This window comes from Carcharodon carcharias, chromosome 5 (assembly GCF_017639515.1).
Source record: "Carcharodon carcharias isolate sCarCar2 chromosome 5, sCarCar2.pri, whole genome shotgun sequence".
Classification (NCBI taxonomy): domain Eukaryota; kingdom Metazoa; phylum Chordata; class Chondrichthyes; order Lamniformes; family Lamnidae; genus Carcharodon; species Carcharodon carcharias.
The window spans coordinates 199,608,971-199,681,059 of record NC_054471.1 but is presented as its reverse complement, the minus strand read 5'-3'; the positions used below and the strand labels follow the sequence as shown (position 1 = coordinate 199,681,059).

At 45.0% G+C, this 72,089-nt stretch overlaps 2 protein-coding genes and 1 non-coding gene across 3 annotated transcripts; 1 reads left to right on the top strand and 2 right to left on the bottom strand.

The window, feature by feature from the left end:
- Nucleotides 1-1,861: 1,861 nt before the first annotated feature.
- On the bottom strand, nucleotides 1,862-1,944 carry trnal-cag. The gene has a single exon. It is a non-coding gene; the product is annotated as a tRNA-Leu (tRNA).
- Nucleotides 1,945-14,509: 12,565 nt separating this feature from the next.
- LOC121277801 (uncharacterized protein C8orf74-like) lies at nucleotides 14,510-43,234 on the top strand. Its single transcript, XM_041187438.1, has 4 exons — nucleotides 14,510-14,533; nucleotides 15,199-15,391; nucleotides 31,281-31,684; nucleotides 43,034-43,234. The coding sequence occupies exons 1-4, from the start codon at nucleotides 14,510-14,512 to the stop codon at nucleotides 43,232-43,234; spliced, it is 822 nt and encodes a 273-aa protein (XP_041043372.1).
- A 3,331-nt stretch (nucleotides 43,235-46,565) lies between these two features.
- Nucleotides 46,566-56,509, bottom strand: LOC121278447 (transcription factor Sox-7-like). The gene is made up of 2 exons (XM_041188890.1): nucleotides 56,136-56,509; nucleotides 46,566-47,768 (listed from the first exon to the last, which is right to left on the bottom strand). Exons 1-2 carry the CDS (start codon nucleotides 56,362-56,364, stop codon nucleotides 46,903-46,905), a joined length of 1,095 nt encoding a protein of 364 aa, XP_041044824.1. The 5' UTR covers nucleotides 56,365-56,509; the 3' UTR covers nucleotides 46,566-46,902.
- Between the last annotated feature and the right edge of the window lie 15,580 nt (nucleotides 56,510-72,089).

The window sequence follows — 72,089 nt, the reverse complement described above, 5'->3', positions numbered from 1 at the left end:
ACCAGCCCCAGTTACCTGACACCCTGTCTCCCACTTTCCCCCATCAAACCTCGACTCTTTCACTGACTGATTTTCAGCACATCAACTAGTCCCAGTTGTCTGCCTGACTGCCGGCCAAACAAGCTTTTTAACCTCCTCTCCATTTTTTTTAAACTAATGAACAAGAGCATGTAATGAGAATGAAAAAGGCATGATTCAAATTGTGCACAGTAGAATCTAGATTAACGTTTTATTCCTGATGACGCCAGGACAATGTGAAAGGTTGAAATCCTAGCTGGATGGCAACATTGGATGTGAACAGTCAGGTTTGTCTGCAATGTCCTCCTTGGTGGAGCAAGATTGCTAATGTTTAAGTTATGGGCTTTCAAGTGATGAATGAATGAGGTTAGGTACCAATGGACAACCAGCACCCTTTACTACATTGTGCCTCAACACTTTTGAAGATAGCAGGAGAGAAACTGGGGGGGAGGGTGGGGGGCACGGAAAGAATATCTAAGTAAGTTTTTAAACTGTTTCAGTTTTGCTGGTACTCAGTTTCAATCCTAATAGTTTCCAAATGTTGATATATTTCACCCTTCTTTCTCCATGAAGATAGTGACTCACCATTTGACCCAGCAGCTCCTTTCCTCCTTGCAGCTATTTCCTTGCCCCTTCTTCATTTGATTGACTGCGTGTCTCCGTGAATAACAAAACAGGACAAAAAATATTCACATCTGCAATGGAATTGACATTGGTGCAGGCATGGAGCCACCAATAGCTGATTTTAAAAGAAACATAGAAAGATTTATGGCACAGAAGGAGACCACTAGACATGGGATACTTGAACTGAATGGGTTATAGTTGTTACAAAAGCAAAGTACTGCAGATGCTGGAAATCTAGAGCAAAAACAAAAATACCTGGAATAGACAGGCAGAAATCCTGTCGGAGAGAAGAGCAATACTCCTTCAAGGTAGACATTCCTTGAAGAGAAGTGGCAGTCAGTTGAACACTAAGCTAAAAGCAAAATACTGCAGATGCTGGAAATCTAGAACACCCCTTTGTCCTTTTGTCCATGACATCTTTGGCAGTCTCTTCTTGGCCTCCACCTATCACTGGGCCCCCGTAGCAAGCTCTACCTGCCCCAGCCACCCCACCTCTACCAGCTTATATTTCATCTCATTTCTACATGTCTTAGTTCTGATGAAGGGTCACGAGGACTCGAAACGTCAAGTGCGTCCCTCTCGGCGGCAGATGCTGCCAGACCGGCTGAGTTTTTCCAGCTATTTTTGTTTTGGTCCTGGCTTACAATTGTTTCTGATGACAAATGGCAAACAGGAGGACTCAGGGGCTGAGGGGTGAAATCGGAAAAGCAATTGCACCAGTAATTGGGGAGGGTTGTGAGTCTTCGGCACTCTCTTCATTAAGAGGCGGTGGAAGAAGAATCTTTGAATATTTGTAAGGCAGAGCTGGGTAGACTCTTGATTAACCAGAGGTTGGGGGGTGGGGGTGGTGGAGAGGTTATTGGGGACTAGGCAGGAATGAGGTTTCATTCAGATCAGCCATGGTCTCACTGAATGACAGAACAGGCTGGAGGGGCCGAGTGGCCTCACCCTGCTGCTGACTGGTTTAGGTCAGTCTCGCATGGACCGGTATCCAGGAGCAGGTGGGTGTGAAATTACAGCTTCAAAACCCGTCAAATCTCCCCCGTTAACTATCAGAGTAAAACTCCCGCTCCTTGCGCAGGTTTTCAAACGGACAAAAAGGGGGGGAGAAAAGGGATGAGCGAGCGGGCGGCGCCGCTCCTGTCAGGACCCGGGGTTGTTGTTGTGCTGCCTTGATTGGGTCCCGGACCTGCTCCGTGAAAAAGAGGAGGTTCGGTTCTGTCAGGAGTGGGATTCGAACCCACGCCTCCAGGGGAGACTGCGACCTGAACGCAGCGCCTTAGACCGCTCGGCCATCCTGACTCACAGGCTCAGGCCCAGGGAATGGCTTTAAGACCTCTCGCGGGATCTGTTCCCCTTCCCCCCTCCCCCCCCCCCATCATCATCATCATCATCATCTCCAGTCTCCCGGATGTGACGTTGACGGGGTGTCTTGGTAACCATGAGCGCGCTGAAGGAGGAGGATGTGCGGCAGGTGGTGCGGCTCCAGGTAACAGCGCCCGGTGGGGGTGGGGGGGCTGGGAAACTCACTAACCACCCCCCACCCTGACCTAACTACCCCCCTCACCCCCCCCACCCTGACCTAACTACCCCCCTCACCCCCTCACCCTGACCTAACTACCCCCCTCACCCTCCCCACCCTCCCCACCCTCCCTAACCACCCCACCCCCCCACCCTGACCTAACTACCCCCCTCACCCTCCCCACCCCCCACCCTGACCTAACTACCCCCCTCACCCCCCCCACCCTGACCTAACTACCCCCCTCACCCTCCCCACCCTCCCCACCCTCCCTAACCACCCCACCCCCCACCCTGACCTAACTACCCCCCTCACCCTCCCCACCCCCCACCCTGACCTAACTACCCCCCTCACCCCCCCCACCCTGACCTAACTACCCCCCTCACCCTCCCCACCCTCCCCACCCTCCCCACCCTGACCTAACTACCCCCCTCACCCCCCCCACCCTGACCTAACTACCCCCCTCACCCTCCCCACCCTCCCCACCCTCCCCACCCTGACCTAACTACCCCCCTCACCCCCTCACCCTCCCCACCCTCCCTAACCACCCCACCCCCCACCCTGACCTAACTACCCCCCTCACCCCCCCCACCCTGACCTAACTACCCCCCTCACCCCCCCCACCCTGACCTAACTACCCCCCTCACCCTCCCCACCCTGACCTAACTACCCCCCTCACCCTCCCCACCCCCCACCCTGACCTAACTACCCCCCTCACCCTCCCCACCCTGACCTAACTACCCCCCTCACCCTCCCCACCCCCCACCCTGACCTAACTACCCCCCCTCACCCCCCCCACCCTGACCTAACTACCCCCCTCACCCTCCCCACCCTCCCCACCCCCCCCCACCCTGACCTAACTACCCCCCTCACCCCCTCACCCTCCCCACCCTCCCTAACCACCCCACCCCCCACCCTGACCTAACTACCCCCCTCACCCTCCCCACCCCCCACCCTGACCTAACTACCCCCCTCACCCCCCCCACCCTGACCTAACTACCCCCCTCACCCTCCCCACCCTCCCCACCCTCCCCACCCTGACCTAACTACCCCCCTCACCCCTGACCACCCAACCCCCCCCGTAACCAACCCCCACCCCCCCCACCCTGACCTAACTACCCCCCTCACCCCCCCCACCCTGACCTAACTACCCCCCTCACCCTCCCCACCCTGACCTAACTACCCCCCTCACCCCTGACCACCCAACCCCCCCCGTAACCAACCCCCACCCCCCCACCCTGACCTAACTACCCCCCTCACCCCCTCACCCTCCCCACCCTCCCTAACCACCCCACCCCCCACCCTGACCTAACTACCCCCCCTCACCCCTGACCACCCAACCCCCCCCACCCCCTCACCCTGACCTAACTACCCCCCTCACCCCTGACCACCCAACCCCCCCCACCCCCTCACCCTGACCTAACTACCCCCCTCACCCCCTCACCATCCCTAACCAACCCCCACCCCCCTCACCCTGACCTAACTACCCCCCTCACCCTCCCCACCCTCCCCACCCTGACCTAACTACCCCCCTCACCCCCCCCACCCTGACCTAACTACCCCCCTCACCCCCCTCACCCTGACCTAACTACCCCCCTCACCCCCCTCACCCTGACCTAACTACCCCCCTCACCCCCTCACCATCCCTAACCAACCCCCACCCCCCTCACCCTGACCTAACTACCCCCCTCACCCTCCCCACCCTCCCCACCCTGACCTAACTACCCCCCTCACCCTCCCCACCCTCCCCACCCTCCCCACCCTGACCTAACTACCCCCCTCACCCTCCCCACCCTGACCTAACTACCCCCCTCACCCCCCCCACCCTGACCTAACTACCCCCCTCACCCTCCCCACCCTCCCCACCCTCCCCACCCTGACCTAACTACCCCCCTCACCCCTGACCACCCAACCCCCCCCGTAACCAACCCCCACCCCCCCACCCTGACCTAACTACCCCCCTCACCCCCCCCCACCCTGACCTAACTACCCCCCTCACCCCCCCACCCTGACCTAACTACCCCCCTCACCCTCCCCACCCTGACCTAACTACCCCCCTCACCCCTGACCACCCAACCCCCCCCGTAACCAACCCCCACCCCCCCCACCCTGACCTAACTACCCCCCTCACCCCCCCCACCCTGACCTAACTACCCCCCTCACCCTCCCCACCCTCCCTAACCAACCCCCACCCCCCACCCTGACCTAACTACCCCCCTCACCCCCCCCCACCCTGACCTAACTACCCCCCTCACCCTCCCCACCCCCCCACCCTGACCTAACTACCCCCCTCACCTCTGACCACCCCACCCCCCCACCCCCTCACCCTGACCTAACTACCCCCCTCACCCCTGACCACCCAACCCCACCACCCCCGTAACCAACCCCCACCCCCTCACCCTGACCTAACTACCCCCCTCACCCCCTCACCCTCCCCACCCTCCCTAACCACCCCACCCTCCCACCCTGACCTAACTACCCCCCTCACCCCCTCACCCTCCCCACCCTCCCTAACCAACCCCCATCCCCCCACCCCCTCACCCCTGACCACCCAACCCCACCCCCCCCGTAACCAACCCCCACCCCCAACCTGACATACCCCCCCCAGCCCCCCACCCCCCTCACCCCCTCACCCCTGACCACCCAACCCCACCCCCCCGTAACCAACCCCCACCCCCAACCTGACATACCCCCTCACCCCCTCACCCCTGACCACCCAACCCCACCCCCCCTGACCACCCCACACCCAACCTGACATACCCCCCCCACCCCCTCACCCCCTCACCCCTGACCACCCAACCCCACCCCCACTGACCACCCCACCCCCCCCGTAACCAACCCCCACCCCCAACCTGACATACCCCCCCACCCCCTCACCCCCTCACCCCTGACCACCCAACCCCACCCCCCCGTAACCAACCCCCACCCCCAACCTGACATACCCCCCCCCACCCCCCCACCCCCTCACCCCTGACCACCCAACCCCACCCCCCCTGACCACCCCACCCCCCCCGTAACCAACCCCCACCCCCAACCTGACCTACCCCCCCCACCCCCTCACCCCTGACCACCCAACCCCGCCCCCCCGACCAACCCCCACCCCCAACCTGACATACCCCCCCCCAGCCCCCCACCCCCCCACCCCCTCACCCCTGACCACCCAACCCCATCCCCCCTGACCAACCCCACCCCCCCTGAACTCACTACCCCCCCCACCCCACCCTGACTATCCCTACCCACCTGCTGCCTCACCCACCTATCACCCTATACACCTGCCACACTACCCACCTATCACCCTATACACCTGCCACCCTACCCACCTATCACCCTATACACCTGCCACCCTACCCATCTATCACCCTACCCACATACCACCCTACTCACTTGCCACCCTACCCATCTCCTACCCTGCCCACTTACTTCAGCCACCTACCTACCCTACTACCCTGTCCATTCACTCATTCATCCACTCATCCATTAACCCAATCACTAACATCCATCAATTAATATTTGCATTGCACATTTAAGCTTACCTTCTGGTGGCTAGTATCGTAAAAAAGAGTGAAACTTGTCTTCCTCACCACCCCACAAACAACCCCCTGACACTACAGAGCTGTGACAGAGTTCTTCTTGGGACTGTTGGCTCCATATTACCTTGGAAGACCCAGCCAGAAACGCGGAGTACCATCAGGGCGTTGCAAAGCTCATGCAGAATGGCAATCCAATGATGATTGCTGCTTCCTGGATCATCTCGGCCAATGTTATCAATCACCCTTGCATGGAAATTTCAAGAACAAACATCCTGCCTGTCTCCACAGCCTGACCATATCCAATTCTTCAGTTTAATACAACAACCTCCCCTTTTAAATTAAAGTTACTTTTGCCTTCATGGTTATATATGTAAGCTTACAAAAAAGATGTTAATGCCAAATAAGTAACACCGTGGTGAGTAATTTTGTAATAATTTATAGGGCATTAATACATTAAAGTGAATACTCTGTTGTCAATAGATACTTTTATTTAATTCTGCCTATTATTGATCCTTAATTAAGTGTAGGTAACCTCCTTCTAGAGTTTGAATGTGGCTGAAGAGAGACATGTTGCCAAAGCTTTTTGTCTCGCACTCATCAGGACACACAAGAATGCCAAAATTCAATCAATCACAACAATTGATACTATGTGAGAAATGCGTTGTTGATGAAATCAGCCCTAACCTCCTACCCCTTGCATATTTCCGATACAGAGATGTTACATTTTGATCTTTGATTCTGCAGCTATGTGTAAGGATTTCCTTACCTTAATATACTCCATCCCATGCTTGAAATCTCTTTTGAGATGGAACAGTCTAAATCACCCTCTTTCCTCAACGTGCTTGTTGAGAAATCTGCTAATGGGTTCTCCACCACTGTCCACCATAAGCCTACCTTCATCAGTCAATATGTACATTGGAATTTGTATAGCGCCACGCACTATAAGAGTGGCCTTATGAGCAATGTTGTGAATAGGGCCCTAGCCATTTTCTCACCTTGCAAGCTGAAATAGGGTGTTTCAAAGCTATCCTGTGGACAATGGCTATTCTGATCAGATCTTTGTCTGCTGTGTGTATCTCACAAATGAGCCAAAGGCTGCCACTTTTGGACCTGAAAAGTCCCTGGTCTACCTCAACTTACCCTGGAAGGGCAAAATATCTCAAAAAATTAGACAACAGGTTAAACAAACCATTTCATGCTGCTACTATGCAATGGTTACATGAGTGTTTTTTTCCACTAACAGGATGTAGCCTTCAGTCCAAAAGGATAACAAAAACAGAATTACCTGGAAAAACTCAGCAGGTCTGGCAGCATCGGCGGAGAATAAAAGAGTTGACGTTTCGAGTCCTCATGACCCTTCGACAGAACTAGGCGAATCCCAGGAAGGAGTGAAATATAAGCTGGTTTAAGGTGGTGGGGGGGTGGGGTTGGGTGGGGGGAGAGAAGTGGAGGGGGGTGGTGTGGTTGTAGGCAAAAGCAGTGATAGAAGCAGATCATCAAAAGATGTCACAGACAGCAGAACAAAAGAACACATAGGTGTCGAAGTTGCTGATATTATCTAAATGAATGTGCTAATTAAGAATGGATGGTAGGGCACTCAAGGTATAGCTCTAGTGGGGGTGGGGGGAGCATAAAAGATTTTAAAATATTTAAAAATAATGGAAATAAGTGGGAAAAAGAAAAATCTATATAATTTATTGGAAAAAAACAAAAGGAAGGGGGAAGAAACAGAAAGGGGGTGGGGATGGAGGGGGGAGGTCAAGACCTAAAGTTGTTGAATTCAATATTCAGTCCGGAAGGCTGTAAAGTGCCTAGTCGGAAGATGAGGTGTTGTTCCTCCAGTTTGTGTTGGGCTTCACTGGAACAATGCAGCAAGCCAAGGACAGACATGTGGGCAAGAGAGCAGGGTGGAGTGTTGAAATGGCAAGCGACAGGGAGTTTTGGATCATTCTTGCGGACAGACCGCAGGTGTTCTGCAAAATGGTCGCCCAGTTTACGTTTGGTCTCTCCAATGTAGAGGAGACCACATTGGGAGCAACGAATGCAGTAGACTAAGTTGGGGGAAATGCAAGTGAAATGTTGCTTCACTTGAAAGGAGTGTTTGGGCCCTTAGACGGTGAGGAGAGTGGAAGTGAAGGGGCAGGTGTTACATCTTTTGCGTGGGCATGGGGTGGTGCCATAGGTGGGGGTTTGGGAGTAGGGGGTGATGGAGGAGTGGACCAGGGTATCCCGGAGGGAACGATCCCTACGGAATGCCAACAGTGGGGGTGAAGGGAAGATGTGTTTGGTAGTGGCATCATGCTGGAGTTGGCGGAAATGGTGGAGGATGATCCTTTGAATGCGGAGGCTGGTGGGGTGATAAGTGAGGACAAGGGGGACCCTATCATGTTTCTGGGAGGGAGGAGAAGGCGTGAGGGCGGATGCGCGGGAGATGGGCCGGACACGGTTGAGGGCCCTGTCAACGACGGTGGGTGGAAAACCTCGGTTAAGGAAGAAGGAGGACATGTCAGAGGAACTATTTTTGAAGGTAGCATCATCGGAACAGATGCGACGGAGGCGAAGGAACTGAGAGAATGGGATGGAGTCCTTACAGGAAGTGGGGTGTGAGGAGCTGTAGTCAAGGTAGCTGTGGGAGTCGGTAGGTTTGTAATGGATATTGGTGGACAGTCTATCACCAGAAATTGAAACAGCGAGGTCAAGGAAGGGAAGGGAAGTGTCAGAGATGGACCACGTGAAAATGATGGAGGGGTGGAGATTGGAAGAAAAATGAATAAATTTTTCCAAGTCCTGACGAGAGCACGAAGCAGCACCGAAGTAATCATCGATGTACCGGAGAAAGAGTTGTGGAAGGGGGCTGGAGTAGGACTGGAACAAGGAATGTTCCACATACCCCATAAAGAGGCATAGCTGGGACCCATGCGGGTACCCATAGCCACACCTTTTATTTGGAGGAAGTGAGAGGAGTTGAAGGAGAAATTGTTCAGTGTGAGAACAAGTTCAGCCAGACGGAGGAGAGTAGTGGTGGATGGGGATTGTTCGGGTCTCTGTTCGGGGAGGAAGCTAAGGGCCCTCAGACCATCCTGGTGGGGGATGGAGGTGTAGAGGGATTGGACGTCCATGGTGAAGAGGAAGCGGTTGGGGCCAGGGAACTGGAAATTGTTGATGTGACGTAAGGTGTCAGAGGAATCATGGATGTAGGTGGGGAGGGACTGGACAAGGGGAGAGAGAAGGGAGTCAAGATAACGAGAAATGAGTTCTGTGGGGCAGGAGCAAGCTGACACGATCGGTCTACCGGGACAGTTCTGTTTGTGGATTTCCACACTCCAGTCCAAAAGGATGTTGTGCCTGTAACACACAATTGAACAACGTTGTGTATGAATTTCAGTGCCAGTGCAATGCCAGGTACATAGGCTGCATGTCCCCGTGATTGGTTGATCAAATCAAACAGCATGTTCCTTCGGTGGTACCATATTCAACCAGTCCACACTTTCAAAATCCAAAACAAAACATCTATTGTTAGATGTTATTCTGCTATTGGGCAGCAGTTGCTGTTCAATTCTGTTGTTCAATCCTGTTACTACACTAAGGATCGATTTAAGATAATCAGCGGAGCTTGTAATTTGGCCCATTTATGCTTGCTAGAAATGACATACGCAGGGACCCATTCTCCGCAAACAAAAGGTATAAGTTCAAGTCTTGTGTCAATTTTGAATTACCTGGGAGCTTATAATTCCCCATTGCTTTCTCCATAGCAATGCCTCAGCCAATCAGAGTTGACCTACCAATCAATCAGCACCCTTTTCTCCTGTGGTATAAATTGTTGTGATTGTTCAAATTTGGTATTCTTGAATTTGCAAAATAAAAATGCTTGGAATGTGTCTCTTTTTAGCAAAATTCAAGTTCTGTACTAACAAGCAACTTTTTCTAGAAGGAACTCTTTTAAGAGAATTTTGTAGATGCGGAGAAATTCACACTTCCTCGCAAGGTCTTTTTTCTAGTTTTCAGCTCACAAACCAATATTGTGGTATTAAAAGGAATGACAAGAGTATATTACCTTAGCCATCCTATACGATTAAAATAAACAAAATAAAAGAACTTAAATATAATTTTAAAAACCAAAAGCTTTATTGCAGTTCATTCATTGCCTTTCCTTCTTCTTTTGACTTCTCCCATTTTACTTGGCTTTGTCTCAATGCTGACTGATCACCCTTCTCCATCTGCTCCTGTCAGTCACCCATTCCCCTTCTAATCCCACTGTGTTTAAATCTATCGCCGCCACATCTTTCCACCTGACCTTAGGCCTTCCTGGCAGCCCCATCGCCATCACCCACCTCTTCACATTTCCTCTCTTTCTCCACAACTGATGACTATACCATTTCAATCTCTTCTCGGTTACTTTCCTCGATGCACCCACAATCTTCACTCACCCTCTGAATTTGTCCTTTCTTTTCTCTCCACCATCCAGCTCAGCATCCGCATATCATTAGTATTTGGTCGTTATTCCTCTCTTCTTGATGTTGTCAAAGTTGCACTATATAACAAGGCCAGACTCACAACTGTCTTTTCAGTTTCTCCCTTTCAGTTTCCATAATACTTTTCTGTCACATAACACTGCACTGCACTTGTTCCAAATACTCCAAACAGTCCACTGCTGAATTTCCACTTCTATACTTTCCATATCCACTACCTTTCCTATCAATCTTTTTTTCTCACTCTCTCCTCTGTTCCTATTATCTAAACTTCTACTTAACTCCTAACAAAATGTTTATAATTCCATAATTTGATAGGATTCTTTTCATGTTCCAAAGAAAGTTTAAATACTTTTACTTACCTGATTCTTCTGCTTCATATTAGTTTTGGAGGTAACATTCAAGTTATTCAGAAGCTATTGCAAGATATTGAGAGGTGTAAATAGGCAACCAGTGATTAACATTGTTAGATATAATAAACAAAATAATCAGACATTTTTGGGGTACTATGACAGTAAAAGAATAATCCAAGAAGTTTAAAGGCAATAAATAGGGTTAAAATTAAGAATGAGCCTTATAAGTTTATAAATGTTTTTAAAAATCACCTTTGATTGGCTGAAGCCCAATCCCCAGCAGCTGTTTTTTTTCTTCAGACATTCATAACAGAAACAGGTCAACCGAGATGCATTTAAAGCAGGATTAGATATTTCATTTGCTGAAGCAGCAGCTGGACTGCACCTGGACAGGATGATTTGTTTGCAGGATCCTGTTGGTTAATATGTTGAAGACAAGTTTATTTCATTTTACGTTTCTTTCTCTGTTGTAAACCTTTACTTGTCCAATGTTTCAAGCTAGTTCTGAAGATATCTGATCTCCAAGCGGGTGTCTCTGTTATCACCGTGTTGACCATTCAGTCATAGAATCACAATGTTACAGAAGCAATTTAACCATTAAGCCTGCATACGAGCCACTCAATCTAATTCCCCTCTCCTGCTCATACGTAGACCTTTTAATATTTCTCTTCCTCAGGCAATAATCTCATTTTTAAATTGTTACAATAATGAGCTTTATAATGTTATATTTTGGGACTGCAGTGTTAAATTTAGGGTAAATGAAGGGGGCCATGTGATCTGTTTAGCAGTCTGCCTGGCGGTAAACCTGGGTGGTTTGATTGTTCGAGGTCAAAGGAAGCCTTTGATTGTTTTACTAATTTGAAGATGCAAGGTATTTACGCTTGGAGACAATGGCAGCTGTCTCTGAGTTTACAATGAGTAGAATTGCCAATGAATTTTCATCCTTGAGGTTGGTACGGAGAATTTGGAAAATTGCTGGTTCAACTGCAAAGGTGGGATCTTCATTGCTGGGGTCCAGATGTGAGCTGGGGTCAGGCCAGCTGACCCAGGAAGATGTGCAGAGGCAGCCACAGGAGCTGCTGGGTGCTGAGGCAGGCTACTTAAAAGGCCTGCTTCCAGGCTGTGGGACTTTGTCCCAGTAAAAAAAAACAAAGGCCCTCCAGCACTCACCCCTCACACCCCTTCATCCTCCAAACAGTCTCCATTCTCCATCTATGCCACTTTATTCCCCCCACACATCCCTTCAGATCCCTCGTGCCCCCCCCCCATGCTAATCTCTGCCCTTCCACCCACCCTGTATGTCCCCTCATGCCTTCATGCCAAGCTCTGGAACTTCTATGTCCTTTGGCCCACTGCACACTTTTTGGAGCCAATGAACATCACAGTGTAAAGTGGTATGTATAAAAAAAACTTTGAAAAATGTAATCATTTGCATGGACAATAGAAGTATTAATCATTTGGCAATTGAAACTGACTTAGGATAACAGCTCTTAATACTCTAAGAACCAGCCTGGAGAGACGTCATTCTGGAGACCGATGGGACACGAGAGTGACTATCCTCCAACAAGAAGAAAGGAACCCTGCCAAATACAGCCAGTCAACCCAGGCAGTGAGAGAGGGGCGAATTTGTCCTCACCTGCAAGGATTCATCTCAACAGAAACTCAGCCATAACCTTCTCTTGAAACCCAGAGACATCCAAATTTCATTAATCTCCAGAGAACCACAAGAGAGAATTCATCCAGGTTACATCTTAAAAAAGGATTGATTCAAACATGTGAATTTTTTTTTTTTTTTGCTTCTTGTTATTCCGTTAAAAACCTAAGTGCATGATTCATCTCTAGAGTTTATTCCTTCCTGTATGTGCATTTCTTGTGTTTGAGGGAGTGAGTGTTTTCATTGTGTTTACATACTGAGGTGTTATGTGAATAAATGCTTCTTTTCTTCTGATTTAAACTGATCAGAAAGCTTGTCTCATGTCTATTATTAAAAGTCACAACAATAAAAGGGTTTCAAAACACCCCTTCTAAATACATCTTGTTATGGACAACTGAGAGATGAGGAGCAAGGGGAGAAGTTATCCCACCATCTCTCTCCCATCTGTACCAAGTTTTCAAACATGCAATCTTGTCATGTCATTCTTTCAGCAAGTAACTGGAAGTTTGAATCTTTTTAAAAGATGTCGGTCTCTACAGAGATTGTAACAAAATAGATTTTCAGAACTTGGTTTCACCAAAAGTTTGTGCTGAAAATATATAATTCAATTGACCCTCTGTGAGGATTTTCTTTTTGTTAACCTTGCCTTTAATTTTTTATGATTATCTTAGCTGTTTTCCTTTCTGACTCTTTCTCTGATTAGCACACAACTATCTGAAAATAAATGCTTTCGTCACCAGATATTACAGCAGTTCATTGAAAAAAAAACCTATGTTCCCCCAATGGCTTAGCGATTTGATGGAAGTACTCAGTTACATGGAACTGGAAGGTGCTGTGTTCTAAATGGAGACTGTGGTAGGGGAGCTACAATTCACCTCGGAATACCTTAGTTGGAAGGGAGAGAACTTTTTGGCATTATAGAGTCATAGAGGTCTACAGCACAGAAAAAAGCCCTCCGGCCCATTGAGTCTGCGCTGGTCAAGCAAGTACCTAACTATTCTAATCCCGTTTTCCAGCACTAGGCTCATAGCCTTGTATGCTATGGCATCGCAAGTGCACATCCAAATACTACTTAAATGTTATGAGGGTTTCTGCCTCTACCACCCTTTCAGGCAGTGAGTTCCAGATTCCCACCACCCTCTGGGTGAAAAAATTCTTCCTCACATCCCCTCTAAACCTCTTGCCCCTTATCTTAAATCTATGCCCCTGGTTATTGATCCCTCCACCGAGGGGAAATGTTCCTTCCTGTCTATCTTATCCATGCCTCTCATAATTTTATAACCTCAATCATATCCCCCCTCAATCTCCTCTTCTCCAGGGAAAATAACCCCAGCTTTTCCAATCTCTCCTCATAACTAAAACTCGCCAGCAGAGGCAACATCCTGGTAAATCTCCTCTGCACTCTCTCTAGTGCAATCACATCCTTCCATTAATGCAGATTCCAGAACTGCACGCAATACTCTAGCTGTGGCCTAACCAGCATTTTATACAGTTCCAGCATAACCTCCTGCTTTTATATTCTATGCCTCGGCTAATAAAGGTAAGTCTCCCATATGCCTTCTTAACCACCTGATCTATCTGTCCCGCTACCTTAAGGGACCGGTGGACATGTACACCAAGGTCCATCTGATCCTCGGTACTTCCCAGGGCCCTACCATTCATCGTGTGTTCCTGTGTCTTGTTTGTCCTGCCCAAGTGCATCACCTCACTTATCTGGATTAAATTCAATTTGCCATTGATCAGCCCTTCTGACCAGCCCATCAATATTCTCCTGTAATCTAAGGCTATTCTCACTATTGACCACCCAACCAATTTTCGTGTCATCTGCAAACTCACTGATCAATCCTCTTACATTCAAGTCTAAATCGTTTGTATATGCCACAAACAGCAAGGGACCCAACACCGATCCCTGTGGAACCCCACTGGACACAGGCATCCAGTCACAAAAACACCCCTCGACCATCACCCTCTGCTTCCTGCCACTCAGCCAATTCTGGATCCAATTTGCCAAATTGCCTTGGATCCCATGGGCTCTTCCTTTCGTTATCAGTCTCCCATGCGGGGCCTTATCAAAAGCCTTGCTGAAGCCCAAGTTGACTAGTCAAATGCATTGCCCTCATCTACACACCTGGTCACCTCTTTGAACAATCAAATTGGTCAGACCTGACCTCTTCTTAACAAAACCATGCTGACTGTCCTTGATTAATCCCTGCCTCTCCAAGCGTAGATTAATTCTGTCCCTCAGAATTGCTTCCAATATTTTCCCCACCTCTGAGGTTAGAACATTGCATTGGGGATCTCAAAGAAGGAAAAAGTGCATTTTAACATTGTGTACATTAACTATGAACAGACCAAGCAGTAAATCGGTATAGCATCACATTCTGCAGTACAGAATGGAATAGTCTTGTGCCTTGTGGTAGGTTGTATGAGAAAGGACTGATATTTGTTGAATTGGGTTATGTAATATCTTGAGACTTTGTGCCCAGTTAGAAATGTTCCATGGGCCGGATTTTATGGAGAGCCGTGTTCCCCGCCCGCCATGGCTGAAAAGTCGGTCTGGAGCCCACTCACAAGAAAGCCGGCTAGTGGCAGCCATTTTGCATTCAGTGGGGTGTTAATTGTCTCAGGGCAAGACGTCTGCCCCCTTCTGGGGAGCACGTCCCACCTTAGCGAGCTGCTGGCAATAAAGACAGCCAACAGTTCTGTGATTCCAGCAGTGCCAGGTTTGAGTGGTGTCCACTGCTGGGACTACAGACAATCCCCAAAGAAGAGGTGGTTAAGGAAACTGGACTTAATGTAAGTCCGGGGTATCAGTGGGGCCAGGTTGCCAGATCCTGGTGAGGGAGGTGGAGGGCCAAGTTTGAGAGGCCAGTGGGGGAGGAGGGTTAAAGGAGGGTAAGCTCCCTGCCTTCAAACACGCCAGCAAGTGCCATAAAATCCAGTTTTATATTTTGTTATGTAATCTTAATTCAATTTAAAAATCGCTGGAAAAGTTTATCTGAAAAAAAACTTTTTATTTGTTTGCTTTTAGAAAGAAGATGGTCGCTGTCTCTTAATTAAATTGCTAAAATGGGAAACTTTTGATGAAGAGAAAGATTTAAAACCAGGCATTCTTCTAGACTATCTGTACAATACTATTATATTTGCTGCTGAGAAAGGATTTCCATGGCCCACTGTGGCACTGGCAGTGTGTTTTTCAGAGGAACTACTTCACGAAACTGAAGGTAATACTAAAATGCAAGTTATTGTCATGATTTTTTTTAAGAATACTGTTGGCGCAGAGATATTGCTGTTTAAAAAGCAGCTCTTGATTCATGATTAAGAGTTATGATCCCCAACTGAGGTTACCCCTGGACAAGCCTGATCCCAGAGTGGAACCCAGCTTATAGATCCTAACTTTAAATTTATTTGTTTAGATACATGGAAAGTAGCTACTGAACAGAATCACAGGAGTCAGCTGATGAACTTTTAACAAAAGAATAAAACATTTATTCAACAAAAGAGATAAACTATATTATAATAACACTTCACCCACAACTATACCTTTACAGATATACTCAGATTTGAAAGGATAACAGAAGTTAAAAGAGCTTTCTTATATTCTAATGTTCAAAGTAAGCACACAGTCCATGTAAACCTATGGTGACCTGTGATCAGAAACACCACACTGAAACCAAGTGACAGATGCCACCTCAACCAGGTGCTATGGATCTCTCCTCAACTCCCCGCAGATGCTTGTCACACCAGTCTCACTGATCTCTGTCTTTCACATGAGGGTTTTCAATCTCCACTCTCCAAGACCTCACCTTGGAATCTTCTCCCAAACCAATGCTTTCTCTCAGGCGTTTACCTCCAGGGTTTCGAACTCTCCTGATGTTCCTCTTCCCTGGGTCACCACATGCATTCAAGCTGTCTTCCATGCACTCTCTCTTACTGATCAGCCGTCAACAGTACCACCGCTTCGCATGCCCCTAGCAAAGAGTTACAGACCGTCAGCTGTCTTGTTGGACCTTCTTGCCTCTTACAAGCTGTTCTCGCTTTAAATCTGCTTTCTGCAGATTTTGTCTCTTTAAATCTGAAGCTTGGAGCCTTTCCCTCTACCCTTTACTCTTAACTTCATTAACAAGATCTTTTGCAGGTTCCTGTTCTTCCTTTCACTAGAAGGTCTGCTTGGGCCTTTCCCCTATTTCTGCCCTACTTCTTTGGCCTTGGAGCCTTTTGGTCTTTTGAGAAATCTACAGCTCCCTCTCCCAGTGTCTACTCTGTCTGGAGTCATGGTTTCAAACTGAATTTAAACTGCTGCTCCTTTAGTTTTCCTGTGTCCGTGGGAGGGACCTGCCTCTCTGGATGCCTGTTGCTAAGCAACAGAACTGTTCTTCTACTCTTGTTTGTTTAACTTAGCTCACAGCCGTAAAACTCTCATTAGAAATGCAAGCATCTTTTAAAATGAAACTAAAACTCAATTTGACCTTACTTAACACACAGAAACAGAAATACAAATCAAACTTAAACTTTAAAGCTAAAACGCATTCCTAACACCCACAAAAAAAACCTACTTAAACTGTCTCTATTTCCTAACATTAAGAAGCATAGGATGATACCCTTTGCTATGTGTGCATAGTACCAGCAGTGGCCACTACTTTCCCTGTGCCGAGCTTTGAAGAACTGCTGGCCTCTGATTGGCTGGCAGTTCTTGGTGGCTGGGACTTCTGCTCCCAGAGTCTTTGATCCCAGGGAAAGCCTGCCACTATCCAGTTAAGTGCCTGATTAGCACTTTATGCAGCGGGCCCCCTTGGAAAGAGGCAAAATACAGCTCTCGCCGGCTGTGCAGCAAGAACTCGGTTGTCTCCATTCAATACCTCCTTAAGACTGCTGCCCAGTCAAGTTTCTTTAGATCATCCCTGTTGCCTCAAAATTTGTCTCTCAAAATGTTTCTTTTGCACTTAATTGGTTTTCCATCATTAGTCTAACCTTAAATTTTATATCAGGGAACATTTACCTCCCGGTGTTGCCTGACTAATGCCAATTTTCTGTCAAGGTGTTAACATCATGTTCCATCATTCCAATTACTGTCAGTTACCAGCAAAACTAGGGTGACCAGATTTTCAAAAGTGAAATCCGGGACACCCTGAAGCAATGCTCTCCCAACAACATGAGGATTTCCTTTTGCAGCTCCTCACCTTCTCCTGAAACAAGAGGAATAGTCATAAATCAGTGCCATTTCTTCTTTTCAAAGATGATTCCCTGCCAAGTCCTGAGGAAACCACATTTTGCAGATGTAAACAACTCAGACAAGCATCTCCTACCTTCCTGCTGCCCATTTTCTGTCAGTCTCACTTGGAAGTGCTTTCCAAGCGTTACCTGGAAATGTAATGCTGTGCTGTGAGGCAAAGTAGCACACAAATTGCACCGACTATGGGGCAAAGAGGCAGACCTAGGACAAATGCACAAATCTAAATTCAATTTGCCCTCCTTTTGACTTCATTTCTAATGCTTTGCATATTGACACATAAACAATTCCGGTAAACACTGTAACCCCTAATACGTTCATGCTCCTTAGTACACTTTATCTCCTATTTCTTCTTCCTTTCATTACCTTTCTCCAGTTGACCCTGCAGTAACTCTCCATATCATCCTTGATATCTTTACCCACTTCCCCTGCTCCTGACCATAAGCATGCTATCATAGTTTCCTTTGATATTTCACTATCTTATCTCTTCCGTATGTGTTCCAAGATTTGCTTTTTCCCAACCTCACAGATTTAAATCCTTCCTCACTGCTTTATCTAACCTCCTTTAGCTTAAGTTTGAGAATTTTCCAATGCCCTATAAATTATCCTAATAGCTTAGAAGCCTGAAATCCTTCCCAGTACACCACTTATCTAGTCACATTTCATCTATCTAATCTGCTCACTAACAGCAGTTCCTGATAGCACTGTGGGTGTACCGACACCACATGGCCTGCAGTGATTCAAAAAGTTGGCCCACCATCACTTTCTTAAGGATAGTTAGGGATGTGCAATAAATGCTGGCTTAGCCAGCGACATCCATATCTTAAGAAAGAATGAAAAAAAGCTGACACCTCAGAATCCTTTTTATTCGAACCCCAAAATCCTCAAACTCCCTCTGCAATACCTTCATCCTGTTCTTTTATTATGTCAGTAGTTTTGGTGTAAACCAGGTTGCTCACTTTCCATTTTCAAAACCTTCACATCCACTCATTTATATCCCTTAGTCTGCAACCGAGGAGGCAACAGACCATGGAGGATTGCTAATCATGGCTGCAGAAAATTACTACTGAACCTTTCTTGCCTTCTTCCCTGTCCATAATCATTCTGCATGGACCCATGGCTTGGCTCATAGATTCACTCTCCATATAACAGTCCTCATTTGTGTTTTAGATATTCAGTGCTGTATACATATCAAACAACTTCAGATCTTGAGGTTGACGTAACCAGGAAGTATCGCCCCTGAAGGATGTTATCAATGCTGAGCTTTGAAAATACCAGCAAAACTAGGGTGACCAGATTTTCAAAAGTGAAATCCGGGACACCCTGAAGCAATGCTTCCCCAACAACACGAGGATTTCCTTTTGCAACTCCTCACCTTCTCCTGAAACAAGAGGAATAGTTATAAATCAGTGCCATTTCTTCTTTTCAAAGATGATTCCCTGCCAAGTCCTGAGGAAACCACACTTTGCAGATGTAAACAACTCAGACAAACATCTCCTACCTTCCTGCTGCCCATTTTCTGTCAGTCTCACTTAGAAGTGCTTTCCAGGCGTTACCTGGAAATGTAATGCTGTGCTGTGAGGCAAAGTAGCACACAAATTGCACAGACTGTGGGGCAAAGAGGCAGACCTAGGACAAATGCACAAATCTAAATTCAATTTGCCCTTATTTTGATCTGGCGGAACAAATGCAAAAGCTGCAAACCGGACATTTGAACCATTTTGAGGAAATTGTTGGGTCATTGGGTTGTTTAATGATAAACTGGGACTGTCCCAGCAAAACCAGAATGTCTGGTCATGTCATGATAATAGTTGATTGTGGTAGTGGACTCCAGTATTAGATACTATACGGTACTCTGTACTAGATAGGGGGTCACCTAACATGGGGATTGAAGGTCAGATAGCACATGTTGAAACCTGTCTTGATAGAATTCAGTTACTGCAGATATGTATAAAAACAAAAAAACTGCGGATGCTGGAAATCCAAAACAAAAACAAAAACAGAATTACCTGGAAAAACTCAGCAGGTCTGGCAGCATCGGCGGAGAAGAAAAGAGTTGACGTTTCGAGTCCTCATGACCCTTCGACAGAACTTGAGTTCGAGTCCAAGAAAGAGTTGAAATATAAGCTGGTTTAAGGTGTGTGTGTGGGGGGCGGAGAGAGAGAGAGAGAAGTGGAGGGGGGGGTGTGGTTGTAGGGACAAACAAGCAGTGATAGAAGCAGATCATCAAAAGATGTCAACAATAGAACAAAAAAACACATAGGTGTTAAAGTTAAAGTTGGTGATATTATCTAAACGAATGTGCTAATTAAGAATGCATGGCAGAGCACTCAAGGTATAGCTCTAGTGGGGGTGGGGAGAACATAAAAGATTAAAAAAATTTTTTTTTTAAAAAATAATGGAAATAGGTGGGAAAAGGAAAATCTATATAATTTATTGGAAAAAAAAGGAAGGGGGAAACAGAAAGGGGGTGGGGATGGGGGAGGGAGCTCATGACCTAAAGTTGTTGAATTCAATATTCAGTCCGGAAGGCTGTAAAGTGCCTAGTCGGAAGATGAGGTGTTGTTCCTCCAGTTTGCTGCATTGTTCCAGTGAAGCCCAACGCAAACTGGAGGAACAACACCTCATCTTCCGACTAGGCACTTTACAGCCTTCCGGACTGAATATTGAATTCAACAACTTTAGGTCGTGAGCTCCCTCCCCCATCCCCACCCCCTTTCTGTTTCCCCCTTCCTTTTTTTTCCAATAAATTATATAGATTTTCCTTTTCCCACCTATTTCCATTATTTAAAAAAAAATTTTTTAATCTTTTATGCTCTCCCCACCCCCACTAGAGCTATACCTTGAGTGCCCTACCATCCATTCTTAATTAGCACATTCGTTTAGATAATATCACCAACTTTAACTGTAACACCTACGTGTTTTTTCGTTCTATTGTTGACATCTTTTGATGATCTGCTTCTATCACTGCTTGTTTGTCCCTACAACCACACCCCCACTCCACTTCTCTCTCTCTCTCTCTCTCCGCCCCCCACACACACACCTTAAACCAGCTTATATTTCAACTCTTTCTTGAACTTGAACTCAAGTTCTGTCAAAGGGTCATGATGACTCGAAACGTCAACTGCAGATATGTGTCTATGTTAGGAAAATATGTTATCAATAAAGTTAGTTCAGCTACAATGTCGACAACCTGTGTGCATCATTGAAACAAAAAACAATACAGGTCACACAAAGCAACACATGACTAAACTCAGTGAAGCTAAAGCTCAGTTAGAGGTCGGCATGTCAGCTTTCCATGAGGACCATGTAGCTGAAAAGTAAACAAGGACTAGAGAAATTTTGAAGATCTCACATGTTAAGTTAAAAAAAAAATTGAAAGAGTAGGAAGTAAGCCCTGTCTTTCTTTTAACCTGTCGCAACTACCTGCTTTTGAATGTTTCGTTATGTCGTGTCACAAATAATTCATTAGAACAGGATTTAGGAGCAGGACGAGGCCATTCGACCCTTCTAGCTTGCTCTGCCATTCAATAAGATGATGGCTGAACTGGTTGTGGTCTCAACTCCATCTTCCTGTCTGCCCCCGATAACTCTTGACTACCTTGTCTATGAAAAATCTATTTAACTCTGCCTTGAATACATTCAATATCCCAGCCTCTACATCCTGAGAAATTCTGGGAAACAGAATTCAATGTACTAATAACCCGCTGAAAAAAAAATTCTCTTCATCTCCATCTTAAAAGGGAGGCATCTTATTTTTAAACTGTGTCCCCAAGTTCTAGTCTCCCCCTCAAGAGGAAACATCCTCTCGGTATCCACCCTATCAAGTCCTCTCATATGTTATATATTTCATTAAGATCACCTCGCATTCTTCTAAACTCCAATGGGTTTAGGCCCAACCTGTTTAACCTTTCTTCATAAGATAAGCCCTTCCTCCCAGGAATGAGTCAAATGAACCTTCTCTGAATTGTTTCTAACACATTTATATATTTTTTCAATGAAGGAGATCAAAATGTACATAGTACTCAGATGTGATTTCACCAAGGCCCTGTACAGCTGCAGCAAAGCTTCCCTACTTTTATATTCCATTTCCCTTGTAATAAATGCTAACTTTCCATTTGTCTTCCTAATCATTTGTACCTACATACTAACTTTTTGTGATTCATATACCAGGTCACTCAGATCCCTCTGTACCACCGAGTTCTGCAATCTCTCTCCATTTAAATAGTATACTGTTTTTCTATTCTTCCTCCAAAGTGGACAAGTTCACATTTTCCCACATTATACTCCATCTACCAATTTTTTGCCCACTCACTTAACCCTGTCTATGTCTCTTTGCAGGCTCTCTGCCTCCTTTTGACAACGTACTCTCCTACCTATCTTGGTGTCATCAGAAAATTTAGCTTCTATACATTCAGTCCCTTCAGCCAAGTCATTGATATAGGTTGTAACTACTTATACCCGTGGCAATCCACTAGTTACAGCTTGCCAACCTGAAAAAGACCCATTTAATCCCTACTCTCTGCAACCTGTTAGCTAACCGATCCTGTGTCCATGTTAATACACCATGTGCTCTTATCTTGTGTAGTAACCTTTTATGTGGCACCTTGTCAAATGTGTTTTGGAAACCCAAATACATCACAGCTACAGATTCCTCTTGAACCACGTTATTTGTTACTTGCTCAAGAAACTCTAACAAGTTAGTTATCCACGATTTCCCTTTTACAAAGCGATGTTGACTCTGCCTGATCACGTTATGATTTTCTAAGTATTCTGCTATAACCTCCCTAATAATGGATTTTAACAATTTCCTTATGAAGGATGTTAGGCTAACTGGCCTGTGGTTTCCTGCTTTTTGTCTAAAGGTGTTACATTAGCTATTTTCCAATCTGCTGGGACCCTTCCAGAATCTAAGGGATTTTGGAAGGTTATGATTAATTCATCTACTATCTCTGCAGCCATTTCTTTTAAGACCCTAGGATGCAGGCCATCTGGTCCTGGGGACTTGACAGCCTTTAGGTCTAATAGTTTTCCCATCAGCTTTTCCCAGGTGATGCTGATTGTTTTAAGTTCCTCCCTCCCCTTCACCCCTTGATTTTCAAGTATCTTTGGGAAGTTTTCTAATTCTTCTACAGTGAAGACAGACACAAAATACTCGTTCAATGCTTCCGCCATTTCTTTGTTTTCCATTATCAATTCCCCAGACTCACTCTCTAGAGCTTTAGTTACTCTTTTCCTATTTAAATACTTGTAGAAACTCATCTATCAGTCTTGATATTATTAGCTAGCTTTCTTTCATACTCAACTTTCTCCCTCTTCATTCTTTTTGTAGTTGCTCTTTGCTGATTCTCAAAATCCAACCAACCTTCTGACCTACCACTAATTTTTCAAATTTATTTCTTTCAATTTGATACTGTCCTTAACTTCCTTATTTAGCCACGGAAGAAGCATCCTTCTCAAAGAGTCTTTCTTTTTCACTGGAATAAATCTTTGCTGAGATCCACAATGTCTGCCACTGCATCTCCACTGTCTTACCTTTTAACCTAGTTTCCCAGTTCACTTTAGCTAGGTCTGCCTTCATACCCTTATAATTAGCTTTATTCTGGTTTAAATCACTAATTTTAGATGCACACTTCTCCCCTTCAAACCGAATGAGAAATTCTATCATGTTATGATTGCTGTCACCTAGAGATTATTTACCGTGAGGTTATTGATTAATCCTGTCTCATTGCTCATTATCAGGCCTAGAATAGCCTGCTCCCTGGTTAGCTTTAGAATGTACTGTTCTTAAAAAATTGTCTTGAATACATTCTATGAACTAATTTTCAAGGCTACCTTTGTCAATCTGACTCGCACAATCTATATGTGGATTAAAGTCACCCATGATTATTTTGTTACCTTTCTTAGAGGCCCCATTTATTTTTTCTTGTACACCTTGTCCTACCCTGTAACTATTTTTAAGGGCCCTATAACCTACTCCCACAAGTAACCACTTTCCTTTCCTATTATCTCTACCCAAACTGATTCTACATCTTATTCTTATGAGCTAAGGTAATCTCTCACCACTGTACTAATGACATCCTTAATTAACAGAACCACTTCCATCACCTTTTCCTAGCTTCCTGTCTTTTTGAAATATCAAACACTATTCAATATTCAGGTCCTAGCCTTGGTCACCCTGTAACCATGGGGAGAATTTTCTGTGTGTCGGGAGTGGGAGCGGGAGCAAGCGGGCGGGCACAGAGCCGATCGCTGCCCTTGATCAGCTCTGTGCCACCATTTTACGCGGGCAGGCCAATGAAGGCCTCCGGGGACAGCGGGAGGGGGCGGGTGGCGACGGGACTACAATGACTGCTGGGTCCAATGGTGACCGGGCGGCCTGTATAAAGAGCGCACAGGCAGCCTTCCAAAGGCTGGCAACGATGGCCAGCAGAAGGGCTCCCGAGAGCGCTGTTGGAGAGCAGGCCAGGCAGGAGGGCGCAGCGTGAAATCCTCGTGCTGAGGGACTGGGAGGAAGAGGCCCCTCCCACATGATGAAACAGGCCTGGGAGGAGGTGGCAGAAAGGGCCAGCTCGCATGATGTGGTGAGACACACCTGGGTGCAGTGCCGCAAGTGCTTCAATGACTTGTTGCAATCAGGAAGGGTGAGCACCGTGTTGGCATTGGTCATTTAGCACAGCAGTTAGGTTGCCCCCCCACCCAACCAGGCCACCAGCCCCCCCACCCTGAATGTAGTTACTGCATTGAATCATTTCCAACATGTGGCCTTCACTGGCTGTGCCAGCATTTATTGCTCATGCCTAGTTCACCCTGTGAGGGTGGCTTCTGTATCCGCTGCATGTGGTGCACTTACACCCGTAGTACTGTTTGGGGGGGCGATCTCCAGGATCTGTCCCCAGTCACAGTTCTGGAACACCGAAACATTTCCAAGCCAGGCTGCTGAGTGACTGGGAGGGGAACTTCCAGGTGTCGAGGCAGCCATCCATCTGCTGCCCTTGCCCTTCTAGCTGGTAGGTTTTCGTTGCTTTGGAAGGTCATACAGTGTGGGTGGCAAATGTGATGGAGGCAACATCTGGGCAAGGGGGGGTCAGCCCTGGTTGCTTAGTGTGAGTGTGCGGCTGCTCCAGGGTCACCATTCACTGGAGCCCTGCAATGTTTCACTCAGGTGGGGGTGGCAGGGCTGCAATGGCAATCCAGGTACAGGGTGGACTATTCAACGCTCCTCTCTCCTTTTCAGGAGAGGACAGCCCACAGTAACGCAGAGCCACTGTGGACTGGCAGAGGGCAGACATAGTTGCTGATTCTCACCAGATACGAGTAGGAGACACTGGAGCTGGAGAGGCGCCATGTGCCCAGGTCAACTGGTAGCGGTGAGGTTGGGGTGCCGGGGGAGGTCAAAATGTTGTGCTTTGAGGTCACAATGTCTGTCAGTGCAAACATTCCTAAAGCTAGTTATAAGAGTATGAAGGCAGAGCTAGCTAAAGTGAACTGTTTAGTGAATTCAGCCTCCAACATGGGTTTCCCATTGATTATTGAAGGAGGAGTGCATCCTGATCCGGGGGCCAGGCATGCGCATTAACAGTATCTCAACTTCGACTAATCAAATATCCTTGTTCTTCCTTTCACCCTCACCAGAGCACGCCCGGACTGAGGAGGCAGAGGGCCCGCTGCTAACACCCGAGGCCCAAACGACTTACAAGCACCAGCGTCACACCAACTCGGCCAGGCAGGCACCAGCGCAGTTACTAGCACCTTGGTGGATGAGATCGACGGCTAGTGGCTAGTGTCCTGGGGCACAGCGGTGAGGGCATTTCACACTCGCTTGAGGTGCAGGTGGAGACAGAGAGTGTCCATGGCACTGACAGTCAGGGAACTGCAGGAGCCCAGGAACATGCGCAGTCAGTGGCTGATGATGTGACTCTGGAATTGTCCGTGAGGCAGCAGATGCTGGAAATCCAGCAGGATCTGCGGGAGGATCTGGTGGAGATACATGAGGCAATGCGTCGCATGTTCTCTGTGATGGAGGAGTCCATGAGGAACATCAGCAATGCATTGACCCTCATGGCCGAGAGTAATGCTTCCTCCATGGAAAGAGTGGTGACTCTCATGGAGAGGCTCCTCCAGGAGAACAATCAGGGCTTCCTGGGGATGTGCTCGGACCTGAAAGCCCTCACAGCAGCATTGACCTCAGCTGGTCAGGGTCAGTATGGAAGATGGATTGGGCACCCAGTAAATCCAGGTAGGTGCCCATCCATCAGTGGTGAGCAGGGAGGTCTGAAGTGACCTCACGTTGGTGCACGAGCTGCTTGTCATCTCTGCGGGCCCCTCTCAGGGTGCTCTGGATGCGGGCTGCAGCTCCTCTGCGCCCCTGCCAGTGACCATGGGATCCAATGAGGCTGCGGCGATTGGGGAGGTGCCAGCCATGCCACTGGCCGCTCCCTCCCAGGCGGCGCCATCACAGGCTCCACAGGCCAGAGGACACCCGCCAAGGTCATCAAGGCCAACAGGACAGCACAGCGAGCAGGCTGTGTCCAATGCCATTCCCAGCTAGGGGGAGCACCTTGATGTAGCACCCGAAAACGTAAGCATAAGGCACCTTAGGCACACCAGGGGCTTATCACTGGTGGTTTTCTGTTGCCCCCGTATTAGTTGATTATCATTTAGTGTGCAGCTCAACACCTGTGAATGAACTTTCTTCTCTGTTTTGTTTTGTAAAATCATTAAATGCTTTAGTTGTGAACAAGGCTCAGGGTGTTTCCTTCTGCAGGTGTACAGGAACCCATGATGTTATGAGTGACTTGTCTGTCATTGAGCTTTATTGACAAGGCACATAGTTAATGTTACTATCCAGGCAAGTGTTGTTCTCAGGTATTGAGTATGGAACCTGCAGCCCTAGTATGTGTTGAAGGTCCGTCTGTGGTGGGCTAGCTGAAGGTTTATTAGATTAAAGCCTCCTGGGTGTCCCTGCCTCCCTGGAGGTTGCCTGGGTCAGCATCTATCCCCTCAGTGTTCTCCTATGCGTGCTCATCATGTGCAGCCAGAGCATCTGTGTCTACACCTTCTTCCTCCTCTGCAACCCCCCTTTCCAGCACCAGATTGTGGAGAGCGCAGCATGCAACCACTTTCAGCGACACATGATCTGAGGGGTACTGGAGTGCGCCCCCTGAACGGTGCAGGCATCGGAAGCGCATCTTGAAAAGACCAATGGTTCTCTCTACCACAGCCCTTGTGGTGCCGTGGTTCCTATTGTACCGCTGCTCAGCTTCTGTTCTTGGAAGGCAGAGAGGTGTCATGATCCATCTTCTGAGGGAATAGCCTTTGTCACCCAGCAGCCATCCATCCAGCCGGGCTGGAGCACTGAAGAGCCTTGGAACCTGGGAATGTTTTAAGATGGATGTGTTATGGGAGCTGCCTGGGTAACTTGTACAGACTTGCAGAATCAGCACCCTGTGGTCACACACTATCTGCATGTTCATGGAGTGGAAGCCTTTCCTGTTGACAAAGGCACCGGGATCACCCGCTGGTGCCTTGATGGCCACATGTGTGCAGTCGATTGCACCCTGGATGCAGGGGAAGCCAGCAATCTCTGCAAAGCCTTTGGCTGGCTCAGTTTAGCTGGCCTTGTCCCAGTGGTAGTGGATGAATGTCAATGCATGCCTGAACAGAATGTCTGTAATCTGCTTGACACAAGTGTGGACAGCTGATTGGGAGACTCTGCAAAGACCACCCACTGAGCCCTGGAAAGAGCTGGAGGCATAGAAGTTGAGGGCAGCCGTGACCTTCAACGCCACTGTCTAGGAGTGCCCACCCACACAGTTGGCGCTGATCTCAGGGCCTATCTTCTGACAAATGGAGGTCATTGTCTCCCTTCAGAGATGAAGTCTCCTTCAGCACTGCACCTCAGACATATTGAGGCCGCTGCTTCACCACCTGTAAACCCTGGCAGCAGGATCGTGGTGTCTTCTGCAGCCCCTTCCTGTTGGCCCTGCGCCCCTTGTGCCTGTGCCTGTCCTCCCAAAGGTGGCTCCCCTGGAGGCTGAATATGGACTCCTGGCCTCTGCCCCCTTCTGGCCCTCCCTTCCTCCTCAGAAGAGGTGCCTCCAGTGGAGAGAACAACTCCCGTTCCCAGGGTACGGGAAGGCTTCCTGAAACCAGCAAGGCCCCAAGAATGACGTTTACTCTAGAGTCCTGACCTGAGCCTGTTATTTCTGTACAAGCAGCTGTGGAGAGATTTGAAGCTCTGCTGTTCACACAAGCAAGTAGGAGTAAATTTAAAAATTAAATGCCTAACGAACACCCCACTCGCGAGTCCACTCACCCCGCTTATCCTGCCCTGGATAAGCTTTTTAAAAATGTGGCCTACCTACCTGCCTGTTGCCCCCGTGCGATGCTCTGAAGATCGCATGGGTTCCGAAAAATCGCTGTCTCTTAATGGCTCAAGGGCCTTAAGTGGCCCGTTAATTAATGGTGGACGTGCATCGGAGCTCCTAGCGCGCCCACCCACTGAAATATTGCGATGGTGCACGGTGACATTGGGACTCACGCCCGACATCCCCACGCGTCATTTTACGCGTCGGGCCTGACCCCGCATGCTGACTTCAAAACTCTGGCCCATGTCTCTGTGATGGCTGTTAGGCTGTTAGGCTATTAGTCTTACATATTTATTTCTATCTGTGCCTACAATTCATCCATTTTGTTATGAATGCTGCATGCATTCAGATATAGAGCCTTTAACTCTGTCTTTTCACCATCCCTGAGATCTCTGGCATTATTTGCGCTCTTAGGTTTGTACCCTGCCACATTCTGGTGATCCTTACCCAAATTGTTACCCTGCTGTATTACCTTGTTGTTTCCCTTTGATTTACCACACCTCCTCTCACATGATCCCATCTCCCACTATTTAGCTTAAAGCCCTCTGTAGCACCCTAGTTATACAACCCTCCAGGACACTGGTCCCAGCATGATTCAGGTGAACCACTTTCCCCAGTATTGGTGCCAGTGCCCATGAATCAAAACCCATTTTTTTCCACACGTGTCTCTGAGCCACACACTCATCTCTCTAATCTTTTTTACCCTATGCCAATTTGCTCACCGCTCAGGTAATAATCCACCTGTGACTTTCTACCTTTTAATTTAAGCCTAGCTGCTCACAATCCCTAAGTAGAACCTCCTTAGACCTATCTACATCGTTGGTACCCATGTAGACCAGGACAATTAGATCCTCCCTCTCCCAATGCGTGTTCCTGTCCAGGTATTCCAAATCCTGGCATGGGGCAAGCAACACAGCTGTCTGGAGTCACGCTCTCAGCTGCAGAGAACATTGTCTATCCCTTTGACTATACAATCCCATACTACCACAACATTCCTATTTACTCCCCTCACTTGAATGGTCAGTTCACTCATTCACCTTGCAGCCCCCGCTCTCATCCATATAAGCTGCAAGGACATCAAACCTGTTGGACAATTACAAGGGCTGTGGCTCCTCCTCCCCTACCTTCTTGATCCCCATACCTGCCTCACTTGCTGTCAGACTCTCCTGTCCGTGACCACTGACCAAAGCAGACAACCTTAACTTAAGGGGTGATCACCTTCTGAAACAAATTGTCCAGGTAATCTTCCCCCTGCCTAATGTAGTGCAGTGTCTGTTGCTCAGTCTCCAGCTCACTGACTCTGAGCAGAAGCTCCTTGAACTGCAGAACCCTACTACAGATGCGGTTGCCTTGGATCACAGTTGGTCCACAGACTGAGCCTCAGCTCTTTCTGAGCTCCCACTGCTTTATGTGCTCTCTCTGAACTTAATTTGCTTTACTCCTATTGCTTTATGGGTTCTCTCTTGGAACCCTGAACTCCTGCTGCTTTATGGGCTCTCTCAGCTCCCACTGCTTTATGGGCTCTCTCTCTCTTTCTTTCTCTCTGAACTTCTGCTGCCTTATGGGCTCTTTCCCTGAACTCCCATTGGTTTGGAATAAAGAAAAGAGCAAAGAACAAAGAAAAGTACAGCACAGGAACAGGCCCTTCGGCCCTCCAAGCCTGCGCCGATCATATTGCCCGTCAACTAAAACATTTTGCACTTCTGGGGTCCATATCCCTCTATTCCCATCCTGTTCATGTATTTGTCGAGTTGCCTCTTAAACACCACTACCATACCTGCTTCCACCACCTCCTCTGGCAGCAAATTCCAGACACTCACTACCCTCTGCGTAAAAAAACTTTCCCTGCACATCTCCTCTATAGTTTTCTCCTCTCACCTTAAATCTACGTTCCCTAGTAATTGACTCTTCCACCCTGGGAAAAAGCTTCTGACTATCTATCTCTCTCCGAGCTCCCACCGCTTTATGGGCTTTCTCCCTGAACTCCCGCTGCTTTATGGGCTCTCTCTCTCTCTGAACTCCCTCTGCTCTATGGGCTCTCTCTCTGAACTCCTGCTGCTTTATGGGCTCTCTCTCTGAACTCCCTCTGCTTTATGGGCTCTCTCTCTGAACTCTCGCTGCTTTATGGGCTCTCTCTCTGAACTTTTGCTGCTTTATGGGATCTCTCTGAACATCATTTGCTTTATGGGCTCTCTCTGAACTCTTGTTGCTTTATAGGCTCTCTAAACTCTCACTTTTTTTTCGCTCTCTCTCTTTCCCTGAGGATGTCTTCTGGGGGAAGTAAAGTGAATGTATTAGGATTAGGCTAATTTGCACACTATTTTGAAATAAGTCCTCCTTCCACCACAATTGTTCACCCACCTACTTTTCTCAAGCTCATTGTTTCTCATAAAATGTGGAGTCAGCAGCTTCTGCAACATGGGCTTAAGGAACCCTTAACCATTCTGAGTTACATGGATATTTTTCAACTGTTTCTCAAACTCCATGGCCTGAATCTTACATTTGTCGGGCACCAGCAATCGGCAGGCCAGAAGTGGATGTGAATTGCGCTCCCGCCTGCGATTGGCCCCTGAACACAATTTCACGCTGGCTGGCCAACTAACGGCCAGTCAGCATGAAACGTGTACTGAGAAAGCCTCAGTGCTGCTGGGGAGGGGTGGGGGGGAAGAGGGCGGGCATTGACATAAGTGAGGGTGCTGGTGGGCACTTCTAGTGAGCTCCCTGAAGGCAGATAGCTGCTGTGGAGCTGCAGACCTGACCAGATTAAATGGCGAGAAAAAAATGCACCAAATTGTATCTATGCAACACATTCAAGCACCTGACAGCAGAACTCGAAAAACATCAGTTCCCAGGAATCTTTTTTTTATTATATTTCACCCCGGACATTTCATCCTGCCCTGGATCAAGGTTTCAGTGAAAATATAAAGGCACCCTGGCCAATTGGCACGTCCACCAACCATGGAAGTGGATGGGCCACATAAAATCAATTTCACTTGCTTCCTTAATGGGCTTAATTGCCTGCTCAATTGTCGTTGGGCACGCTTCCGACTGCCGACTGCCGACTATACCTGCCGAGTGAAATACTGTGCGAGTGCAATAATGTCAGGACACGTACCCAATGTCTTATCGCGCAATGTCACATGCTGTTGGGTCAGGCGTGCGCCCACACAGCCAGCCTAAAATTCTGGTCCATATCTTTGAGCACATTCAAGTCTACTTGAAGACACTTCTTACACCGTTTGTTTTAGAAAGCCATGGTTTCCAAAAAAATTACACATCATTCAGGTTCTGCACAACACAGTTGGTCTACTGTGTTAATTGAACTCCGTGGGCTCAGAAACTTACTTAGCTGCTTTCCCACTCTGCTGACTTCAGTTTCCATCCTGTACCCGCTTTACCATTCTTTATTTCTATTCCTTCTAAAACTGTTATCCATGACCAAAATTACCATTAAGTTGGTAAGTAAATTGAGAAAACAAATAACAAATTATTTCATTTTGTTTTCATTTTCAGGGAAAACCAAGCAAGAGGCTCTTCAAAAGTTGAGAGATAAATGTAAACAGTACCAACATAAACTAAATCCTAATTTCCTTGAACATTTAGTCAACCATTTACTTGGAACTTTCTTTAAACATTATCGTCTCTACCAATTTGTACTGTGTGAACCCAGAGAGATTGAACAAACCATATATCACCTTGAGGTCCATATACCCGAAGAAGTACCACCTCTGAAGGATGGTATAGATGTGAAACTTTGGAAGTACCAGAAACACATGACTAAACTCAGCGAGGCAGAAGCTCAGTTACAGGCTGATATGTTAGCTTTCCGTGAGACCATGCAGCTGAAAGGTGAGCAAGAACTGGAGAAATTTTATGAAGATCTCAAATTTCAAGATAAAGAAGTGATTGACAGAGCAGTAAGTGAGCCTTTCCTTCCTTTCTTTTAATTAGCCACAACTACCTGCTTTTGAATGTGTCAATATGTAGTGCACAAATCTTTCCCTGAGACAATTTTCTGGAGGAAATAAATTGGAGGAACTAGGGTTAAGCTAATTTATTACACCAGGCAACTAATTGCAGTATTAATGTAAGCTTCCAACAGGAACAGACAACAACCCCATAAAAATTGGTTTCATGATGACCTTGTCTCCTATTTTTCAATTGATGTAAAGTGTGTTGGCAAATGGGGTTAAATTGGAATCAGAACTGTTAAAGCAACATCACTTCACTTAGACCCTCATTGTTGCTTTTTAGCATTGGTCAAAACAAAACTGGTTTGCGCTGACATTAATTGCAGTGTAAATGTAGCCTTAATGTACTTTCAGCAGGAAGATAGTACACATTCATTGTCTATTCAGTCAAGAGTCAAAAGAGCTGATGGTTTTTTAAAATTGAATTCTTTTCATATCATAGGGGGTGTTAAATTAGATAGCTCCCAAAAACTGGTGTGGGGAATCACAATAGGCGATGGACCCTTGCCTGTTCATTGCATTGCAGGAAGCATGCTAAATTTGTGATGGCTGCTGTTTTAAATGATTGCTGCATGCAGCCAGCTACACCCACCCTGTCCATTGGCTGCACACATCAACCAGGAGTACCATATTGTGGATAGTTAGTGCCACTTAAAGCCAATGTGCAGCTCTTAAAGGGAAGGTGCATTGTACCTACAAGAAGTGGTGAAAGTCATTTCAATTGTGAATCTTGTGCTGTGATACTTTGAGGAATGGCTGAACATATGAGAGAATGCGCACTAAGAATTTTTGACAAAGCACTGGAAATCTCGGTGCAAGACCTGACAAGAAGGTGAGACACTGTGTATGCAGGAGATAGGAGGCCCTCTCGTTATATGTTTAGGAGGCAATGGGAAGAGCTAGCTGCAGAGACCAGTATCAGGAATATAGCTCCAAGAACATGGATGCAGTGCCAGAAGTTTAACAATCTTGACAAGTTGTTGAAGAGAATTAGTTCAGTCTTCAATTGCATATCCTGTTCCTTCAAGTCTTCACCTGAACCATACTGGGACCAATGTTCTGGCAAGTCATATAACTAGGCTGGTAGAGAGGGCTTTAAACTAAACAGTGGGGAGAAGGAATCATGTGAGAGGAGATGAAATAAATCAAACGGAAACAATGAGGCAATAGAGCAGGGTAGTAATTTGGGTAATGATAACCAGAGTGTGGCAGGGAGGGACAGAGAGCACAAACTTAAGAGTGCACCAGCAGATAAGACCAGAAAGTGCAAAAATGGTAAAAGGACAGAGTTAAAGGCTCTGTATCTGAATGCTTGCAGATTCATAACAAAATGAATGCATTATTAGCATAGACAGAAATAAATATGTATGACCTGATAGGCGTCACAGAGAAATGGTTGCAAGGTGACCAAGGCTAGGACTTGAATATTGACATTTTGAAAAGATAGGATGTTAGGAAAAGGCGGTGGGATAGCTGAATTAATTAAGGACGTCATTCATACAGTAGTGAAAGATGACCTTAGATCAAAAGAGCAAGATGTGGAATCAGTTTGGGTAGAGATAAGAAACAGTAAATATAAGAGGCCGCTTATGGGAGTAGTTTACTGGCCCTACAACCGCAGTTACATGGTGGGACAAAGTATACCAGAAGAAATAATGGGGCATGTAAGAAAGATGCAGCAATAATCATGGGTGACTTTAATCTTCATGTAGATTGGGTGAATCAGATTGGCAGAGGTAGCCTGGAGTATGAGTTCATGGAGTGTATTCGGGACAATTTCTTAGAGCAGTGATGTCTAGAGACAACCAGGGAGCAGGCTATTCTGGACCTGGTAATGAGCAATGAGACAGGATTTATCAATAGCCTCACAGTAAAGGGGCCCCTAGGCAACAGCGATCATAAAAAGACAGAATTTCATGTTTAGTTTAAAGGGGAAAGTGTGGATTTAGGACTAGTTTCTTAAACCTGAATAAAGGTAATTATAAGCATATAAAATCAGATCTAACTAAAGTGAATTGGGAAACTAGGTTAAAAGGTAGGACAGTAGAGATGCAGTGGCAGACTTTTAAGGAGATACTTAATAACCCTCAGCAAAGATTTATCCCAGTGAGAAAGAAAGACTCTTTGAGAAGGATGCTTTATCCATGCTGAATAAGGAAGTTAAGGATAGCATCAAATTGAAAGAAACACTGTCCGAATCTGCATAGATTAGTGGTAGATCAGAGATTGATTAAATTTTAAGAACCAGCAAGAAGTGACTGGAAAAAATAATAAAGAGGGAGAAAGAAGTGTATGAGAGAAAACTAGCTATTAATATAAAAACTGATAGTAAGAGTTTCTACAAGGATTTAAATAGGAAAAGAGTAACTAAAGCTAATCTTTGTCCTCTAGAGACTAAAGTCTGGGGAATTGATGGTGGAAAACAAGGAAATGGTAGAGGCAATGAACAGATATGTCATGCCTGTCTTCACTGTAGAAGACTTAGAAAACTTCCCAAAGCTACTTGAAAATCAAGATGTGAATGGCAGGGAAGAACTCAAAACAATCAACACCACAAAGGAAAAGGTGTTGGGAAAACTATTAGACCTAAATGCTGACAAGTCCAGGACTTGCGTTCTAGGATCTTAAAAGAAGTGTCTGCAGAGATTGTAGATGCATTGGTATTAATCTTCCAAAATTCTTTAGATTCTGTAAGGGTCCCAGCAGATTGGAAAATAGCTAATGGAACTCCTGTATTCAAGAAAGGAGGGAGACAGGAAACAGGAAACTACAGCCAGTAAGCCTAACATCTGTCATAGGGAAAGAACTAGAATCCACTAATGAGTTTACAGCAGGATACTTAGAAAATCATAATTTGGTCAGGCAGGGTCAACATGGCTTTGTGAAAGCGAAACCATGTTTAACTAATTTAGTTTCTGAGGAAATGACAAGCAGGATGGATAAAGGGTGTATTTGGATTTCCCAAAGCCATTTGATGTCACATCAAAGACTCTACACAAGATAAGATTACATGGGCCTGAATTTTTCCCACCCTGGGTGGGCTCAGCGAGAGCGGGCAGGGGCAGGCGGGAAGACAACCGCCGCCTGCGATCGGCTCCGTACCACCATTTCACGCGGGGCGGCGGGGGGCCAATTAAGGCCTGCTCAGCGTGGATCGCGAGCGGGGGGAGGAGGGAGAGCGGGCCTGGTGCGCAGTTCTGCTGCCTCAGGGAGATCGAAGCACTTTTTGAAAAAAATTAATACAATAAAAATTCAATGAAACATGAGATGGGACATTTCACAAGGAAGTTTTTATTTAGTTTGTAATAGCTTTAGGAAACCCCATCCCGCTCTTGGATGAGGTTTCCCTAAAATTGTAAAGGCCGCTTGGCCTTTTCACCTGTCGGTCAGCATAAACTTTAACTTAATTACCTTGTTAACAGCCTTACCAGGCCTTTCAATTCTCAGCAGGTGTGCAGCTGACTCCGGCACGCACCTGCCCAATGAAATATCGCGACCGTGCGCGGTGATGTTGGGATACACGCCCGATGCCAGCGTGCATCATTTTACATCCCTGCGTTTCGGGCACGCGCCTGCACGCCAAAGGTAAAATTCTGGCCATGACGTAGAGGGCAACATATTAGCATGAATAACTGGTTAGCTAACAGGAAGCAGAGAGTAGGGATAAATGTTTTTTTTTCAGGTTGGCAGGCTGTAACTGGCGGAGTGCCACTGGGATCAGTGCTGGGGTCTCAACTATTTACAATCTATATCAATGACCTGGATGAAGGAACCAAATGTATGTCAGTTAAATTTGCCGTTAACACCGTGATAGGGAGGAATGTAAGTTGTCAAGAGGAGGTAGAGAGTCTGCAAAGGGATATAGGCAGGGTTAAGTGAGTGGGCAAAAATTTGGCAGATGGAATATAATGTGGGAAATTGTGAACTTGTCACCTTCTGCAGTGAGAACAGAAAAGCTGAATCTTCCGGTCTGTGTGCGAGGGTGGGCCCAACAAGCTGGGGTGTAAAATGACGTGTGATAACATCGGGTGTGCATCCCGACGTCATGGCAGGTCATTTCCATTTTTCGTTCAGCGATCACGCGCTGGAGGCAGCTACACATCCGCCAAACTGTCAACGGCTTATTAAGGCCATTAACAAAGTAATTAACCTTGTTAAGAATGCTGTCTGTCCAACCTAAAGGTCGGGGAGGGGGGGAAGGCGAAGAGCCCAAGCGGCCTTTGCGTTTTTCAGGAAACCTCATCCGCGGGCGGGATGAGGTTTCCTGAAGCTATTATAAAATAAATAAATAAATTTCACTAACTTCACAAACATTTCCAGCTTGTGACACTGTCAAAGGAAGGCATTGAATGTTGGCATTTATTTCAAGGAGAATATAATATAAAAGTAGGGAAGTTTTACTGTAGTTGTACAGGGCCTTGGTGAGACCACACCTGGAGTACTATGTACAGCTTTAGTCTCCTTTATTTGAGAAAAAGATATAAGGATGCATCTTCCAGTTAGTGAGCAGGGGGCGGGACCTGCTTGTCAATGTTTAAAATGACACGGGGTGGTGTAAGGCGGGCGCCCCGATGTCACCCCGCGTCATTGACATTTAGGTCGGCGCATGCGGAGCCAAGTCAGCTGCACGCTCACCGACCTGTCAATGGCCTCTTAAGACTATTAATAAAGTAGTTGACGTTCATGTTTAAATAAATTTTTACTTTATTTATTAAAAAGCTTTCTAATCCTTTCAATCTCCCTGAGGCAGCTCCGTTTCCTCAGGGAGATTACTGCGCTCTTTTGTGGGTACGCGCTACACTGGGTGGGCCTTAACTGGCCCGCCCGCATAAAATGGCGGCGCACAGCCAATCACTGGTGGCAATCGGCTCAGCGCCTGCCCTCTCTTGCTCTCGCCCAGCCTGCCCGCCAAAGGAAAAATTCTCCCCAGTACACAATTTAAGTGGAGAGAGATTGCAGAGCTTGATGGTACAGAGGGATCTTGGTGTCCTGGTACATGAATCACAAAAAGTTAGTGTTCAGGTACAGTAAGTGATTAGGAAGGCATTGAATGTTGGCATTTATTTCAAGGAGAATATAATATAAAAGTAGGGAAGTTTTACTGTATAAAAACAAAAAAACTGCGGATGCTGGAAATCCAAAACAAAAACAGAATTACCTGGAAAAACTCAGCAGGTCTGGCAGCATCGGCGGAGAAGAAAAGAGTTGACGTTTCGAGTCCTCATGACCCTTCGACAGAACTGTTCTGTCGAAGGGTCATGAGGACTCGAAACGTCAACTCTTTTCTTCTCCGCCGATGCTGCCAGACCTGCTGAGTTTTTCCAGGTAATTCTGTTTTTGTTTAAGTTTTACTGTAGTTGTACAGGGCCTTGGTGAGACCACACCTGGAGTACTATGTACAGCTTTAGTCTCCTTTATTTGAGAAAAAGATATAAGGATGCATCTTCCGGTTAGTGAGCAGGGGGCGGGACCTGCTTGTCAATGTTTAAAATGACACGGGGTGGTGTAAGGCGGGCGCCCCGATGTCACCCCGCGTCATTAACATTTAGGTCGGCGCATGCGGAGCCAAGTCAGCTGCACGCTCACCGACCTGTCAATGGCCTCTTAAGACCATTAATAAAGTAGTTGACGTTGCCAAGCAGGCGAAGAACCCAGGTGGGCTTCTGAGAAAACATGAAACCTCATCCACGGGCGGGATGAGTTTTCAAGAAGGATTTTAAATGTTTACAAAATGTTATGACAGTGTCACATGAGAGGACATGTCAGGAATTTTCTTTTTCACACCTCTAACAAATGTTTGAAACTTCCAGAGATCTCCCTGAGGTGGCACTTTGCCTCCGGGAGATCTGTGTGTTCTTTCACCTGCTCCCCCACATCCCCCCCCACAACGGGGAGAAACTGTGGCCCATAGGCTGGAATGTTCCGGCCCTGCCATGGCAGGACCCGCCACAGGGGATGCAGTGGGCCAGCCAAAAGGTCATTGACGTTCGGCGGTACCGGAAGACCCCAGTGGTGGGCAGTGCCAGAAAACCCTGGCCATAATTGCATTAGAAGCAGCACAGAAAAGGTTCACTCGATTCATTCCTGGGATGAGGGGCTTATTTTATGAAGAAAGGTTGGGCCTATACCCATTCGAGTTTCAAAGATTGAAACATGTAAGATCCTGAGGAGATTTGGTAGAGTAGATACCGAGAGGATGTTTCCACATGTGGGGAGGCAATGGTGTAGTGGTATTGTCGCTAGGTTAGTAATCTGGAGTTAACGCTCTGCGGCCTCAGGTTCAAATCCCGCCATGGCAGATGGTGAAATTTCAATTCAATAAAAATCTGGAATTAAATTTGTTATAAAATTGTTATAAAAACCCATCTGTCACCCGGCCATGTGACTCCAGACCCACAGCAATGTCGTTGACTCTTAAATGCCCTCTGCAATGGCCTAGCAACCTGCTACAGAGTCGTGAAAAAGGGAATTAAACCATAATGAAAATGGCGAACTCAGCCCTGTATCCTTCACTATCACTTGGCCAAAATCCTAGAACTCCCTTCCCAACCACACCACATGGACAGCAGCTGCTGGAAAGGCAGCTCACCCCCACCTTCTCAAGGGCAACTAGGGATGGGCATTAAATGCTGGGCCCAGCCAGTGAAACCCACGTCCTGTGCACAAATGAGAAAAAACGTGGGGGCACAGTTTAAGAATAAGAGGTCTATTGTTTAACTCGGAGATGAGGAGAAAATGTTTCATGTGTGGAATTCTCTTCCTAAGAAAGCAGTGGAGGCTGGGTCATTGAATCTATTCAAGTCAGAGTTGGCAGATTTTTGATAGACAAGTGAGTCAAGGGTTATGGAGGACAGACAGCAAAATGGATTTGAGACCACAACCAGATCAGCCATGATCTTATTGAATGGCACAACAAACTCGAAGGTCTGAATAGCATACTCCTGCTCTTAAGTCCTATGTTCCTATCCCTACCAACTGCACTACTAGCCTCATCCACTGCTCAATTTGCTACACTTCCATCATCCAGTTGGCAACAATCACCATCAGTCAGTATTCAATCCTTCAATTTGTCACTTATTTAGCACAGGTTCAAGCCTCGCACACATATCTCACAGCTCACACACAAGCACATCACCTAAACATATTGCAGGACATTCACTGACATACTTCTCTCTTACTTTCATGAGAATTAGGTGAATAAGAGATTGCAACAGGAAAGAGCTGGAGAAAGGCAAGGGAGGCCTGCATGTTTTAACCCCATGAGACAGTGCTGGCCTTCATGGAAAGGGACATCGCTGAAGTGATGGTAATTGATGTTGCTGAAGGGATTGATGATGAGGATATCAGCATATCAATCCTCATCCTTTCTTTCCACTTCTCCCTCATCCCATCTCCTCCTCATCACAGTGTCTTTTGACTTACAGACTGTAAGCATGCACTTCTTACTTTCTCCTCTCCTCTCACCACAACCCAATTGTTGTCCCCTTTTCATTTCAAATACCCAATAACTGGAACCTTCCCAGTCAGAGGAGGAAGAGGAAGGAGGCAGTGAAGATGAAAGTACACCATCACTCAGCCTAATACTTGCAGCCATCAGCTAAGAGACTGATGCTGTATATACTTTAGATGCTAGGATAGATGGGGAATTTGTACATGGTGAGGCACTAGGCACAGGAGCCACAGCAAGGGAAAACAATCACACAGGGGCCAGCCCATCAGAGAGCAAAGTCATCTGCTAGAGAGGAATCAGATGAGAACATCTATGAGCCAGGCTACAGAAGAAGGCAGGCGGGTATATACAACCAAATTATTGGTGTACTGGGAGGGCTGCCAGAAAGGCTGCGTGTAATGTCCAGGGGCATGGGCAGGTCCAGCTCCAACTTGGCACAAGGCTTTATGCAGAGCTTGAAGGCCACCCTTTTCAACATGGAATGGGTGGCTGCCTCCACCAGCACACCCGTGGAACCAACCATGGTGCTGCGCCAGATATCACACCCGTGGAACCAACCATGGTGCTGCGCCAGATATCACACCCGTGGAACCAACCATGGTGCTGCGCCAGATATCACACCCGTGGAACTAACCATGGTGCTGCGCCAGATATCACACCCGTGGAACCAACCATGGTGCTGCGCCAGATATCACACCCGTGGAACTAACCATGGTGCTGCACCAGATATCACACCCGTGGAACCAACCATGGTGCTGCACCAGATATCACACCCGTGGAACCAACCATGGTGCTGCGCCAGATATCACACCCGTGGAACAAACCATGGTGCTGCACCAGATATCACACCCGTGGAACAAACCATGGTGCTGCACCAGATATCACACCCGTGGAACCAACCATGGTGCTGCGCCAGATATCACACCCGTGGAACCAACCATGGTGCTGCGCCAGATATCACACCCGTGGAACCAACCATGGTGCTGCGCCAGATATCACACCCGTGGAACAAACCATGGTGCTGCACCAGATATCACACCCGTGGAACCAACCATGGTGCTGCGCCAGATATCACACCGTGGAACAAACCATGGTGCTGCACCAGATATCACACCCGTGGAACAAACCATGGTGCTGCGCCAGATATCACACCCGTGGAACAAACCATGGTGCTGCACCAGATATCACACCCGTGGAACCAACCATGGTGCTGCGCCAGATATCACACCCGTGGAACAAACCATGGTGCTGCACCAGATATCACACCCGTGGAACCAACCATGGTGCTGCGCCAGATATCACACCCGTGGAACTAACCATGGTGCTGCACCAGATATCACACCCGTGGAACCAACCATGGTGCTGCGCCAGATATCACACCCGTGGAACCAACCATGGTGCTGCGCCAGATATCACACCCGTGGAACCAACCATGGTGCTGCGCCAGATATCACACCCGTGGAACCAACCATGGTGCTGCGCCAGATATCACAGCTTCCATCAAAGGTCTCAGTGCTGCTGTGCGAGCTGAGACTGCTGCATTGTGCTTTGGATGTCACAAAGAGGCTCCCAGGACGTTGCAGCTGGATTGCTCAGGTAACACCCTGGGAAGGTGGCAGTGATTCCATGAAACACAAACCTGCTGATCTTTCAGAATGGCAGCATTCCTTCTTCTACCCCTGCCACCCCACCCTTGCTGTTGCCTGGTCACCAGCCAGCTGACATGGTGCAGTCTGAAACCAGGCCCAGGGCAACTCAAGGCTTTGAGCATGGTGCTGCTCAGCAGAGATATAATATTCAACTTAGTGGCCTGAATTTTTTACTCATCGGGCGCGTGTGATCGGTGGACCCAGGAATGGACAGGAAACTGCCCCCTGACCACCATCGACCCCCGACCGTGATTTCACGCTGGCAGACAGCTGCCCCGGGGAGCTGCAGACCTCCACAGAATAAACAAAACAACAAAAATGCTGCAAAATATGTCCATGCAGCATGATCTGAAAGCATACCGCATAAAAACAAGCCCCCACATATCTCTTTTTATTTAGTTTCCCCACAGAGATTTCATCCGGCCCTGGATCGAGGTTTGGGCAAAAATGTAAAGGCTGCCTGGCCGATTGGCCCATCCGCCAGCCGTAAAAGTGGACAGGCCACGAAAAATCGCTTTCAATTGCCTCCTTAATGGAATTAGTTGCCTGCTTAATTGTCGGTGGGTGTGCTTCTGACTGCTGCAGCATCCACCGAGCGAGATATCGCGCGAGTGCACGATGACATTGTGACGCTCACCCGAAGTCACCTCATGCTATTTCACGGCCGGATGGGTTGGGTGTGTGCCCACCCGTGGGACATAAAACCCTGGCCAGTGAGTGGATCAAGTACTCATATGGTAATATCACAAAACATACCATTCAATTTTGATTCTGAAAAGTCTATGTTTTTTTATTGCATTTGGCAACTTTAACAGTAGAGGGCAGGACTGTCCTGCCTGTAGGATTGTCCCCACAGACAATCCCAGTGACAAGCACTTCAGGAAGCTCGTTTGAGATTTTGCTTGATTGTGCTCTCATCTTCATTCTTTTCTCTTCGAGTGGATTTTCATCCTTCTTCAGTTGATCTAATAAAGACCTTTTCTCCTTTTAAAACAAGTGTCATAATATTAAAGCACTACAAAGCACTACAGCCAAAATGAGGAACGCTGTTCTATCTATGATAAAACTAATTTTTGCTGTTATTCTGAATGTGTAATAATGTTAATGAAAATGCATACCAATAATGAATTACCCTGTTAACCCTGTATTATTAATTGTGTTCTAGTTATTTATTAGAGAATTCTTATTCACTTGTTAAACTGATAAGAGTCAGAACTGCAACAGAGTGAGAAGTTTGGTGCACTGGAGACCTGCAATCCTTCTCATGCAAGAGCTTCCAGGGCCCAGATGTTTAAGTAAAAAAAGGTGGGTGCCTGCACCAATAGGATGCACCTTGGGCACTCAATAGAGTAGCAGGTAGGGTTGGAAAATTTAGAACTACATTTGTTGTGCGAGAGCCCAGCCTACAGGCCCACCTTAAAAGCCCAACAATGTTTGCTAATCTGTCCCTTCATTCAATGTGCTTAGAATGCTTTATGCCTACAAATTCTGGGGTCTTCCTGGACATGGCTGTGGTCTGGAAACCTCTCTGGACTCCGCTTCAGCAACAACATTAACCTAGATGCTAGGATTATGTCTGGCATCTCGGTTAGTTGAGGAAAGGAGACAGACTTAGTGTAAAATTCAGCACGAGATGTCATTTTGCCACGTTTCCTGTCTCCTTCGTTATATCAGGTCTTCAATGAGCAGACAGATTCTGTACCTAGCCTCACAATCAGTAAGAATTTCTGGTAAATTTTCTTCAGAGTGGAGCCCTGTGATCCCAAGCTCATTTGGAACCATTCCCTGGAACTTGTGCTGTGTTACATGTTGCCCATTCCTTTTGCTTTTTTTCACAAGTATGCACTACATGCGGTAGAAGATCTACAGGTCCTTAAATAGACCTGTTTGTGTTCTGAAGTAAATTTTACAAGATTCATGGTTTAGCTAGTACAACCATTAACGATATGAAGCTATTTGGTCATCCATCAGAGACACTCAACTAAGTGAATAATTGTTGGACAGTTTGACTGAAGAAAATGTTTCTGTGCCCAGAATTTAGGTAACAAGAAATGTAGAATTTCATGAGTCAGGCTCGTTGAAGCTCTAGCAGATTAACTGCAAAGAGTAATTCTCTTTCAGTGAGTTAGTTTAGTATTTACTTTCTGACTTTGAAACTACTTATTATTGTACTGCAATAAACTGTTTAATTTTCAGAATCTAGAAAAAATTGTCAAGGATGCTCACACTATACAGATGACGATAGCTTCTGAAATTCTGCAAAAAGAGATTGAAACTGCATTTCAAGTCCTAGATGTAAAATTCCAGAGGATAACTATGCCCTTTCCAGCTCCCAAATCGTTTCACTCCTCTTCAACAAAGGGAATTAAAATTGTAAAAATGAGAACAAAGAAATAGGAACATTTCAAGAACTAAATTTATTAATTGTAACATTTTTAACAAGAAAATAAAGTAGTCTTTATATACATTGTGAAAAAGTCTGATTATTCCATTGAGTGAAAGTCAATAATCAAAGCTATCTTCATTTGCATACTTATTGAAAATTTCATGTTAATTGTCTTGCATTATGTTTATATATCTAAAATTGTGTGGTCACATTATGTATAACATAGCTATACTTTTTCACCATTTTTTCCTGTGAACCAAATTACAAGCTTCTAAAATAAGCATTTGAAGTAAGCTATGAACTTATGGTATCTTTAAAACCAAACCAGAAACAAATTTGTATCTCATAATTATACTACAATCTGTGGCAAACAAATGATTTGTCTTGAAATTACTCTGGTTTATTTCTGCTTGTTGCACTGTTTGATCCAATTGTCCTGATTCTTCACCCTAGTTTCTCAGCACAATGGGCCTTACTTTAACTCTGAAAAGTGGGCAGGATATGAATGAGTTAATATCTTGCTCTGTACATTTTTTTGAACTTCATGGTATTTTTGTATCTTATTGAATTGCTTACACTTAAAAGTAATTTGGAATAACTAAAACCTTGTGATTATATTATACTAAGGAGTTAATCTTGAACCTCAATTTTATGGTACATGATGAGAAGTAATTTTATGACCCATACAAATTTATTAATAAGAGATTATCTGTATTACAATGTGCATTATCTTGAGAATTTCATCAGTATTTGTTACTTCACCTTTTATGGGCCTTATGAATCATAAATATGCAGTTCCGCTAATACTTGAGCTTCAGTTTGGTAGCAAAAAAATCCTTTCTTAATCTTCTGGTGGAGTCACTGGTCCCAGATGATGTTAATCAGTGAGTTTTTTCCCCAGATTGACATCACCAAGTGTTCATTCCTCAGTCTGATGACTGTAGTAAAATAACTACAAACATCCTGATGGAGAGGCAATGCCGAGTAGAAGCTGTGTTATCAGGCAGGAAACAGAGCTCTGTCCACATCCGTCAGCTTCAAAATCAAATTCCCAAACTCAGGAAAACAGACAGCGACCATGGTTAGTCGATTGCATTCCTTTTTATTCTAAAATCAGTTAAACAGATTTCAGTACAATCTGGTTCTGTGAACAAACTTTAAATTGCAATCGAGCTTCTACTTCACAAATCTATGTTGACTAACCAAGGGATCATTTTCTGAATTTATATTTATTATTAGTAACCCCAGCGGCAATAATAATCCAGTTGCGGAACTGCCAAAAATGTCAATTTTAACTAATGCAATTCATCAAACATTTTTAACAGATTAGTTGAATTGTTAAACTGGAACGTACTATACATATTTAGGAATATACATCGTAAAGTAGGACATCTCAAACAACATGTGGATAAGTTTCAACACTAATATACGTTCTACAGATTTAATTTTTCATTTTGAAATTTCTTGTAGACACTGTATATTTCCACAAAGTAGAAAACAATTCTTGTGATTTAAGAACAAAATTACTGATGACCAATTGATATATCAATGCCAGGTTTTTCTACCAATGTGAATGAATTTCAAACACTTTCCGATAACTGAAGAAAGTTCACTTGGTAAGTGAATAATTGAGCACTATTAATTGTTCAAGAAATAAGAAAGAAACTTGCATTCATATAACACTTTTCATGATCACCAGACGTCTCCATGTACATCACAGCCAATGAAGTACTCTTGAAGTGTAGTCGCTGTTGTAATCTAATACAATAGGAGCTAAATGCTGTGACAATTTCAGTCTAGCAGTCTCCTAAAAGCATTTCATTTTAATTACATATTTCTGAGAACTCAAAACATTCTCAATAAGCCCAATATAACTTTGACTAACAAGACCATTAATAAAGTGCATAAGGGCTACATTTACTTTCCAAACTGTAATTTGCCAGCCGCCCTGCCACAGCGTGTATACAGTAACCAGAGGCAAATAAATTCCATTCAAGCTTTTCAAACTTTGTTCAACGATGATCTTTTATTATCTGAACAGTACAAAGTTTGTATTCCCTCAGTATAGTGAAAAGTCAAAGTATACAAAATCTTTCTCAGGCAATTACAACCTCCAGAATTACTGTTAGATGTTAGAAATAGAATATTACATTAATGTGAAATTATGCTTTTTTTCAATTTAGATATGCACCTTGCTTATCTAAAATCAGCAACAATTTTTAAAAGAAACAAATTTTGTCTTTAATTTTCAATTTAATAATTGTGACGTTTTGTAATTTAATTTTTAAGGCCGCCAAGCTTGGTTTCAACAAACAAGGAAAGAACTTAAAACTTTTATGAGAAACTAATTTTAAATATTTGTAAATCAGCATTTCATTTAGTGACAAGCCAGTTAGAACACCTAAGGAAGCCATCTTCATTTGCGTACTAATGATACTAATAACTAATGACATCGTGGGACTGCATAACTTTGAAATGTGCAACCCTTGAGACTGATTTATAGAGAAACATAGGGCAGAATTCTCCCTTCGGCGAGTGGGGGCGAGGCCCGCTCGCTGGGCTGTGCGCCCGTCAAACTGTCAAAGGCTTATTAAGGCCAGTTAACGAGCAATTAAAACAATCAACTGAGCTGCCCGTCCAACTTTAAGGTTGACGGGCAGGTGAAGAGCTCAGGCAGCCTTCAGAAAAAACATGAAACCTCATCCATGGGCGGGATGAGGGTTTAAAATTTGTTTAAAATGTTTAAAATAAAAGCAATTGATTTGTCCCAGCTCATGTGACTGTGTCACATGAGGGGACTTGTCAGGAATATCTTTTTCTGCTTTTGATGAACCCTTGAATCCTGAGCCGATCTCCCTGAGGCAGCACTTAGCCTCAGGGAGATCTCTGTGCACTTCCGCGTGCGTGCGTGACGGAGCGCGTTCCCTGCTCAGGGAATCCCTCCCCACCCGCACAGGGAGCGCACAGCGCTTCCGGGCAGACATCCTTAATTGGCCCCGCCCACATAAAATGGCGGCATGCTCGCGACCGGGGGTGCCGATTGGGAACCCGCCCACCCCCGCACAACCCCCCCCTCCACTCCCCACCGCCCCCACAGGGGGGAAACTGCTGCCCATGGGCATACTTTTTTTTTCAATTGGGCAAACTCCAGGGCCAGGGTTTTACAGTGCCGCTGCGGAGTATCTCTCCACCTCCCCCCCTCCCCCAGCGGTTGCAGCGAGCCATTTAAACCTAATTCAGTTTGCCGTGACTGTAATATCCTGCCGGGCAGGAGGGGGCCATAAAATCCTGGCCCAGTTTGCTTTGGCTGCAATAAAACAATCACAGGTGAAAAGGCCAATATTTATGAATTTATTCAGAGATAAATTCATTATCCATTATATTTATTCAGAGTGTAAAGGCTTACAAACCAACAATTTTTAAAAAGTCACTGGATATTAAATACGTCTTAAACTATTTACAAACAGAAAAGCTACAGAAAATAAAGAGCTATGGAAAGAGATGGACAGAGTCAAGTAGGTTTTTGATTTTTGAAAGTGTCTTAAGAATTTATTTACATAAATATATTGGCGGACCTTCATTACTACTATATTTTGCTATCCTGAGGATATTTCAATGTCCAGCGATCTTTGTAAATAATACTGTTGTTACTCAGAAAAGTTCAGGTCACTTGTTTGGTCTAGGAGCCACTGTAGCTATTGTAATATGCTGCAGTAGCATCTGCTAACACAGATATAAGGCTCCTCTCTGAACTTGTGCCTCCAGATGAACTGACGTCAGGTAGATGTGAATTAATTACCATCCCTGCTTGATTTAGATGACTAGAGGTGTTCAAATACTGATCAAACTCATTGCGGTCCACTTCTCCTAAAAGCTCAGCCTGGCTGATATGTTCCAGGTTATCTAGATGATGGTGGTCATGAGGGGGAGAAAGGTGGACAGATGTGCCTGAGTTCATGGACTGGAAGGCTGGATGCTGGAGCCGGTTATAATAAGGAGGTGGTGGAGGATGGCTGGCTGCAGGGTGCATTGTGGTAGATCTATTCTGGGGGATTGAAATCTGACTGAGATGTCCACATTGAATGGGGCTTTGACTGTAATCTGACCGATACATTATTCCATTCATCTGAGAGGGTGAATCTTCTGTACATGGAGGTGGAAAGAAACTGTGATCGGAATCAATCACATCTAAAGGGGACATCTCAGGAGTGGGTAGTCCATAGTTGTCGAAGCTGTTGTTTGTTGTCTGTGTTTCCCTGAATCTCCTGATTGCAGGAAGTCTTGAGGCTGGTGGATAGCCTTTATCCTCTTCCTCCTCCAGAGGTCTACTGCACATTCTTCCAGTGTGGACAGGAGGCTGATCATGGGGGAAGTTGTTGAGCAGGAAGCTGGGGTCTACACGTTTGCAGAGACGTTTGATCTGTTTTTTCCTCCGTGGCCTGTATTTGTAATTAGGATGATCCTGCATATGCTGGACTCGCAATCTTTCAGCTTCTTCCACAAAAGGCCTCTTCTGTGAAGGACTGAGTGCTTTCCATGATTTGCCTAAAATATATCCCATGATTTCAATCAGAAGTTGCAAAAACATATTTATCTACAACTCATAGTTATACATCATTCCTTTATGGCTTCACTTGTTCCATTATGAATATTTTTATAGACTAAAATATTTATTGTTTTTAAAAATGTTTGAAATGTACCCAAGATATTTTTTCCCCTCAGTGCTATGACATTTAAAAAAAAATAAACCTTGATAATAGTCAACTTAATTGTATTAAATAAAATGAAATTAAAATCAGATTAACAAATTACCATGGCTGGCATAGATGTTTCACTGCACTGTGAGTCAGGGTTTCTGGCCACATATCCCTGCATAAATAAAGGCTAATCTAACCTGATTGTGACACGAGAGAGCAGAACTAAGCGAATGCCAGGTACTTTTCCAGAGGCCACTTGCGTGCACTGTGCTGTTGGCTAGCTTGAATTTAGAACCCGCCTGCCTGCATTGTCAACTGGGCTTGGAACAGAAAAATTAATTTAATACGTGGGATAGCATAATGTTGACATTAACAAAATTTGATTGAAAAAGTTGCTTTATTTTGTCTCAACAGAGGTAAGAGTTATTAACAATGACTGTGGCTTCATTACTACGATATTTTGATTTTGCATATTATGTTTTTGAAAGTTATTTTTCATTTCTGTGGTTTTAAAATGCTCAATGAATACTTCAGTAAACATTGTTAACAACTTTTCAATTCTGTTGACATTTCAATCCAGGATGCATCTTCACAATTCCAATCATTGCTGCGATTTGAATTCTTACTGGCACCTATTTAATTCTAAACTTAATATCTTATTCATTTACTGAAATTCAAAAAATGTCTGTCAATTTTATTTTTTTCTTCTATTTAAGCAAACAGAACCCACGATATTACTACCATAGAATTCCAAACCTCAAAATGAATGAAAATACAATAAATTATGTTCTACTGCCTGATCTACAAAAATGGTGACAGTTTCTCTGCTGCCTAAATGAGGGGCATTGTGTATGTAATCAAAGCAAAATACTGTGGATGCAGGAAATCTAAAATAAAAACAGAAAACGCTGGAAAAACTCAGCAGGTCTGACAGCATCTGTGGAGAGAGAAACAGAGTTAACGTTTCGAGTCCGTATGACTTCAGAAGAGTGTGAGGAAAAGTTATACGGATTCGAAACATTAACTCTGTTTCTCTCTCCACAGATGCTGCCAGCCTTATTGGGTATTGTGTGTGTGCTGTGTCTACCAACAAAAGTCTGCTTTGCTCTCCCAGCAGGCACCAATAGGGAACTCTCCAAATGACCTGGCATGTAGGTGCACTGACAAATGTAATGTTGAGCCATACAAGACCTTCTAAGGCTTGATTCTTGATCTTTGCTGAGCAAGTTGACCTCAGCTGGTGGGCATAAGGAGCCTCAGCACTTATGGGATAGGAAGAAGAAAAATCATGTGCTCTTCTTGTCTGATTGCTGTCCAGTGACCCAGCTAGATAGTCAGCCTGTGTAGGTTTCAGATGACCACTGTTTTGGGCTGAGCTGTAAATCATGCAATGGACAAATAACCTGCTGCTACTCACTGCCTAGGATGAATGGCCAAATGGGAAGATACTGGAAGGCACGTGGTACCTAAAGGTCTACTTTTCTCAGGTTCAAAGCCTGACAGGAAAGCTCTTAAGATCTGTAACAAGTGGAAACAGACCAAAACATTCATTTCTACTGTCACTCTTGGCCTTGTTCCCATGTTAAAAGGACTGAGAGGCTGGTGAAGGTCAATCATGATAACTGAATTTCCATTCAGAATACAGGTTAGTCATACAAAAGAAGCCATTTCCATTTCCATAAGTCTTCTGACCTTACAGCCTCTTACTGCTTTCATGAAAAAGTTGTTTTCTGTGGGAGCACATGGCCAAATATATTTTAGCAGGGATGCATATTCCAAGTCCAATATTAATATATGTTAAATGGGAAACTCACTGAAACTTTCTCCATTGAAAGAGGAGTGAAGCAAAATTGTCTTTCATCACCTATTCTATTCCATTTGTTGTGGCTGGGCAGCTAATGTATCTCAGTAACATATTCAATTTTAAATCTCATCTTCAAATATTTCCATGTCCTCCACTCATCCTATCTCTACAGTCTCAGATTCTCTCCACCATCCTGTGGCTCTCTGACTGTGGCCCTTGTACACAATAGCTTCCTTTCATCCTACCATTAGTAACAAAGGGCTGGATTTTCACCAAGTTGGGATGATTAGGGAGCCCTTTAAAAACAGCAGGAGGGTCCCAATTCCAGAATTCCTGACCCCATTCCCGGGGTTTCTGCTTTTCAAGAGTGCCTTTTACGGGTGCAGGCTAGTTTGGGTCATGTGCCTGCATCCTGCACTCCTGATCTGGCCGGCTCCATTGTATGGATAGGCATGTCCTAATCTTCTGTAAAGTAACTTCAAAAGGCCCTCCTCATGTCCCCTTTCTAAGGTATGCCCCTCACCACCCCATGCCAAGCTATGCTCCTCCACCGACCTCCTGTGGCCCCTCATGCCTCCCATGCCAATCAATGGCACTTCCATGCTCATTCACTCACTCTACACTGCATGGACACCATGGTGACAGGAGGATGTGTTAAAAAAAAGTCATCCTTTGATAACCTGTCACTTTCTTAAAAAAAAACTCCTTTTTACTACAGCCCAATAAAAATGTCAACTGTCATTTAAAGTATCAATAGCTGAAACTGTAAGCACTTGAAACCTCTGTGCCTTGTGTAAATAAACATTGTGAAATTAACAGCAGAGATTAGAGAGCTAGACTTATCAATCAAACAATGTTAATATGTAAGGAGGCTGGGCTGAGAGCCCATACATTTATTAGTCTGTTGAAACAACTTAGCCCCATGGGATGCATGAGGGGCCATAGGGGATGGGTAGGGGGCACACCTTGGCATGGGGGCATGAGGGGCCATGGGGGGGAGTGGGTCGGGGTCATGAGGTGGCATGGATGGGGCAAGGGGAGTGTGTGAGGGGTGAGGGCTAGAGGGATTTCCTGTTTTTGTTATAACAGGGATGACGTCCCACAGCACTGAGATGGGGCTCCGCACCTGGCTACTCCTGTGGCACCTGTTGACTTTTTTCTGGGTTGGCTGGTCTGAGTACAGCTCGCACCTGTACCCACAATGTAAATCCTGTTGTTGCGGGCACTTTGTCCGAGGCGAGAAGACCAAGCTGGGAATCTCCCCAGCTCCCCACTACCTGCTTCGAGGATGAAAGTCCAGCCCAATGTCTTCAGCCACCTACCTACCTTATCCTTTTGTTCACTTATTTCTATGCTTGCACCTACAGAAACTGCCTTGGGATGTATTCTACATTAAATACAGGTATTTATAAATACAGGTAGCAATCCTGAAGGGACAGGTAGCTTACCTATGCTTTGTGCTGGAAAACTGCATCATTTTAGCCAATTAAACTGCACCAATGCTCTTACGCATCCTTGGACTTTAAACAGTGTTCATGCAAATGTGTTCTAAAACTCTATGGACTTTGTTAAATGGACTGCATCTAAATTGGAGAAAATGTCTACTCCATATAGGGCAAACAAAATAGCTGCCAAAAATAAATCTTCAATAGAAGTTGAAAATTTGTCAGTAGTAGCTTAACTAATATTTATTGTTAAAACTTGATCATTGGCAGCCTGACTCCTGTTGGCACTCCTGACCTGAATTGACTCTAGCTGACAGTTTGAACAATCCAAGTGAATGAGCTTACAGAGAGCAAAACCTCCCAAAAAGTTTCTACCCCGACTTAATGGCTGTTTTTTTGTTGTAGGGTTGGAATTTCCGGGTCCCGACCTCATGTTGTGTCAGCACCTGATGCCTGACCTGATCTTTGACCAGGAAGCCAGTTAGAGGCCAAGGCGCATGCTCGGCATCCAATTATAGATGTTGAGTGAGCTCCCGAGGCTCGAGGGCCAATTAAGGACCTGTCAGCAATGACACACTGGCAGCCCCACCATCCTCAAGATGGAGGCACACTCTGAGGCAAATTTTAAACATTTTAACATTAAAAAGGCCACAGCTGCTGGTGTGTCATTGTGGAGCGGCAACCCCACTGGATGGTCAGTGGCCAAGTTGTGGCCTGATAGCCTGGCGGGTGCAGGGGGATTCCCTGGCAAAATGGAGCACTGCCCTGATTGAGATCCCACATAAACAGCTTCAATTTATACGTGACAGAAGCAGGTGGATTGCTGAAATTCCTCATCTGTTTTGCTGAATTTAGTCTTTATTTTAACTGATTTTGTACTGGGATAAGTGCCATGCTCCCAATGCCTGGGTCTCACACAACTGACAATTCCCGAATAAGCTTACACACAAACAGAAAATGCTGGGAGTAGTGGATCAGTCACTATTGGTGGAGAGAATAAATGAATTAAAGTTTTAAGATGAATTGGTAAGGGGTCCACCCCCAAAAGCATTAACTCATCTCATCAAATATTAACTTATTTGCTTTCTCCATTGATGCTGAATTCTGCTGATTATTTCCAGCATTTTCTTCTGTCTTCGTTTTAGATTTCCAACATCTGCAGTTTTTTTAATTTTTGTTTTCAGAGTATAAGCTCGCCAGAGATTTCAAAGCTGCTATTGGATTGTTTCTACTTTCCTGATGACTGTGGTCAATAAAGCTCTGTTAACTTATTCCAGTTAAATGTGGCAAAGCAGAGGTTTCAGCTATATACTGAGAAAGCCCAGTAACTCCACTCTGCACACAGCAGCAAAGCAAAGCTTAAATGAAATACAGCCACCTGAGTCACAGAGTGAATTTTATATATGATGACATTTAGGGCTACACTTTCTACTAATGGACTTTAGTGCATGTGCAATGAGATAGCAAGACAAGGAAGAAAACATTACTTTTATATCACCTAAAACCCATGCTGTTTCCATTGGTAATTGAGCTCCTGGACCCCATTACAGAACAGATAAGGGGATTCAAATTATGTGCTTAATACATATAAGATTCACATTTCTCCTGGAATTAGCATGAGTCTTCTAATTTTTATATCCAAATCAGTTGGGCTATAGTTAGCAAATCACCTTTTGAAGATCTGAGCTGATATCTTGGATACGGGATACAAGGAAGAGAGAAATTGATTGACTACTGATAAATCATTTTACCACATTCCAAAATCTCCTTTTATGAATATACCGGAAAAAGCACTGTACCTCTGCTGGCCTTTCAAAATAGCACAGGTATCTCATCTATCTTTTTGACTCATTTTGTGGAATTATGCAGTATCATTTTGAAGCTCAAAGCTTTCCTAAATTTCCTTAAATTGCTCATAGTGTTCTATGGTTTTCTTTTGTTTTTACAGTAGCACTGAAAAATAACTGAAATCATCTACTGGGGGAATTGTAAATATTCACAAAAAGAAGCAAATTTAGTGATAATCCCTTCCTCCTATGTCAATACAGAATCATTTCTTTTAACTACTTTTACCTTTTCTGAAGCAACCTAGTCTCTCTTCCTGTTTTCTTTCTTTGCAGTTTATGTATTCTGGGATTTAACCATTCTAAACTCCCGCTAATTATCGTGATATTAACTACTAAGACAATGGAGGACAATAGTCCAATATCTGGACATTTCCTTCCCAGTTTTATCCCCAAATATTCTCTTTCCTGTTTTTTTCTTCTTTTTCGCTGTAGCAATTATATTTTTTCCAAAACAATATACATTTATTAATTTGCATATTTCTGTCTCCCTTTTTCGAATTCTAAGAAGCTGTTTCTAGAATTTAAAACATTTCTGGCTATATTAAAAGAACATCCATTTAGGGGTGACGATATGGATTTTTAAATTTACTTGCCCACTTAAATCAAAACAGGAGACTGTAACGTGACCCAAAATATCTACATTGCTGATTGCCACTTTGTGCTTTGAATGAAGGAATTGTTGGTAGAAAGTAATCCATTCAAGAATGAGCCTGGTGTAATTCTGAAATTGAGCACTACCATTAAAATATTGTAGCTCCCATATGAATGAATGAAAAATTGCTCATTCCAACAATGTTTTACTGCTGTTTTCAGCCTTATAGACCTGATTAAAATCATTTGCAGCACACCAGGTCGAGGTGCGTTCATTGATTGGTACTGATTTTAGTCACAGCAATCAGTGAACGGACACACCACAATCAGGCTCAATATCTGTGAGCTAGCTATCCTACACCTGATCATTAAATTACTCCTGCAAAATCATGCTTTAGTATGGACTTTGCTAAGGACAAGACTTCTGTCCACTATGATGCACTTGGCGATTGAATAGCCTACATGATAGTCACACTGTAGTGTCATTCATGAAGAATGACTACTTGGGTGAAATACCAAACAGCTGGTGAGACTATCCTCATAGAAATCATCGAAATCTATGACACAGCAGGCTAATCAGCCAGCATGTCTATGCCAGCGGAAAAAGAGCTGTCCAGCCTAATTCCGTCTCTTGGTCTGTAGCCTTGTAGATTATAGCTCTTCAAGTGAATATCCAAATGCTTTTTAAATGCAACGAGGGTTACTGCTTCTACCACCCTTTTATTCAGAGTTCCAGCTCCCCACCATTCTCTGGGTGGGAAAATAAATTAACTCGCCTTTAACCCTACTACCAATTACTTTAAATCTTGGCGCCCTGGTGATTGACCTCACTGCTAAGGAAAATAGGTCCTTCTTATCCACTCTATCTAGGCCCCTCATAATTTTCTACATCTCAATCAAATCTCCCTCAGCCTCCTTTGCTCCAAAGAAAACAATGCCAGTCTTTCCAATCCTTCTTCATTGCTAAAATTTCCCAGTCTTGGCAACATCCTTATAAGTCTCCTTTAACATCTAAAAAGAATGGGAACCTTCAAGAAAAGAGCAGAAAGAAATTAATCACCCATGCAAAATACGTATTTTCATCTGAAATTAGACTGGTGAATTCATTACCATGAAAATACTTCATCTGGAATAATTATTTTCTCATTGGTTCATATTACCAGACTCCTTCAAAAAGAGGGGTTATCATTCTCGTTGTTGGATTTTTAAGATTAAACCACATTAGCCATCCATTCTGTCCAATCCTGTTTCTGTTAGAAACTTTCCCAGCCTCAGAAGTCTCCTGGAGGAAGGCCACATCATACTATTTCATGTGTTAATTTTTTTTTACATTTTCTTGGTTATTTATTTCTTTGATATGAGATCATTTTGATAGATTCTGTCTGAAAGCATCAGACAATAAATTTGGTATAAGCCAATACCATGTGAACCTCAAATTAAAGTTAATCACTGGATACTCTGTAAATACCATACCAGCTATAGATGTTTGAAATTAGTATCTAAAGATTTTTTTTTTAGTTTGGTGAATTAGCTTGAGATGATTCAAACACTGCTAGCTAATCAACTGGATCACTTCAACATCAGTGTGACTGCAGTACCTCGGACTGGATGTGATTTCCAACAAGTTGAATATGGCTCTCAATCAAATAAAGCAGGACAATTCATTAGTGTTCACTGATTGCATATGTTTACTATATATTAAAACTACTGCTCAAGTGCTTTCATGTTTTGATACAGGTTTACAGAAAGAAACAAATGTACTTTCTTGAAAAAGCCAAATGTAAAAATCATCTACATAAAAAGCCCTATTTAATTCTACCAAGCAAATTAAACTCTAACAAGGTTTTCTGGTCAATTGTTCTGTCCTGAAGCCAGCAAAATTTAGCAGAGTGTTGATGCATTTTAACATATTCCATTTCTGAAATAATTTCACATTTTGGTGGTAAAGAAATGTAATTACATATGTTATCTTTCTTTCATGTATAACATAATGCTGAAATGAAGAAGCTTAGAATCACGGAATGGTCCTTACAAGTAGTTAAGTGTCAACATATCCAATTTTTTTAAAAACAAAATTAATTAGAGCTCTATAACTTTTTATCTTAGTTTTTTTTTAAAAAATCTTATGGTAGGAAATGAAATATTAATTATCAAAGAGAAATCTTTTAGCTTATTGCCTAGTCAGATGTAAACACTTCATAATCATTTGTGCCTATTTTAACATAATAAATACCAATTGGTGGCACTTTCTATTTAGAAATAAAAAGACTAGTAAAGATTTATCCTGTGACAAAACTGGTATTTAATTCACCTTTAAATGTTTCAGATAGTTTTCTTGTATTTATGCTAAACAAACTTATAACTCAAAATTGAAAAACACATTCTGTAAATGTTAAAATTTAAGAATCTCTCTCTCTCTGCCTCTCTCTTTTGCTCTCTCTCTCTCTCTCCATATATAAAATCTGCTAGACACTTTTTAATCAGAATTAAAATTTATATTTTAAAAAAAAGCATTTATGTATACTCACCCAGCATTTTGCTGAGCTCTGCATTGTGTAGATCAGGGTTTTGGATTGCTAGTTGTTTCCTCTCATCCTTAGCCCAGACCATGAATGCATTCATGGGTCTCCGGATTCGTGGCTCAGCTTTGTTCCTGCCTGAAGATTCGTGAGCTGTGAGCCCAGCCCTTGGCTTTCCTTCGCCAGCAGGAGAGTCCAGACCCTCTGTCCATGAGTATGGGCTCATTATTGTAGCCATCACTGTGGGTCGGATCACTTTAATCAAAAAAAAATTCCGTACAACTTTTGGAAATGTATATAAAAGTGAGTAGGATTAAATGACAGTGCTGTTGATGCTTAAAGCTGGTGAGATCAACTCCCAGATCAGGAAGAGAGTCCCAGATTCATTTATTCCCTTGGTGTCAGTTGATGGCAATTTTAACCAATGATCATGAGGCTGTTTTTAATAGAAGCTCCTCCCTTAACAGGTTCTGCAATCAAACAGCTCAGACTTGTAGCAACAAATGTAAAACTACAGAGCAATGAAAAAGTTTTCCTTTAGAGTCTTTAAACTTTCAATCAGGTTATTTTCCAACTATGTATTAAACTGAAGTGGATTCAGTAAAATCCAGCTTCTTTAAGCATTGTTGCACATTATTATAGCAGCATTCAGTTGTGAATATATTACTAATATTGCTTTTATGATTTTGGGCATAGGACAAGTTGAATTTTCTACTTTATTGATTATATCTGTATGATCCAAAATTGGCGCATGATGTCCTTATGTGGAATTTCATCTGTTTGTTAACAGTTTCATTGGTCTGGAATGCGCTGCCTGGGAGGGTGGTGGAGGCGGGTTGCCTCACATCCTTTAAAAAGTACCTGGATGAGTACTTGGCACGTCATAACATTCAAGGCTGTGGGCCAAGTGCTGGTAAATGGGATTAGGTAGGTAGGTCAGGTGTTTCTCATGTGTCGGTGCAGACCCGATGGGCCGAAGGGCCTCTTCTGCACTGTGTGATTCTGTGATTGTAATTGTTTGTTCTATTTTATGTTGTTGTTATTTAACTAGCTAGCTAGTTAGCTGCATATACGTGTACATGAGAGAGGCAGAGTGAAAAAGAAAAGAGTACAGGGTGGGCAGAAATGATTGCAAGGAAAGATCCATTTAGGACTCAGGTGACATTCCAAATCACAAAAACAAAGCCATCGGATCCCAAACATTACATTCGCTAAAATAATCATTCCTGTGCACCAATTTTATTTAAAGTATACATCAGTGCAACTTTAAACTCGTTGAAGTAAAGCTTATTCTGCTAATGCCCACTTGGGCATTGATTGCTGACAGGTCCTTAGGTCTGGTTCTCACCAATTCACCACTCTACAACAAGATTGTGTTTTGAGCAAGACCATTCATAAATTTTGTGTAATATCTAAATTAGGGTTTTGAAAAATAATCACCTTTTTTTCATTATGTACTTGTTCATGGGATGTGGGATTCACTGGCTATGCCAGCATTAATTTATTGCCCATCCATAATTGCCCTTGAGAAGGTGGTGGTGAGCTGCCTTCTTGAATTGCTGCAGACCATGTGGTGTAGGTACACCCACAGTGCTGTTAGGGAGGGAGTTCCAGGATTTTGACCTAGTGACAGCGAAGAAATGGCGATATATTTCCAAGTCAGGATAGTGTGTGACTTGGAGGGGAATTTGCAGATGACGGTGCTCCCATGCATCTGCTGCCCTTGTCCTTCTAGGTGGTAATGGTCCCGAGTTTGGAGGGTGCTGCTAAAGGTGCCTTGGTGAGAGGCTGCATTGTGGTTTGTAGATGGTTCACGTTGCTGCCATTGGGTGAAAGGATGGGATGCTTCAAAAAACTTTTTTTTGAAATAGTGTAAAAGAGGGTAACAAAGTAAAAGTCAGGAACTGTAGTTACCTTCAATCAGAGCTACTCTTTCTTGCAGTCTTACTGTCTTCTGTCTTATGTTCTGTGCCAGGAGAAGGAACAGGGTCTTACAGTTTGGAACTAATGAAAGAGTTACCTCCATTTTAAACCCTAGCCATTGCAACTATAAAGGACAGAAATTCATAATTTTGTCGCAGTCCTATGTCTCCATTGATGAGGTACTAATAGAGGAAGTAATAAGCCCAGCGTTCATCTAATAAACATTTATCCTAATTTCCACCTCTCCCTCTTAATGAGGAAATCTGCCCAGTTTTCTGCTACCTTGGCCAACTATAGCACCCCCATTGCATTCCCCTCTCAGCTCAGAAAACTCACCTGAGACTATGGGGTCTTGCTGGTCTGTATGCCTTGGTAGTTGAGCCTATGGACCTTTACTCACTGAGCCAAGGTGTCTGTGAACTTGTAAAATTTGGATTTGTTATGGAGCAGGTGATCTTGTTTCTCTTCTTTCCTGATCTGCCCCTTTACCAAAGCATTCCAGTTTTCACATTCTCTCCACTTCTCACTCACTTTATAGCCACGTGCATGGATTAGTTGTAGTACTGGAGCTGATTCCCATCCCACTGAAACCACTTTACCAGCTTATTACAGAGGTTTTGTGTATGCAACGAACATGGTGCTGGATTCTCCTCTACAGCCAAGCACAAATTGGGTAGGAAAGTGATGGAAACTGCAAGAAGTGTTGACAGTCAGGCCTACCACCTAACCTGGATGCCTCCACCCACTCCTCCCACACTGCTGCTGGACCTTGTGTCACACATGTGCAAATGGAGAGACTGTGGCGAGGGGTGGGAGAGCATACCCAGGTTCCTGGTGGATTTCCTCCTGGAGCCCATGTTATTGCTATTTCTCAGCAACACCATCACTTATTTAGTTTAGCTGAAACAGGCGCAATGTGTGTACATGTTCTTTCTGTCTGTAGAGAACAGGGCCTTGTGTATTAATATATGTAGCTTCCAGTACACGCAAATGTGCCACACTGCGAGACCAACTGGCAATCTTAAATCGGTTGTCAGCGTAATTCTTATCACAGTAAGGATTATTTAGCAAATGTTGATCATGGAATCACATCTAATGTTGGACATTGTGTTTTGAGTTTTGCAAGTACGGGTTAGTTGACGGTCTGTACCTTGCCCATTGCGAAGAGTGGAAGGGACATGCTGTTTGATACGATCCACCAGTCTTTGGGACATACAGCCCACATACCTGGCATCACACTGGCTCTGAAATTCATATACCATGTGACTGATTTGTGTGATAGGCAGAACTTCCTTTTGGCTCGAAGGCAGCATCCTCTGAGTGGCGAATACCACTCGTTTTGCTAATGCACTGTAGCAGCGTGAGACAGCTAGCTTTACCTGTTGCTCAGATTTTTGAGATACCTTGCCCTTCCAGGATAATCTGAGGTAGACTGGGCACTCTTTAGGGCCAAAACTGAAGGCCTTGGGCCTATTCATGAGTTTGTGCGATACACATTGTGAAATGATCTGATCAGGGTAGCCATTATCCCACAGGATATATACACTCCAGGAATTCCTCCTCTACGGTATTGTTACTAATTTGAGTTGCCCAATCTATATGCAGATTAAGGTCACCCATAATTACAGATGTTCCTTTATTGCATGCATCTCTAATTTCCTGTTTAATGTCATTCCCAACATCACCACTACAGTTTGGGGGTCTACGTACAACCCCCACTAACATGTTTTGCCCCAACAGGCAGGGTACAGGCTGTACCCAACCTGCCTGTGCTTGCAAAACTCAAAACACAGTGTCCAACATTAGATGTGATTCCGTGATTGGACATTTGCTAAATAATCCTCAGTGCGCTAAACATTACGTTGACAACCAATTTAAGATTGTCAGTTGGGCTCGCAGTGTGACACATTTACGTGTACTGGAAGCTACATATATTAATACACAAGGCCCTGTTCTTTGCAGACAGAAAGAACATGTACACACATTGTGCCTGTTTCTAAATAAAATATTTAGCTAAACTAAAAAAATGACAGCCATTCGCTGGTTCATTTCTTAGGGCAATGCCTTAACCAATCAGAGTCAAACTGCCTGGTTTAAATTTCAAACAAAGTTTGGTAGTTAACTGTCAGTCACCATTAACTGGTGCATTCTGCATGGCAATTAGAGCCCAATTGCCAAACAATAGCACTCTCTACTTATACAGTATAAAGTTGTTGCTTCCCCTGACAGTGCTATTCTTGTTATTATCCTGATGTGTACAAGATGAAAACCTTCAACAAAATGTCTTTTTTCAGCAACACTCAAGTTCTGTATTGTGAGAGTGACTGCCCTTAACATCAAGGTCGCATTGAGTGTGACATCAAGGAGCCCCAGCAAAACAGGAGTCAATGGGAATATGGGGGAAAACTCTCCACAGGTTGGAGTCATACCTAGCACAAAGGAAGATGGTTGTGGATGTTGGAGGTCAGTCATCTCAGCTCATGGACATCACTGCAGGAGTTCCTCAGGGTAGTGTCCTCGGACCAACCATCTTCAGTTGCTTCATCAATGACCTTCCTTCCACCATAAGGCCAAAAGTGGACATGTTCGCTGATGATTGCACAATGTTCAGCACCATTCGCGACTCCTCAGATACCGAAGCAGTCCATGTCCAAATGCAGCAACACCTGGACAATATCCAGGCTTGGGCTGATAAGTGGAAAGTAACATTCACACCACACAAGTGTCAGGCAATGACCATCTCCAACAAGAGAGAATCCAACCATTGCCCCTTGATGTTCAATGGCATCACCATCACTGAATCCCCCACTATCAACATCCTGGGAGTTACCATTGACCAGAAACTGAACTGGACTAGCCATATAAATACTGTGGCTACAAGAACAGGTCAGAGGCTAGGAATCCTGTGGCAAGTAACTCACCCGACTCCCCAAAGCCTGTCCACCATCTACAAGGCACAAGTCATGAGTGTGATGGAATACTCCCCACTTGCCTGGATGAGTGCAGCTCCAACAACACTCAAGAAGCTTGACACCATCCAGGACAAAGCAGCCTGCTTGATTGACACCCCTCACACAAATATTCACTCCCTCCACCACCAATGCACAGTAGCAGCAGTGTGTGTACCATCTACAAGATGCACTGCAGGAATTCACCAAGGCTCCTGAGACAGCACCTTCCAAACCCACGACCACTACCATCTAGAAGGACAAGTGTAACAGATAGATGGGAACACCACCACCTGGAAGTTCCCCTCCAAGTCACTCACCATCCTGACTTGGAAATATATCACCATTCCTTCACTGTCACTGGGTCAAAATCACGGAGCTCCCTCCCTAACAGCACTGTGTGTGTACCTACACCACATGGACTGCAGCGGTTCAAGAAGGCAGCTCAACACCACCTTCTCAAGGGCAATTAGGGATGGGCAATAAATGCTGGCCCAGCCAGAGATGTCCACATCCTGTAAATGAATTTTAAAAAATGACTGAACAATTTTGTTAAAATTGCTAATGGAATATAATAATGAATTTTCAGCCAAGGAGGTTTCTTATCATGATTTGAAGTTATATTTGTTTCAAAATTTAAAAAAAGCAAAATAATTAAATGTTGAAAGCTTCTCAGGCAAATGGAAAAGCTAATTGTCATCATCTACCCATTTGCTGATAGTTGAACAATGTGCAGGTAAATATAGCCATTCCTATTCATAGGTATATTGAATCACCTGGGTGCAGCATATGGAAGAAAATGTGGTGCGGAGGGTTACATATCCTGAAGAGAGAACCCCCTCCCCCACCCCCATAAGAGCTCCCCATCCATTTAGAGAAATGGACAGGAAATCTGACCGACAGACACCGTCGATGAATTTTGTTGGGCATCCTACAGCTTTTCCGATGGAACCTCAATGGAAGAAACGTGGAAATCCCAGGAAATTATGTAAATTGTGTATGTGTCTTTTTTGTAGGATTTCTTTGGCTCAGGTACCAAAGTTATGGTAAAGGTACAGGAGAAGGAGTAGGTCATATGACCGTTTGAGGCTCCTCTGCCATTCAATAAGATCACAGCCGATCTCATATTGGCCTCAATTCCACTTTCCTGTCTGCTACCCATAACCGTTGATTCCCCTGTAGTTTAAGAATCTGTCTAACTCAGCCTTGAATATATTTACTGACCTAGCCTCCATAGCTCTTTGGAGGAGAGAATTCCAAAGATTCCTGACCCTCTGACAGAAGAAATTTCTCCTCTCTTCTGTCTTAAATGGGTGACCCTTTATTCTGAAACTATACTTCCTAGTTATTCATTTCATCATGAGGGGAAACATCCTCTTAGCGCTAACCTTTGTCAAGCCCCCACAGAATCTTATATATTTCAATAAGATCACCACTCAGTCTTCTCAACTCAAATGAGTATATGCCTAATCTGCTTAACCTTTCCTCAAAATACAACCCATTCATCCCAGGAATCAATCCAAGGAACATTCTTTGAACTGCCTCCAATGCAAGAATACCTTTCCTTAAATAAGGAGACCAAAGTTATATGCAGCAATGTATACGTGATGTCACAAATGCCAGTTGTAGTAGGACTTTCCTATTTTTATACACCATCCCCCATTGCAATAAAGGCCAACATTCCGTTTGGCTTCCTAATTTGTTATTGTATCTGCATGCTAACCTCTTGTGTTTTATATATGATACCCAGATATCTCTGTATGACAGAATTCTGTAGTCTCTCTCCATTTCAACAATATTGTTTTCCCATTTTCCAACCAAATCGATAACCTCACATTTTCCCACATTATAGTCCATCTCCCAAATTTTTGCTCACTCACTTAACCTATCTATATCCCTTTGCAGACTCTTTGGGCTGATTTTTCTGAATCTGTGATCTTGCCACCAAAGATGTTGCACCTTGCAGCACTGGTCACCACACCCTGCCAGTGGTCATTGAAGCCACAGTGGCCTTGAACTTTGTCACTTCTGGGACCTTCCAAGGATCAGCTGTGGTCCTTCGTGGCATCTTATAAGCAGCTGCTCACCACTGCATCTCACAGGTCACTGGTGCTCTCTTTTCCAGAGCTGAACAGTGCATTCAATTTATGACACCACAGAGCCTTGCAAGGACAGAGGGCATTGGGGTTTGCCTCCATTACTGGATTCCTCAAGGTGCATCCATCAACAGGAAAGGCTTCCATTCCCTTAAACCTAACTGGTCTGTGACCGTAACAAGAGTTTCCTCCATGTGTGCACTGACTTTTGTGGCAGCTGCCATGATTCCTTTATCCTCTACCAGTTGATGCTGCCTCAGATCTTCACTTCAACCCACAAAGTGCATGGACGGATCCGAGGTGACAAGGGATATTATTTGAAGACATGGGCTACTCAATCCTCTAAGGGAGTCCCAGAAAGAGGCATAGAAACAATACAGCCAACACAATACAATACAGCCCCACCCCCTGCTCGCCGACGGCAAAATTCTGCCCCATGGCTGTGTGAAGGATTCACATCTCCTGTCCTATTAACAAGGCATTAAGATGATCTCCTGAGGTATTCAACTGCTAGTAAAGGAATTAAAGCTAACACCTGGCTGGAGACTTGGTAAACAGCTGATTTCCCCTTCACTAGTGTTTAGTACATAGGTTGCACAGCAATTTTCTGGCCAATGTTTTAACAAAAACTATCCCCTAAAGGGCCAGCTGTTTTGGAGTAATGATGGTGTTGATTTCAATTTCAAGTGCTACTTAAATAGACACTCATCATTTAATGATCATTTAATGATCATTGTTGCTGAAGCTGTGAAGAGACACACCAGGAGACTTTTTGGGATTTTATCACTTCAGCAATGCTTTAGCAACATTTATTTCAGAAATTTTCTGAGGAATTCACATAAAAGGAGTCAGCGCTCTGCTACTGAACATAGCTGAACACCTCATGGGAGTAGACAGTGGAAAGGCAGTGCTTGGTCATTGGCACCTTCCCAGGACCCCGTGGGTCTGCATGAGGAATGGACAGAGGGTATGAGTCCAGACAGTGCAGCACCAGTCACTGCAGGAGAGAGGCACTGAAAGACGACCAGGGCAAGATGCTTTCTTAACCCCTGCAGATATAGGACATCACTCTTCTTCCAGGCCTTCTCCACCAACTCATTCAGCGCTTCAGCTGAGGACTTGTGTGCCCTCTTCCTTCAGGCAAGTTCAAATTGGTAATCAGTAATTCGGACCAAAGTTGTGGCTAAATCCGGACGTACAAACAGGTTAGTGTTATTAACATTTATTATTTAGCAGCTGTTTTCACACTTTAAACCCACATGCAGGTTTTTTATAGAAACAGAATTAACCGATAGATGGCGCCACACATTGACCGATGATTTTCTATTGGAGAGGCCAACTATGATGCGCACTCTGTTTATTTTTGTTTGAACCAGTGCATTTTGCGCAATAAATTATATATCATGGGCTGAATTTTCCGAGCAGCAGTAATCATCGTCGGAATGCCGCTCCGCTCCTATTTTTTAACGTAGCACTGGAGCTCTGCATTTCTCGCCCGGACTTCCGAACCAGGTCTCTTCAGAAGTATGGACCGTACCTGCTCTTGGAGTCCTTCCTCGGAGCGTAGGATTGTAGGGGAGAGGGGCAAGCCAAGATACCCCCCCTTTTTAAGGCACTAGCTGCTGTATTCTGGTACGTCTTCATTCACCAATACTCTGAAAAGCTTTTCGGAGTGTTAATCAATGAGTGTCACTGAGACAAGTGGGTAAGTGGATAGGATAGATAGGTGGGTGGGATGGTTAGGATGCCAGCTGGGTAGGGTGGAAGGCTGGTAGGTGGGTAGCATAGTAGTTGGGGTAGGATGGTAGGCTGGCAGGACGGATAGGGTGGTGAGGCCGGGACAGGTCATGTAGAGGGGTAATCAGAGGGGCAGGGATGTCAGAGGGTCAGTGGAATTCAGAGGGTCAAAGAGTTGGGAGAATCGGAGGGTTGGGGGTGTCGGAGGATGAGGGGGAGTGGGACGGTCAGTGGGGGTCAGAGGTTGAGAAGGGGTCAGAGGGTCAGGGATGTCAGAGGGTCAGGGGAATTGGATGGTCAAGGGTCAGAGAGTCAGGAGGAGTTGGACAGTCATGGGGGGAGTCAGAGGTTGATGGAGAGTCTGGGGTTGGGGGAGGGGGTTGGCTGTAGTTAGCCAGGAGTTAGACATGGATTTTTTTGTTTAAAATTTCCTGAGTAACTATCCAGCTAAGTGTAGTGATTGAAAGTATAGTCTTTTCCCACTACTTATTAGGGGTCATATGATTGTTCTTGAAGAATGAACCCTAAGCGCGGGTAATCTAAGGGGCAGAGCTTTCTAGTCATGGACTTGGTTCAAGTGTGTAGCTTCTGAAAGAGCTCCCTAATAAAGTTATCCATTTCAAATGGAAACCTGTCCGGTACGTCAAGTCATTACAGTAATTCAGAACTGTCGAAAGTCTCCAACTCTAACTCAGAGTTGGAGACATTTTCAGAAGGTCCAGGGGAGCTGGGGAATTGCCCACCGGAAGTTGAAACTTCCCAGGCAATTCCTGTGGAGTCCCTGCATTGCGTTCCGAGGGGTCGTACAGCGTATCCTCCAGGGCAAGCCCAGTCTCCAACTACGTGGAGACTATCTGGAAGATCTAGGCCAATCTTTCAAAGTTCAAAATGTGTTATTGCTTTCTTTTAATAAAGTTCTTTGCAAAAAGGTGCTTTTACCATCCGAATGTGTATAATTTGTTTGAATTTCCATGTCTGTAAAGATGGAATACATTAATTCAGGGTGAGACTTTAATTTTTTTTCAAATACTTCTAAATAACATCCAATAGATGGGACTACAGTGACAAAGCTGCTCCCATGTTGATCACCAATTTCACTGGTCTGCCTGGAAAATATGTTTTGTGAGAAATGTTCCTATTGTTTCATTCTAACTGGTAGAAATGCAGTGGAGCAGAGTATTTGTTCCTGTATAAACTAACATTTTTTACTTTGTTTCCAAGGGCCTAAACCTGATTTTGGAAATAATCCAGATACAAAAGATTAAAATAGGGATATTTATAGAAGTTATTTTTCTTTTAAATTGAATCTGAACCAAAGAGATAAGGTCCATGGTATAGGACAGGACTAAGAGTAGAGCAGTTGAAATACATCAGCAAGTAATGATTAATTGATGTGTGTGACTGTAGACAGAAGAAAAGGAGTCCCAAGTTCTGCAGTGGTGGAAATGAATGACAGACTAAAGTACACTGAAGGATCTTGATTTCAACACATTGAGGTGCAGAGAGAAGGAAAACATAGAAACTAGGAGCAGGAGTAGGCCATTCAGCCCTTCGAGCCAGCTCCGCCATTCATTATGATCATGATTGATCAGCCAACTCATTAGCCTGCTCCCACTTTCTCCCCATACCCTTTGATCCCTTTCACCCCAAGAGCTATATCTAACCCCTTGAAAACATGTGTTGGCCTCAGCTACTTTCTGTGGTAGTGAATTCCACAGGCTCGCCACTCTCTGGGTGAAGACATTTCTCCTCATCTCAGTCCTAATTGGTCTACCCCATATCCTCAGACTGTGACCCCTGGTTCTGGACTCCCCCACCATCGGGAACATCCTTCCTGCATCTACCCTGTCTAGTCCTGTTAGAATTTTATATGTTTCTATGAGATCTCCCTTCATTCTTCTGAACTCCAGCAAATATAATCCTAACCGACTCAATCTCTCCTCATATGTCAGTCCCACATCCCAGGAATCAGTCAGGTAAACCTTTGCTGCACTCCCTCTATAGCAAAAACACCCTTCCTCAGATAAGGAGACCAAAACTGCGCACAATATTCCAGGTGTGGTCTCACCAAGGCCCTGTATAATTGCAACAAGACATCCCTGCTCCTGTGCTTGAATCCTCTCGCTATGAAGGCCAACATACCATTTGCCTTCTTTACCGCCTGCTGCACCTGCATGCTTACCTTCAACGACTGGTGTACAAGGACACCCAGGTCTCGTTGCACATTCCCCTCTCTCAATTTATAGCCATTCAGATAATAATCTGCCTTCCTGTTTTTGCTACCAAAGTGGATAACCTCACATTTATCCACATTATACTGCATCTGCCATGCATTTGCCCACTCACTCAGCTTGTCCAAATCACACTGAAGCATCTCTGCATCCTCCTCACAGCTCACCCTCCCACCCAGCTTTGTGTCATCTGCAAATTTGGAGATATTATATTTAGTTAATATATATTGTGAATAGCTGGGGTCCCAGTACCGATCCCTGCGGTACCCCACTAGTCACTGCCTGCCATTCGGAAAAAGACCCGTTTATTCCTACTCTTTGTTTCCTGTCTGCCAACCAGTTTTCTATCCATCTCAATACACTACCCCCAATCCCATGCACTTTAATTTTACACACTAATCTCTTATGTGGGACTTTGTCGAAAGCCTTCTGAAAGTCCAAATAAACCACATCCAATGGTTCCCCCTCGTCAACTCTACTAGTTACATCCTCAAAAAATTCCAGCAGATTTGTCAAGCATGATTTCCCTTTCGTAAATCCATGCTGACTCTGTCTGATTCTGCCACTGTTTTCCAAGAAAAATATGGAAAGTGGTAAATTTGCAATTTAGAAGGGGCAAGATAGGAAAGGTCAAAGAAACACGGGCTGCAATGATATCGCAAAATAAAAGGGCGAAAAGATGTGACAGACCGGTGCAGGAGTGTGAGTGGCCAGAGACAAAAAGATCTGCAAACCTTTTTGTGACAAGGGGTCAGTCACACATTATAGCGCAAAGTGACAAAATTACTGCAGAATGAGGGGCCAGAAATTCATAGCACTGTTTATGATCTGTAGTGAAATGCAAATACTTCTAGGCCACTTCAGGTTTGGTTTCTATTGATGGGGTAAGCAAGTAGTTATCACTTCCCTAAGGAAGATAACCTGTCAGGTAGACAAGGTAATGGTGACTGTTTAAGTCCTAGTCCAGAGATTTTATCTTGACAAGGTAGCATTATACATTTTATATGGTAAATTGTAAATATTAACCTGCACACGAATCATTGACACGATCATGGAAATGACAAAAGAGAAAATCACAGCCCCCATCAAATCATCCCCCAGTATATCTTGTCTGCATTGTGCAGAGTATTTTCTCTATAATTGTTCCTGGTTAAAGAGAATTTCTAGTGAAAATGCTCAAAAATGTTTTCTCAAAGTACAGTTGCTCAGGAGGTCAAAGTATTTTATGAACCACTCCACGTCAAAAGAGAAATCAGCAAAATGATGGGAAATACTTGTATCTATCCACTTTCCAGGCAAAGGGAGCTGTGTGATTTGCTCTAAATACTGGTACCAACCATTTAATGATGACTGCAGTTGCTAGTAATCTAATTGATGGTTTTGTTCATTTTTTAACAACTGTGAACTGGTATCTTTGGATTTAACACCTGACCCATTTGGAATTGGAAGTACAGGTGAATGCCGTTGGGCTCAATTTTGGGCTTTAAAGCTGGGATTTTCTATGCCCGATCATGATGGGGAATCTCACAAAAAGGCCCTGGGTGTGTTTCCCGGCAACATGAGCCCAGGAAGCAATTGTCTTCTCCCACCTTCCCCATCAATGGCGGGCCATAGTTCCCACCATCGAATGTCGGGAACTTAATTTGAATGCATTTGCATCTCATTATTGTGGCCATATACCTGAATCACCCCTCCCCCCCCTCCCCCCCCCCCCACAACCGCCAAGTCAGATTTTAAGCCCACGTTAGCGTGATTTGCGATGGTGTGAGGTGTGCACCTGGCGACCTGAACTTTGAGGGGAGCTCAGGGATGAGTGCACGCTACTTTGTGCAGAGCTCGTGAAGATCCCAACGCAAGGAAGCAGCTCCACGGACCCACAGGCAAGTCTCCACAGCAGCTTCTTCATGGTTGGCTTTGTGGTGCCAGGGCAAAGGAGGGGTCATGGCAGCACAGGCAGAGGTTCGAACACAAACACATGCCAGTGGGGCAGGGAGCAGGAAGGAAATGGCCAGGCAAATGCCAAAACATGTCAAAGATGAGCACTCTTCCACAGCTGAGACTGTTTAGCTTGAGCTCAGTTGGCATGCTTGTAGTCAGCCTAGTCAAGCAACTGTGCCCACTCAAGCAGCACTAATTCCTGACAGTGCCACTGATTGCCCCTCTACTGTTAACCCCTTACATGGACACTTCAGTGAGTGCTATGGTGCTGCAGAACCATTGCGCGACTAGGCAAGCCTGAGGATCCTGTTGGGAAAGGTGACCATCAAATACTGACGGAGGGGTGCACTCCTAGTCCCTTGCATTATGTTTAAGTTGACATTGAAAAGTCACCCTCATGGTCCAAGCAGACCACGAAGCCTTGGAGTCCAGGTTAGGGAAAATGCCCATGCCTGAGGTAAGAGTCCAGGATGCAGTCGTGTGGCTGAGTCAGCTGCCACTTGGTCATGTGGTGCAGGGCGGTGCTGGGTGTGGGTAAGATGAACCATCATGCTCACTAAACACTGGGCGCCCATGTGGTGGCCTAGACTCTCAGACATGTGTTAAGGGGCCTTGAGAGGCAGCCCCAGGTGATGAATTGTCCTTAGGAGACAATTTCTGACACATTGCATCCCTCTCTTTGATAAAGCAGTGAGGAGACCACCAGAAAGGTGGAGTCCGGCGATCTTAAAGTCTCCCTGATTGCCATAGGCAGGAGAGAAGAAGGGGAAGAATGTGACAGAGGTGTCTGGCTCACCAAAGGGAGGAGCAGAACCCTCAAGACCAAGGAGCAGCACGGCCTCCTCCACACCCAGAGGATGAACTCCACAGAGCCGTGATTCGTAGGCGCATCGCTAGGCCCAGTCGGCACATGTGCTACCTGCAGATGAGCGAAACCCAGTGTCGCTGATGCCTGTGCACGTCAAGGGAACTGATCACTCACATATACCACCTTCTGCAGGATTTGGCACCATGGGGACTCGGAGGGCATCCACTGCCATTGGCAGTTAAAGTTACCAACGGCAGTGGCTCCTCCCAGGGCTCCACTGGGGACCTTTGTGGGATCTCACAAGTCTCCATCCACAAATGTATCCAGGAGGCCATGGACGCTCTTTTTGCCAAGGTGCACACCTTTGTCAATTTGGACAGGGATCAGGCAAACCCGGGAAGCAAGACCGCTGGGATTTGTTTAGACTTCCAGCTTTCCACAGGTGCAGGAGGCCATCGACTGCTCCCACACAGCCGTTAAATCTCCCTGACAATAATCAGTCCAGTACGTGAACCACAAAGGCTTCCACTCTCTCAATGTTCAGCTGGTCTGTGACCGTAACAAATGGATCGTGCATGTTTGTGCAAGATACCCAGGAAATGTCCACAACTCGTACTCCTCAGCAGGTCTCAGATCCCTGACATTTTCCAGGGGCCACAAAGGATGCAGGATTGGCTCCTCGGGACAAGGGCCACCCACAAAGGATGTGACAGTGGCCTCAGACTCCTGGCGAGAGGATATACAAATGCCACAATCCGGGGTTTGGTTAAGCACACCATTGGCATCCTGAAAATGAGGTTCCAGTGCCCGGACGGTCTGGCGGAGCACATCAGTGTGCTCCCCAGAGGGTGTTGTGCAGCCTTGCTGTGTGTTACACTACCTGGCAATGCAAAGGAGGGGAGGACCTGGATGATGAGGAGATGCACGAGCTGCACGTCTCCTCTAATGAGGAGGGAGTCGAAGGGTGAATTGTGGTGTGGTCCTGGAAGGCGAGGGTGCAGGCAATGAGGCCAGACAAGACAGGCATAGTCATGAGGCCCTCATTGCCACAAGATTCCAGGAGGATGATGACAAAATGCAGTGAAGACTCTCCTGAGATCTTCACATTGCATCTGGCAACATCTGTCACCTGTCTGACTGAGGGCAGCACACATATGCTTTGTGAAGAGGTTCATATCATGCAGACTCTGCAGAGATACAGCGGCCACATGGACTTTAAGACAGCTTGATCCTTTGGCAGGTTTCATCACCTGTTCCCTTCAGCACCACACCTTCACCTGTCAGGAATGGTGTCGAGAGAGGGGACAGCCCTGCCTCTAAGGTGCTGAGAGCACACAGAGAACATCATGGAACCCACTGACGCTTGGGTACAAGATTCTTGCAGCAAACACAGGCCACATGGAGGTGCACACATCACTGATCTGGACAGTGACTTTGAAGTCAGACATTCATTGTGCTCAAAACATTACACTCTGCCCAGGGTAGAGCCATTGTGAGAGTAGCCTTCATTATGCACAGGAAGCAAGGTTTCACATCTGATTGGCACGAACACTTGTCATAATAACAAGGAGCCATAGACTAGGAGTTGTTATTAATGGTCAATATTAAGTACAAGTGATTAAGTGCCCACATTATGCAACAACATCTTGTTGACCTTCCTAATCCTGCCGATACAGCTTGGTGCTCCCGACACCCACAGTGGAGGTAGAGGTGGCCTACTAACTGTTGTCTGTGATGACCTAGGTGGGCGTCCTCTGGAGGGCTGAGGCCTGGAGAGCCCCGGCCTGCTTTTGGGGTCCTGCTGTGTGGCAGTGCCACCTTCCTCACTCAGCCGGAGCTGCTGAGGGTCACAGGAAGAGGAGATTTGGATGGGCCGGACACTCCCGGCATCACCTGGGTGGATGGCCCCAGGGTGTGCACCTGCTGATCCTCCTCCCTCTGGGTACCCAAGGGGCCTTGGCTGCCTCCTTGAGGAGAAGGGGCAGCTGGAGTGAGTTCGAAATGCCTTGCCCCCCCTCTCACATGAAAGCTGATAGATACCCACCTCAGTGATGGAGCGCAGCTCCTGCAGCAGTCCAGGGCCAATGGGCAGAATCGTCCATGCCCGCTGGTGTCGGGTGATTGGCGGTGTGACATTATGGACAATATGGCGAGAAGGCCAAAAATCAGTTTCACGACATCATAAAACCAGTTTGTGATGGTCCGCTCAGCCCATAGATGGTGGGCCACATTTCCCACCATCAGACGTTGGGAACATTGTAATACATCAGCGTATCATTGGA

What these genes read in the sequence shown, in the direction of transcription:
- LOC121277801 (XM_041187438.1), top strand. Translation starts at nt 14,510, where the DNA reads ATGAACAGACCAAGCAGTAAATCG. An exon ending in ACTACTTCACGAAACTGAAG is followed by an intron (nt 15,392 to 31,280) that starts GTAATACTAAAA and finishes TTTCATTTTCAG; the next exon opens with GGAAAACCAAGCAAGAGGCT. An exon ending in AAGAAGTGATTGACAGAGCA is followed by an intron (nt 31,685 to 43,033) that starts GTAAGTGAGCCT and finishes TTTAATTTTCAG; the next exon opens with AATCTAGAAAAAATTGTCAA.
- LOC121278447 (XM_041188890.1), bottom strand. Translation starts at nt 56,364, where the DNA reads ATGGCTACAATAATGAGCCCATACTCATGGACAGAGGGTCTGGACTCT. An exon ending in AGAGCTCAGCAAAATGCTGG is followed by an intron (nt 47,769 to 56,135) that starts GTGAGTATACAT and finishes GATATATTTTAG; the next exon opens with GCAAATCATGGAAAGCACTC.